This window comes from Channa argus, chromosome 15, assembly GCF_033026475.1.
Source record: "Channa argus isolate prfri chromosome 15, Channa argus male v1.0, whole genome shotgun sequence".
In the NCBI taxonomy this organism is placed as follows: Eukaryota; Metazoa; Chordata; class Actinopteri; order Anabantiformes; family Channidae; genus Channa; species Channa argus.
Genome location: NC_090211.1, coordinates 10958303 through 11015419, shown reverse-complemented (window position 1 = coordinate 11015419; position 57117 = coordinate 10958303). Strand labels below are relative to the sequence as shown.

General features: G+C 38.5%; 7 protein-coding genes across 22 annotated transcripts; all 7 read left to right on the top strand.

Moving 5' to 3' along the window:
• The first annotated feature begins 3924 nt into the window (after positions 1-3924).
• On the top strand, positions 3925-15724 carry LOC137099544 (hemicentin-1-like). 2 transcript variants are annotated; one of them, XM_067476525.1, is made up of 16 exons: positions 3928-4131; positions 5020-5295; positions 5379-5705; positions 5835-6056; positions 6198-6425; positions 6531-6794; positions 9026-9301; positions 9385-9711; positions 9841-10062; positions 10354-10581; positions 10687-10950; positions 12432-12695; positions 12789-12950; positions 13463-13672; positions 13914-14153; positions 14476-15724. In XM_067476525.1, the coding sequence occupies exons 1-16, from the start codon at positions 4074-4076 to the stop codon at positions 14676-14678; spliced, it is 3771 nt and encodes a 1256-aa protein (XP_067332626.1). In that variant the 5' UTR covers positions 3928-4073; the 3' UTR covers positions 14679-15724. The 2 variants fall into 2 exon arrangements, with proteins under 2 accessions (XP_067332627.1, XP_067332626.1); XM_067476526.1 differs by lacking the exon at positions 12432-12695 and having other exon boundaries at positions 3925-4131.
• Positions 15725-16654: 930 nt separating this feature from the next.
• On the top strand, positions 16655-20738 carry LOC137099546 (neural cell adhesion molecule L1-like protein). 3 transcript variants are annotated; one of them, XM_067476528.1, is made up of 6 exons: positions 16655-16907; positions 17602-17877; positions 17985-18041; positions 18258-18311; positions 18449-18712; positions 18912-20738. In XM_067476528.1, exons 1-6 carry the CDS (start codon positions 16865-16867, stop codon positions 19067-19069), a joined length of 852 nt encoding a protein of 283 aa, XP_067332629.1. In that variant the 5' UTR covers positions 16655-16864; the 3' UTR covers positions 19070-20738. The 3 variants fall into 3 exon arrangements, with proteins under 3 accessions (XP_067332629.1, XP_067332630.1, XP_067332628.1); XM_067476529.1 differs by lacking the exon at positions 17985-18041 and having other exon boundaries at positions 17602-17739; XM_067476527.1 differs by having other exon boundaries at positions 16658-16907; positions 17985-18311.
• Positions 20739-21544: 806 nt separating this feature from the next.
• On the top strand, positions 21545-23897 carry LOC137099547 (vascular cell adhesion protein 1-like). The gene is made up of 5 exons (XM_067476530.1): positions 21545-21721; positions 22291-22557; positions 22639-22971; positions 23071-23325; positions 23406-23897. Exons 1-5 carry the CDS (start codon positions 21670-21672, stop codon positions 23411-23413), a joined length of 915 nt encoding a protein of 304 aa, XP_067332631.1. The 5' UTR covers positions 21545-21669; the 3' UTR covers positions 23414-23897.
• Positions 23898-24067: 170 nt separating this feature from the next.
• Positions 24068-24993, top strand: cmc4 (C-x(9)-C motif containing 4 homolog (S. cerevisiae)). Its single transcript, XM_067476531.1, has 3 exons — positions 24068-24209; positions 24290-24349; positions 24444-24993. The coding sequence occupies exons 2-3, from the start codon at positions 24292-24294 to the stop codon at positions 24578-24580; spliced, it is 195 nt and encodes a 64-aa protein (XP_067332632.1). The 5' UTR covers positions 24068-24209; positions 24290-24291; the 3' UTR covers positions 24581-24993.
• Positions 24994-27302: 2309 nt separating this feature from the next.
• LOC137100219 (hsp90 co-chaperone Cdc37) lies at positions 27303-30888 on the top strand. 2 transcript variants are annotated; one of them, XM_067477886.1, is made up of 8 exons: positions 27305-27673; positions 27933-28214; positions 28534-28639; positions 28739-28854; positions 29384-29506; positions 29886-30068; positions 30162-30233; positions 30399-30888. In XM_067477886.1, the coding sequence occupies exons 1-8, from the start codon at positions 27566-27568 to the stop codon at positions 30537-30539; spliced, it is 1131 nt and encodes a 376-aa protein (XP_067333987.1). In that variant the 5' UTR covers positions 27305-27565; the 3' UTR covers positions 30540-30888. The 2 variants fall into 2 exon arrangements, with proteins under 2 accessions (XP_067333988.1, XP_067333987.1); XM_067477887.1 differs by lacking the exon at positions 29384-29506 and having other exon boundaries at positions 27303-27673.
• Positions 30889-33511: 2623 nt separating this feature from the next.
• tyk2 (tyrosine kinase 2) lies at positions 33512-45278 on the top strand. 5 transcript variants are annotated; one of them, XM_067477560.1, is made up of 24 exons: positions 33512-33671; positions 34214-34415; positions 34534-34657; positions 34749-34881; positions 35000-35163; positions 35429-35795; positions 35885-36061; positions 36378-36535; positions 36618-36735; positions 36845-37028; positions 37141-37259; positions 37363-37530; positions 39016-39103; positions 39359-39486; positions 39863-39998; positions 42314-42465; positions 42565-42709; positions 42794-42885; positions 42962-43151; positions 43495-43613; positions 44065-44237; positions 44322-44439; positions 44553-44663; positions 44756-45278. In XM_067477560.1, exons 2-24 carry the CDS (start codon positions 34232-34234, stop codon positions 44897-44899), a joined length of 3492 nt encoding a protein of 1163 aa, XP_067333661.1. In that variant the 5' UTR covers positions 33512-33671; positions 34214-34231; the 3' UTR covers positions 44900-45278. The 5 variants fall into 5 exon arrangements, with proteins under 5 accessions (XP_067333661.1, XP_067333660.1, XP_067333659.1 ...); XM_067477559.1 differs by having other exon boundaries at positions 37360-37530; XM_067477558.1 differs by having other exon boundaries at positions 37360-37551.
• Positions 45279-47881: 2603 nt separating this feature from the next.
• raver1 (ribonucleoprotein, PTB-binding 1) lies at positions 47882-56916 on the top strand. Of its 8 annotated transcripts, none has more exons than XM_067478098.1 (15): positions 47882-48239; positions 49193-49259; positions 50615-50955; positions 51855-52046; positions 52145-52265; positions 52380-52480; positions 52618-52689; positions 53041-53119; positions 53383-53585; positions 53711-53792; positions 53915-54060; positions 54240-54311; positions 54413-54547; positions 54723-54788; positions 54927-56916. In XM_067478098.1, the coding sequence occupies exons 1-15, from the start codon at positions 47922-47924 to the stop codon at positions 55074-55076; spliced, it is 2145 nt and encodes a 714-aa protein (XP_067334199.1). In that variant the 5' UTR covers positions 47882-47921; the 3' UTR covers positions 55077-56916. The 8 variants fall into 8 exon arrangements, with proteins under 8 accessions (XP_067334199.1, XP_067334195.1, XP_067334196.1 ...); XM_067478094.1 differs by having other exon boundaries at positions 50615-51084; XM_067478095.1 differs by having other exon boundaries at positions 50615-51084; positions 54875-56916.
• The last annotated feature ends 201 nt before the right edge of the window (positions 56917-57117 follow it).

The window sequence follows — 57117 nt, the reverse complement described above, 5'->3', positions numbered from 1 at the left end:
GTTCTCTTTTGAGCAATCAAGCCCTGGTGATCTAGAAGCACCCTTGCTGTTTAACTAGAACAATATCTAGATGTTATTACTCCCCAATTGCATGACATCATTTTGCTCAAGCTCTTGACTTGCACATGTCCCTCCTACACTCTGTTTTCCCAACCGATAAAACACAAATAAGCCTAAAGGGAGTATTAAAAATATATACTTTCCATTTGAACGTGATAAGAAATGCCACAAACAGAGCGAGCTGCTCTTGTGCAGCTCCTAAACATTTCCATATAACTATGATCTCAGGATGTTTGTCACAGGGCAGTTGCCTCATCCCACTCAGATGGGGTAGTGAGAGGTGACGCAGAACCTGATTTCCTTACAAAAGAATTGCAAGATAAGTTTTCTTTGCAATCTAATCGGCATTGTACACATCTAAATGTATCTTGTGTTATATTCTTGTACTGTTTCTACATTTGCAATCAGTAGGTTATTTGGCAGATCCTCTGACTCATCCTCCCCCACCAACTGGGAGTTTCTGGTTGCTTTTGTCAGCTGACAAAAGCTGAAGACTGGAAGGGGCAGATTGCTCTTGGAGAGGCCTTCATCTATGACTCAGCTGGAGAGGAGAGAGCCTGTCTTAATGAAACAATTTAACAAAAACAAAGTAATTACTGTCGAAGGAGGCTTTCAGGCTCTGCTGAGACTCCCAATACCCATCAGGACTAACACTCCTTGATCTCCAACTGAAGAGAGAGGTTGCCCATAAAATGACTTTGGAGAGCTGAGCTAAAGTAAAAGTGAAAACAAATTACTGTTCATTGCACTCAATATTTTGTTCATTGTACATCTCAGATTTTTTTTCTGCATTGATGTTAGTGTGGCTCTTTCGGGTTCCCTTTCTTTTTGAGCAAAGAAAAATTATCCCGCTTTGAACAATAGCATATAATATACACAAGAGCTGTGTTAGGCTATGAACTACAATCAGAAACTGCCAGACAGAGAAAGCAGAGATATTACTGAGGATGAGGATGTACTGTTATATTTACAGTAAGCAGAAAAGGGGGTCATCTGATAAGAAATAAGATCAGGGAAACCGCCTTCTGTCACTTTCATTGTTCTGACCTTCACATTTTGGATTTTGAAAAGCTCTCATTGTTTTGTAAATTTAGAGTTCTCTGCAGTTAATTAGATATTTCCTGTTTGTTATCTGGTTCCTGCACTCACCCTGCCAATACCAAATGTGTAATAACATTTAAATATGGTGTCATGCTCATGGCGTAATACATTTTGTTGGAAAATGTGTAAATGGTCAGCCTGTTATAGACCAGGAAGTGATGATAAAGACCCCGCAAAATAAATAAAAATGGTTTAGTTAAACTTAGGGGTATATGTGTTAAATGTTTATCAGATCAGGAGAAATAACGGATCAAGTAGGCTAGATATGTATCTGGAAAGCTTCCCCACACAAGGTGTGGCAACTCTTTAGCAATACATGTAGTATTGTGCCTAAAAGCAGACCCCAACTGTGGTCAGTTTACAAATTAAGGGAAGAATGCAGGTCTTGGCAGGGAAATTTATATTTCTCAATACTTTGGTATGCAGAGTGTCTCAATGGGGAGTTTGTGCAGTGTGAGGTCTGCATGCAAATCAAGAATTCAAATTTCAAAAGAGGTAGCATGGGATTTGGAATACAAGTTGGAGTACTGGCAAAGTTTGGAGATGAGGTAGATCCATCTGTGGAAACAAGAACCTGTGCTTTTTGACATATCTTTCCCTATTGATAAAATAAAGACTGTGTAGAATAGAGAGCAATTCCTGTCATTTCACATTTGTAAAAAAAAAACATTTTAGAAAACTATGTTCACATACTGTTTTCAGCCACCCTAACACTGGAATCGTTTCTCTTACACAGAAAGGGGGCTAAGTGCCAGCAGAGACACAAGCACTCCGTGGACACAAAGAGACCTCTGTTTGGCTCAAGCATTTTCTACGATCACATTACAGTAAGCTCTGCTTCAGTGAGTAAAGGCAATGTAACATGTTATTCACCCTTTTTTACTCACTGATTATTTACTTCCTGCTCGGCTTTTTGGTGCACAGACACAAAGAGGCAGCAGTTTATCAAAGATAATTTGATGGCTTTCACCTGAAAGTACAAGGCCACCTTATCAGTGCCCCAACAAGCCATGATCTATGGATAAGAGCTCTGCACTCATTCGTCTACATGTAGTTTGGTGTATCTTCTTTTACTTTCAGTTATGTTTTCACAGCAGCTTCCTCTTTGTGACAGGACAGGGGTTAAAGAAGCAGCAATTTTCTTAGCTCATTCCTTTCCCCTATTCTGTCTACAAAGGACAGGCAGATATCTAATGCTATTTTAGAAGAATGAGGCAATCTAAATTTAAAGGGCTTTGTAAGAATCATGTACCTTTACTCTATAACTTTCACTTTCTTCTTTTTAGCGGAATTGTCCAATCGTTGTGGATGCAGTCTGGACTACAGACTGCACAAACATCATAACCAGATGTGGGAAGAATAATGAGTCTTTATTCTGAAGGATGGAGAATTCTACACAAATTGTACATAATTTAACTAAAACTAGACTACTGAAAAACACTGTCACATCACTACATGTAACAAACTTATCATGATGAACATAACACACTAGATCTGCAATTTTTAACACCATTAATTATTCTGTGACTGACCATCTGAGCATAATTAATCCAAATGAACTATAGAAATGCATTGGACGTGCCTGTGAACATTTATTAAAGTGACTTTACATATGTCTTAGTCCAGTTTGCCAGCACTATGTTAGGGTTCTGCTGAATTTGTTGCTGAGAAACATTGGACTTTTTGTTAAGAGATTAAAGCTTAGTATTGGCACAAGAACAGAAACATCTCATTAAAATTTTAATATTCACCCTGTGTCAGATAAAACCTCCAGGAGTGAATGTGGACAATAGTGCATGTAAATGCTCGGTTTTAGTTTTGTGAATAGGGAGTCTTCAAGCAGCATGGCTGGAATCTCAATACTTGTTTTCTTAACTGAAGCCCCCTGTTTGTCTTCAGGGCCTCCCTTGTTGCATACCTTCTTCTAGCCTTTCCTCTTCTCCTATCTGATGGACTAACCTTTGACCATCACTGTATTAAAAACAACTTGCTCTGTACCAATGTTTTGTCTCAGCATTCTGACTTTCACTGTTTGAAGTACATATAAAACTCTGTTCTGGTTACTGGAGAAGTGGGTAAGTGAAAATTTATGCCCATTTCCTTAGAGCTCATATGTTGCTTAACCTGAAATCTGTAAAAACAAATAGAAAATTAGAGGATGTATCTGTCAGCTTTGTTACATGTTTCGAATTGTCTTTTTCCTGAAAACGAACCAGTGATTCATAACAACATGTTCTGAGGAAATGCATCAGCATTTGCATTTTGGCTCAAGTCCCATTAATGGATAATATGGTCACAATAGGTCTTGATAAAAACAAAGGAGGGATATATGAATAACAGTATGGGTGTGAATCTATGTAAGGGAGACCTTACGAAGTGTGGGTAAAATAAAAGCTGCCAGCATGCACACAAGTTGCTAATATCTATAGATAGATTTTAATTTGTTTCTCTGAAAAAAGGACTTTACACAAGTAATTGTAAACACAGCTGTGCATGTCTGCAGATGCAAATTCTTAGGTATTAAATTTTAGTTCACAAATATGGTCATTAAGCTATATTTTGAACTATACACTAATGATGTCATATTATTTTTTTGTATAATGACATGAATCTGTTTCAAAGCCTATCACAATATAGGCTGTGATATTGTCTGACTCATGAATAAATCCCACGCACAACCCACCATCCGTGGTGAAGAGAAAGTGTGTCTATGTGTGTGTATGTGTGGAGAAAGAGAGAGAGAGAGAGAGGGAGGGAGAGAGAGAGACACAGAACGAGAGAGAGCGTGTGTCACTAGATGTATCCCTCTCGCCCCTGCCCCTTCATTAATGTTACTACGCGACAACGCCGACACTCAAGACAAGCTCAACGGAGCTGGATTAAACCACAGAAGGGAAACTGTTTGATATCAAATGAGTAAAAGTACGTTATTTGTTCGTCTTTTCCTGGGGTTCATTCTCACTGTGACAGGTAAGCTGCCTGGATTCATTCTGTTGACCTAATTAAACTATGTTTTTTTAGGCTTTTTTGTTTGTTTGTTTGTTTGTTTGTTTTGGTTTTTTGTCTTAAAACGTTTTTCTGTGCAACATATATGTTAACGATTTTCTGGAGTCTTTTTCAGTATTTACAAATATAACATCGATGAAACAAATTATTCTTGACCTAAGATGCGTGGTATCAGTAAGATTAGGGAAAAAAAACTAGAGCGATGTAAAACAGTTTCATTCTATTGGTGCACAACTTAGTTTCCACCAGAAGGGAGCACTGGCTTTTAGAAGAAATAAATTCACGTCATCCTGCATCGAAAGGAAACTGGCCACATAAAAAGAGTTTTTTCATTTACACGACTTCTATGAAAAAACGTGTAAATAATGTTTTTTTTTCCTTAAATACTTTAGAAATACATAACGTAATCGCTTATCCAAATTTAATTGTGTTCTTATATGATTGTTTCTGTAACAGTGTAATCTGTATTGCTGTCCACGTTTCGAATTATCACTGTTGTCTTTTTAAGGAAAGATTGTATTGATTTCTTTCATTGCAAATCTCTCTGTTCATTTCATCAGACCAAAAAAAAAATCAAAAAAAAAAAATCACATTGCTGTTTGAGTGTACACTTTTTATTTACACTAATTATTCTTTGAAAGCAGTTACAAAACAGCTCAAAATGTACTGGCAAATATCTTGTATTGTGATATTTAAATTCCTATTTTGAATTATCATTGTGTTTAGCTTTTGTTTGTGTTTGTTAAGGAATTTGGTGTCAGTTGGAAAAAATGACAAACAGATATCTTGCTAGAGGGCAGACATTTCTTGTGACAACAATAAAAATATAACACATGTACCTGGATTATGCAGGTGTGCATACCTCCTGTCCCATTGAGATTACCCCCACCAGTGTTGTGGTGAGATATGGAGACCCAGTCTCCATCAACTGCAGCACCTCAGAGGTTCTGTTTGAAGGACTGGGCTGGGAAGCTACAGAATCAGGCACAGGTATTAGGAAGGTAAATCATCTGAGTTGGAACGTGGAGAGACTAACAGATTGGATGGTTTCTACTTCATGCTTTATCAACCCATTACTAGCTAGTAGGTTTGAACAGTGTCAAAGGAGCCCAAAGATTACACTTTACAGTAAGTATTGCTCATTTAGCACAGAACAAGCTGATATTCTTATTATTATGACTGTGTCTAAAAACTTCAATTTTTTTCTCCAGCGTTCCCTGAAGAGATTAATATCACGTCTACTAGTGAATCTGATGTTAAGATGAAAGAAAATGAAACATATAATTTCATATGTGATGTCCAACGTGTAGCACCTGTTCAGAACCTGACTGTGAATTGGTACAAAGGAGAAGAAAGGATCCATACGGACACTTTTAATAATACTAATAAGAAACCAGTGAACCCTTCACCGGTTCTCAGCTATACAACAACAAGAGCAGACAATGGAGTCACAATCAGATGTGAGGCACACATGGACCTTGGGCCAGAAGGGCCACAACTCCATGTATCTTCACAAGAATATCACATTACAGTTTACTGTAAGTATAATCATGTATTGGCTTTTTTATGCTATTTTTGAACGATTGACAGACAAAAACAACAGCTTTTTTATCTGTGAAATAAGTAAGCAAAATAGTAAAAATGGTTGCTATCTTGCTTCATTTTAGTCGGACCAGATGTACAATGTTCTTCCATTGAGTTACGGGAAAATGGAACTTTGAAGGATCAATGCTCTGTGGAGGGAAATCCTACCCCCTCTGTCACATGGCTGAAAGATGGTCAGCCCACAAACCTGAACGTCTCCTTGAGCAGAGAGAATGCAGGGATATACGAGATTAAAGCTGAGGGCTTTTCATCTGTCAATAAGAGAGTCCACGTTCATGTGTTATGTGAGTGTCACATTCATCCCTTATGACAATACTACTACAGTAATAACACCAAATTGCATCTTCATTGCAACTATGTCAAAGTTATCCTTAAGAAACACTTTCTACGTGATGTCATTCTCAACAAGGTGCTTTTGCTTTTAGATGGACCAGAGCTGAGATGTGAAAGCATTTACACTGTGCTGGAGTACGCTCCTCACAACATCACCTGTAGGGTTGAGGGCTATCCTAAACCTCAGACAACATGGTTCAGACTCAATGAAGTAGTTGAACTTCCACAGACCCTAACAAGAAGTGATGCAGGGCAGTATGTGATCAATGCTTCAAACAATCATTCAAGTGTCAACTTCACAGTGGAGATTATTGTCTCATGTATGCTATTTGAATGAAAATCCCAAAAACATAAATTTACCAAGAGTTACTCATAATATTGCACGTATGTAATTGCTATTCTCTGACTTAAGTTGTTGTCTGTAGACCCTCCATCACAGATAACTGAACTTGAAGACTCTGTAGTTATGGCTGGCTCTGACTTCGAGTTAAAATGCTCTACCACGGGCAACCCACAACCAAAATATACTTGGGATTATTACCGAACAACCAATGTAATGGAGAAATATGACAATGGAGTGTCCATTCTGGTCATCGGCAATGCTACTGCATACAACATGGGCTCCTACAGATGTTACGCCCAGAACGAAAGAGGAAATGTCTCCAAAACAGTCAGAGTCATTGTAAGAGGTAAGCACCGTTTGTAGCACATTAACACAATGAGCTGAATATTAATCCTGGGATTATATGTTTCCAGTTGAATTGACAGTTTGTAGTATTGTTTTTTGTTTATTTCCCCACTTTGGTCCTAACTGAATATCTCAGTGACTAATAAACAGATTGCTATGAAATCTTGATATAGATTCATATCAATTTAAATATTTGATTAATAAAGTAATGAATCCCACTGAGTTTTCATCTTTCACACCAAGTCAAAACTTTCACTTATGGATGGGAAAATCTGCACATTACTGTTTCCAAGAAAATGGGTTACAGAATTTGCTAAAATGTCTCAAAAACTATTAGATGAATTAGCATGAATACATTGATATTTTGGTGGTCTCCTAATTTTTTTATATCCGTAAAATATTTCAAATTTATCCAGGAATTGATGACAATGATCCTATCTCATCTGTACTTTGTTAAAAAATCTAAATCGTAGTGCTATTTCATTTAACAAGATCTTTTAGAGTTAAAAGATGCTCGAGGAATGGTGGAGAAGTGTACTGGTGCTGTGACAACTACAGAGGAACAAAGCTTATGAGCCACACAATGAAGTTGTAGGAAAGAGTAGTGGAAGCTAGTCTAAGGGCAGAGGTGAGCATTTGTGAGCAGCAATATGATTTCATGCCTAGAAAGAGTACAACAGATGCAATATTTGCTTTGATGATGCTGATGGAGAAAGACAGAGAAGGTCATAGAGAGTTGCTTTGTGTCTTCATAGATTTATAGAAAGCGTATGACAGGGTACCAAGAGAGGAGCTGTGGTATTGTATGAGGAAGTCTGGAGTGGCAGAGAAGTATGTTAGAGTGGTGTAGGACATGTATGAGAGCTGTAAGACCGTGGTGAGGTGTGCTGTAGGTGTGACAGAGGAGTTCAAGGTGGAGGTAGGTCTGCATCAAGGATCGGCTCTGAGCCCCTTCTTGTTTGCTCTGGTGATGGACGGGCTGACTGATGAAGTTAGACAGGAATCTCCATGGACTATAATGTTTGCAGATGACGTTGTGATTTGTTGCGAGAGCAAGGAGCAGGTAGAGGAAAATCTAGAGAGGTGGAGGTCTGCTCTGGAAAGCAGAGGAATGAAGGTTAGTCGGAATACATGTGTGTGAATGAGAGGGACCCAGGTGGAACGGTGAGGTTACAGGGAGCAGAGGTGAAGAAGGTGCAGGACTTTAAGTACTTAGGGCCAACGCTTCAGAGCAATGGAGAGTGTGGAATGGAGGTGAAGAGGTGAGTGCAAACAGCTTGGAAAGGGTGGAAAAAGTGTCAGGTGTGTTGTGTGATAAAAGAGTATCAGCGAGAATGAAAGGAAAGGTGTTTAAGATGGTGGTGAGACCAGAGATGCTGTTCAGCTTAGAGACAGTGGCACTGAAGAAGAGACAGGAGGCAGAGCTGGAGGTAGCAGAGCTTAAGATGTTGAGCTTCTCTTTGGGAGTGACAAGGATGGACAGGATCAGGAATGAGTACATCAGAGGGACAGCTCATGTTAGATGTTTTGGAGATAAAGTCAGAGAGGCCAGATCGAGGTGGTTTGGACATGTTCAGAGGAGAGACTGTGAATATATCAATAGAAGGATGCTGAGGTTGGAGCTGCCAGGCAGGAGGTCTAGAGGAAGACCAAAGAGGAGATTTATGAATGTAGTGAGAGAGAACATGACGTTAGTTGGTGTGAGAGAAGACGATGCAGAGGACAAGATTAGATGGAGGCACATGATTCGCTGTGGTGACCCCTGAAAGGGAACAGCTGAAAAGTGTAAATAATAGTTTTTTGTTTACATTTTTTGTAAATAGTTCCCAAATACTTTAGATATACAAAATGTAATTGCCTATTCAAGTCTCAATTTAATTGTGTTCTTATATGATTGTTTCTGTAACAGTGTAATCTGCATGGCTGCCCAAGTTTTGAATTGTTACTGTTGTCTTTTTAAGGAAAGATTGTATTGATTTCTTTCATTGCAAATCTCCAAGTTCATTTAATTTCATTGATTTTATCACATTGCTGTTTGAATGTACACTTTTTATATACACTAATTATTCTCTGAAAGCAGTAAAAAAAAGATTAAAATATACTGGCAAATATATTGTATTGTGATATTTAAATTCCTTATTTCCAATTATCATTGAAACAGATTTGTTTCTAGAGGGCAGACATTTCTTGTGACAACAATAGAAATATAACACATGTGTCTGGATTATGCAGGTGTGCACACCTCCTGTCCCATTGAGATTACCCCCACCAGTGTTGTGGTGAGATATGGAGACCCAGTCTCCATCAACTGCAGCACCTCAGAGGTTCTGTTTGAAGGACTGGGCTGGGAAGCTACTGAATCAGGCACAGGTATTAGGAAGGTAAATCATCTGAGTTGGAACGTGGAGAGACTAACAGATTGGATGGTTTCTACTTCATGCTTTATCAACCCATTACTAGCTAGTAGGTTTGAACAGTGTCAAAGGAGCCCAAAGATTACACTTTACAGTAAGTATTGCTCATTTAGCACAGAACAAGCTGATATTCTTATTATTATGACTGTGTCTAAAAACGTCACTTTTTTTCTCCAGCGTTCCCTGAAGAGATTAATATCACGTCTACCAGTGACTCTGATATTAAGATGAAAGAAAATGAAACATATAATTTCATATGTGATATCCAACGTGTAGCACCTGTTCAGAACCTGACTGTGAATTGGTACAAAGGAGAAGAAAGGATCCATACGGACACTTTTAATAATACTAATAAGAAACCAGTGAACCCTTCACCGGTTCTCAGCTATACAACAACCAGAGCAGACAATGGAGTCACAATCAGATGTGAGGCACACATGGACCTTGGGCCAGAAGGGCCACAACTCCATGTATCTTCACAAGAATATCACATTACAGTTTACTGTAAGTATAATCATGTATTGGCTTTTTTATGCTATTTTTGAACGATTGACAGACAAAAACAACAGCTTTTTTATCTGTGAAATAAGTAAGCAAAATAGTAAAAATGGTTGCTATCTTGCTTCATTTTAGTCGGACCAGATGTACAATGTTCTTCCATTGAGTTACGGGAAAATGGAACTTTGAAGGATCAATGCTCTGTGGAGGGAAATCCTACCCCCTCTGTCACATGGCTGAAAGATGGTCAGCCCACAAACCTGAACGTCTCCTTGAGCAGAGAGAATGCAGGGATATACGAGATTAAAGCTGAGGGCTTTTCATCTGTCAATAAGAGAGTCCACGTTCATGTGTTATGTGAGTGTCACATTCATCCCTTATGACAATACTATACTGCAGTAATAACACCAAAATTCAATTTTTGCATGGTGGAGTTTTCTCCTGACCAAACGTTGAGTTCCAAAAGGCATTTTATATGTCCTTAAAGTGTAACAATCCTTTTGAAATAATTTAAAAATAATACTTGCTAAAGCTTTTAAAATTCTGCATCATATACATCATGCAGTCTTCATTGCAACTATGTCAAAGTTATCCTTAAGAAACACTTTCTACGTGATGTCATTCTTAACAAGGTGCTTTTGCTTTTAGATGGACCAGAGCTGAGATGTGAAAGCATTTACACTGTGCTGGAGTACGCTCCTCACAACATCACCTGTAGGGTTGAGGGCTATCCTAAACCTCAGACAACATGGTTCAGACTCAGTGAAGTAGTTGAACTTCCACAGACCCTTACTAAAAGTGATGCAGGGCAGTATGTGATCAATGCTTCAACCAATCAGTCAAGTGTCAACTTCACAGTGGAGATTATTGTCTCATGTATGCTATTTGAATGAAAATCCCAAAAACGTAAATTTACCAAGAGTTACTCATAATATTGCACATATGTATTTGCTATTCTCTGACTTAAATTGTTGTCTGTAGACCCTCCATCACAGATAACTGAACTTGAAGACTCTGTAGTTATGGCTGGCTCTGACTTCAAGTTAAAATGCTCTACCACGGGCAACCCACAACCAAAATATACTTGGGATTATTACCGAACAACCAATGTAATGGAGAAATATGACAATGGAGTGTCCATTCTGGTCATCGGCAATGCTACTGCATACAACATGGGCTCCTACAGATGTTACGCCCAGAACGAAAGAGGAAATGTCTCCAAAACCGTCAGAGTCATTGTAAGAGGTAAGCACCGTTTGTAGCACATTAACACAATGAGCTGAATATTAATCCTGGGATTATATGTTTCCAGTTGAATTGACAGTTTGTAGTATTGTTTTTTGTTTATTTCCCCACTTTGGTCCTAACTGAATATCTCAGTGACTAATAAACAGATTGCTATGAAATCTTGATACAGATTCATATCAATTTAAATATTTGATTAATAAAGTAATGAATCCCACTGAGTTTTCATCTTTCACACCAAGTCAAAACTTTCACTTATGGATGGGAAAATGTGCTTATGTGTAGCTTATGTGTACTTTGTTAAAAAAATCTAAATCTAAATAGATCTAATTGCAAATCTTAGCACTCACACAAAACTACGTTTAACTTTGTACATACTATTATTCAAGCATGTTAGCATCATGTTAACATGCTAATGCGATTTTTAGTTGAAATCACTGCTGGTAGCATGGCTGTGTAGATACGTTTTTAAAGTCTTGTTTTGTAAAATTTGCAGTCCTTTACAATCCTAAAACCAAACTTTTCTTTTTCCTTTTCTGAATCTATTTACGGAGGGGACTATATTTATTTTAATGCCGCACTAATCCACCTTAAGTTTAACATGTAGCCAACTTGGAAAACTAGCTACATTTATAGACACCGTGTGCGTGTGTGTGTGTGTCCCTCAGTGTTTGGGGGAGGGCTTCTTCCCGGTTTCCTCTCCAGCGGCGCAGAGCTGGGGGCTGTGCATTGCAGCCATAGCTTAGCTTAGCTTTCTCTCCAAAAGTCTACAGGCTCATCCCGTACGCAGTTAATTATTCGTAGCCTGGAGAGAGAGAGAGAGAGAGATCGTAGACGCTCAGTTTAACAGGGGGAAAAAGTCAGCAGCTGCTAGAAGTCTGAAGACTCTGCTCCAATGAAGGATTTAAACTCTCTTTGTCTCCTTTCCCTGCTGTTGACTTTAAAGCTGTTGTCTCTGTCTAACGGGACTGTGTCAAGTAAGTTGAGTCAGTTGGAGGCAGGTTAAAGACCTCATGTTTCCATTATGTCTGTTGTATTTAAGGAAATAAACATCAGTGCAGTTTTATGTAGTAGAGTTTTTAGGAGTTAAGTTTCTGGAAAGAAAATCTGATTGTAAGTATAGTGTTAGTAGCATTTTTGCGGCCACTTCTAGGCAAAGTAAGTGTTGAGGTCTCTACTAAAATGTTAAAGTTTATGAATCAAACAGTATTTTCCCAAGATAGGCCTGTTGTGTGGTTTATTGTATAGAAATAGGGGAGTGTGTGGTGCAGTACACTGACATAAGGATATTCCAGTATATGCAGTAAGTCCAGCAGAATGAATGCTGGCAGAAACAGTGGAACCCTCCTAAGCGAGGCCTACATCCTTCCTGAGCCTTTCCTATGACCTACAACACTAATTGTCAGCTGCCCCGGATGTGGCAAATTTTGTTAATATAATGGGTGTGTTGTCGTTTCTGTACCTCACTCTACATTCCACAGGTGCTGAGAAAGAATGCCCTATCGAAATAACTCCAGACAGGATGCTGATACGATACAAAAACACAAGCCAGTCTGCAAAATGCAAAGTGACGTCCACTGATAGAAATGTCAAAGAATTATACTGGCAGGATACATCGGGCATCAAAATTTTTAACGAAAGTTGGCTTATTGATCCCCATAAAGACTGGGACCCGAGGCCTGTTTGTTTTGCAACATTTGTGGGAATAGGAAAATGCCATAAACATTTAAACATCACTCTTTACAGTATGTATTCACAAGTTTTTTCTACTTTAACCGTCATTAACTTTTTTGTAATTATTGTAATAGTTCTTCATTTCATTAATTCTATCACTATAGAAGCACCAGACAGTGTCTTCATCCGTCCTGTAGATTACCTGAGCTCAGTGGAGGAGAGCAAAGAGTTCAGGCTGCAGTGTGACATCATCAACATTGCTCCTGTACAAAACCTCACTGTGCAGTGGTATCAAGAGAATAACACCTTTGAACCTCCTGAAAAAGGTAGTGTTACCTACTTCATACATATTCTAGCTTCTTTTCTGGGATGCCAAGGAGATTTAGTTTTGGTAGTGAAACTTGTAGTTGAAAGCAAACATGCTGACACAAAGTGGTAGGTATTCCTTAAGAGAAAAATGAGAAAAAGTATTTTCATTAGTGCTGTTTATTGTGAAGGAGGGCTATTGAATTGTGAAGCTCTTTAACAATATAATGAAACCAACTAAAAAAAACATGGATTCTAAGCAGCAATGCTTCTGTGTCTGAACCCTTTAAAATGCTTTGTGTGGCTATTCCTTCTTTTTAGCATACGCATTAGGGACAAGATATGCATCTCATGAGTGCAGCAGTATGTAAATATCAAATCAAGACATCAATGTACTGCATGTTGACAGAGCAGGGAGTAAAATATAATTTGTTAAATGTCTTTATCGCAAAAAGTCATGCTTCGCTGTTATCGTGTCTGGCGAAACTAACACCCTTTTTGTTTCTCATCTAAATGTTCATTTCTCCATCAGCCCAAATGAAAGTGACTGGCTGTCTGCCCGAGAACAACACAAACTGTAACATCAGTGTGATCAGATCCCTGGTTAATGTGTCATCTATCATCAAGATCAGTCTAAACAAACAGCACAGGAACGTGCAGTTTAGATGTGAGGCTAAGTTGAACTTGGGACCTGATGGACCTCCACACTTAATGTCCAGTCCTCTCAACCTCACTGTCGGCTGTAAGATCCCATTTAGATTTTTTGCTCAGTAGTCACAATTAAGATAATACTGTAAAAATAAACTGATGATAGGCATTTTATCACATTATATTCTATAAAGTAGCAGTTATGTTATTATCTTTACACTAATAAAGGACAGTGTGGCCACAGCCAATTAACATATAACCTAAAGTGCAGTGTCATTAAAAGTGCTGTATTAATTTTGAATTATCTTTGACCTCATAATGCTCTGTCTCCATAGATAAACCCACCATTAATATCACAAAGCTTCCAAACAGAGTCCCAGTGTTCAGAGGTTATACTGAGGATCTTGTTTGTGAAGCTGATGGTAATCCGTCGCCCGAGATCCAGTGGATCTCCACACCAGAAACCTTTCAAATGTCTGGGAAAACTTTAACTATCCAGGGACCAGGCATCTACAACTGTACTGCCATCAATGAATATGGTTCAAGCTTTCATGTGGTGGAAGCGGTCTTAACAGGTAACGATTCGTGGTTCTCTATATTTTTTATTTTCAATGTATGAATATATAATACATTGTGATATAATTAAAATAGCTTTTGCTTTTACAAGAATAAAGCAATTTAAATGTCACTATGAGTGCGACTGAGCATGTTAAATTACATGTAAAAATTGTTCATTGTTAGCTGAGTTTTCACCATATTCAAATTGTGTAGTTTGTTTTTTGCTGCCTAAAAAAAAACAACATAAATATTCATAAATGAATAGTTGCATTTCAAAAATAGAGACAGTATTGTGGATTTTTCAACATTGTGTTGCCTATGTGATTGATTTCATTACAGAGGACTACCTGCCGCTCATAGCTGGATTTGTCGCTGTCACAGTAGTCGCCATCTCTGTCATCTTCCTCTTCATCTACTCAATCTACTACAAGAACACCAAAATGCGTCGCTACAGCCTTAAAAACCCGAAGCTCAGCACCCGAAATAGTAGTGTAGCTCACAACGGCTGGGATCTGCAGTTTCCTATGACCAAACTGTCTTAGCAGTACATCTGTGGAAATCGCCGAAGGGATACCTGTCCAATGTGAATGAGCTGCGTATCTCTGCCAAAACACACAATGTTTGAGAACTTGAATATTACTCAAACAGCAGGCTCACACTGGACTGTTTGGAAGGGTTTTTTTAATTCCACTACATTTCATCCATTTTCCCCACATATAATAATATTTAACCTTTTATGGAATAATCTAAATCATAAAAATGAGCAAGCTAAGCTTGAGATGCACAGTTCTATATTTACTACTGTATTTTACCCTTCACTGCGGAGCAATGACTCAAAACAACTTGCTCAGACTTGCCAGAGAAATGTTTTTGTCATTCTTGAGCACAAATGACTAATTGAATTGTGAATGTTTTGTTAGTGTTAGTTTCACTTATACTTATTTCCCATATCCTAGTAATCAATCAAACTCAGATCTTGTGCTTATTTTACAGTATTATTTTTAATATGCTGTTCAAGCAGTTTCACATAGCTAAAAATGGTTCTAAGGTCACATTTACAGGAAGTAAGCCTTTAGACTTGGTTTTCGTTGCTTTTTTTGTCTCTGAGGTTGTGCACTAAATGTGTGAAGACAAGGCCAGCTCCCCAAATGTGTGAACACTGTGTACATTGATCTATTGAGCCAACTGTCTCTGCACAGCTCTTCTTGTTCGTAGCATTCTCTCTGCCTGTCATTTTGTTGTGCCACACTGTGTCAGGCTCTGGCTTTATGGGACAGATCCTCTTGTTCCAAATTATACTTTCTATGAATGACTGGATTTATTGTAGTCTAATGCCTATCAGAACTATATTTTTTAAATTAAATGTAAACCCTTATTTATTCATGAGAAACAGCGGTGATGGAACACACTAGTATAGAAAATGGATTGCACACTCATATGTGCATTTTGCCAAATGACGGAAGAATTTGTGGAATTGAAATTCTACCTGCCTTATTAGGGACATGATATTGTAATGTATTTGTGAATACTTCTGTAAATATTTGTGTAAAACTATTTTTATTATTAAAAATGTAGCTTTCCAAACAAATTGCTTTGCTATTGACTAGGCTCAAAAAATGTGTCAAATAAATAACAAAAGCTCCATGATGCAGCCATGAGAGAAATGCGCAGTAACACAAGCTTAACGAGTTAAGACTTGTTTATAAACAGTAGTATTGGCATAAAACAGTTTATATAATTTTACCAGCTAAATCCACATGAAGCCAACGACCTTAACTAAAACTGAAACACAATTTAAAAAATGTTTATAAAATAAAGTTAATATTAAAACAGAATTCACGATGAAGAAGTAAAAAAAAAAAAAAACCTTGGAGGGACAAAAGGTCATTTGAAGAATGTGATGCAAAAAGTTTTCTCCTGACATGTCACAGATGTAAAAGTGAAACAAGTAAATAGTCACAGGTGGTGAATGAAATAAAAAGCAAAACTAACCAAAAGTAACACGGTTCTAATATCAAAGTAGCACTCTCAGTGCCGGGAACAGCAGACAAGAGGCCCCCAAATCCTTTTAGATGCCCTCGGGAAAATGCTGTAACTTGCCACCACTGCCTTTCCATAGCTTCTGTCAGAAACATTATAGTCTGTTCACATTCACAGAGTTTTCATACCAATCATAATACTGAGGTTGGTAAGGCAGCTGTCCATGGAACACAGTGCTTCAATCCCCAGTCCTGGCTGTCAAAGTGTCTCGGGGCAAGACACTGAACCAACAGCCCTTCCCCATTCCCAGCTGTGCAGTCCAGGTCCAAGCCCTGTAGAAAAGGACAAAAATAGATAACTAAATAAATACTACTACCTCTTTCTGAGAAGATTTCCTATAGGCTATAGTGAATAACTATGGAATTATATGAAAATGTGTAACATGCATCATCTTCGGGCAAGTTTAATTCCTAAAATGTAAAACTATTCCTTTAAGTCATCATCTAAAGCCCAGCCCCCGCTAAAGCCACTTCAGAGACAGAGGCTTAGCCGAAGTTTACGAGCAACACGTTAGTGCACCACTATACTTTCACTTTCGCCAATCAGCATACGTCAGGTGAAAGGTAAAGCAGGTTACGCAGCTACTGAAGGAGGAGCACGCATTTAGAAAAGAGAAAATATTTTACTGTTGGGCTATTGTAGCTATCATTGATTCTTAATAGAGTAAGGTGAAGCTTACTTTCGAGTCATGATGTCGTTTTTCCTATTGGGCGGCTTCATTGCGTGTGCAGGTAATTGCGTTTTCTGTCGCATTGTGTTTTATACAGGTACTTACAAGATCTAGGGTAACGCGCGGCGCCGAGTGTCGGCGGCCTACGCCCATATTCCAACGAGTAACCACAGCCCACTCTGCTTAAGCCTCACGATACTGTTTGGTTGCATGTTCATGTTCGGGTATCAAATTTTCACGTTAGAGCAACTTTTTGATTGTCCGATCTGCTTTTCTTTATGTGTTGTAATAAGTTGATAAGCTAAGCTAAATCCAGATGTGGCAGAGATCAGCCTGCCTCTTTACTCTTGAATATTATTTTTATCTGATTCTATATTTTACTGATTAAAACAAAAACTTTTCTTTCCAATTCTTCTGATATTGATGTTGTTAAAAACGTGAACGTTCAAGTTGAGTCCACCTTAGTTCAATATGTGCCTCATAGATTATGATTATGCAGAAATCTAAGATGTTCAAACCTTGTGAAGTGTAATTTGTGTACAGATTCATGGACAGAACAACTTAAAACAGCCTAACATAAAAAGTACCTCAAATTTGTACTTAATTACGTTGAGTAAATGTACTTAAATGTACTTATGTATTACTTCCTACCTATAAATCCCATTGTAGAAATGCAAGAAACACACAACATATTGGAACATCTTTGTAGATTTGTGCTTACATTGTGGTCACTAATTTGTGCTGTGTGGTTCTAGGAAAGCATGTTGGTGCCTCCTGTCCAGTTGTGATGAGCCCCCCTGCGGTTGTGGTGGCATTTGGCAACTCCTTTTCAGTCAATTGCACCTCATTATCCAATCAGATAGATGGAATGGGCTGGGAGTCTTCAGCTGGTGGTACAAAACTTACAACTAATGTCACTTCAGTTCCTTTAAATATAGCGTCTATCCAACAGTGGAGCCTTGAACCAACATGTTACATCAATTTCATTAGTGGTCGGCAGTGTTTAACAAACTTACCAGTCACTGTGTACAGTAAGTTACTCTCAATGTTAAGCAAAGTTGCCTAGCAGACCATTTGTAGTTTTAAATCATGTATTACCACTGATTTGAAATTTTCTTTTGGCCCTTTTGTTATACAGAAACGCCGGACATTGTGACTGTGTCTCAACTTAGTCCAACAGACCCCATGGTGGAGGGTAGGATGTATATATTGAAATGTAACGTTGCTAATGTTGCCCCAGCAAGAAGCCTCTCTGTGCAGTGGTACAAAGGAAATGAGATGTTTCATACGGAGACATTTACTGAGACCAGTTTAAGTCCATTAAATATGACATCTACCCTTAATCTGACTGCTCACAGAGATGATAATGGAACTCAAATCTGGTGTAAGGCAAATCTGAACTTTTTTCCAGCTGGACCAAATATCAGCTCAATGTCAACAAAAAGGGAAGAAATGACTGTACTGTGTGAGTTTTTAACATTCTCTCTCATGCAATCACCAGTTTAGTAAAATAAAACTGGCCACATTTTGAATGAATTTAAATATCTATTTTAATTCATATTTGTTTCTCCCTCTCTTGCTGTATTGCATGTACAACTTCAGACCCACCAACTTTCTTCAAGCCTGCAAATGAGACGGTGGAAATTAAAGCAAAAAGTAAACTACTTTTAAATTGCACTGCTACGGGAAACCCAGCACCAGTATACAGCTGGGACCACCCACGTCCATCAGAACAGACAAACGAGGATAAGAATGAGAATCCACCCATCTTTTCTCCATCATATCATCTTCCAGGGAACTATAGCTGCACGGTGTCCAACAGCCAGGGCACCAAGACCAAATATTTCAATGTCATCCAAGAACCAGGTAAGATATTGTCATAACGTTTTTCAGCTTATTTCACTCTGTTATTGTGTAATTTGCTAAGATTACAAGGGCTTTTCTCTGTGTTTTAATTTTCATTTTGGGATGTTTGGTTTATCACAAACTGAAAAATTTTCTGTTTAGAGAGTCCAAACAGATGAGCTGAGAGACAAAATGTAACAAAACCTCTTACCTCCCACAGGAAATCGAACAACCTTTGCTGCCATAGTCGCAGTATTTGTGTGCCTTGGGATCCTGCTCTTCATCGCTGGATTTTTTTTTGTGACACCAAATGGTTCATTTTCTCTCAACACAGGCAGCTATATGGGAGGACAACCTGTGCCATCAGGACCTGTATGAGGACTGACGTTTTTTGTAATAAATTATGCATGACTTTGCCATGACAATCATAATGTTTATTATGTTTGGTGCTAGGGATGTGGTTTGTTCTGCGTGCTCAGTTGGTGGACAGCTTGTGCTTAACTGCTGTGGATTGAAGAATTATCCTATTAACTGTCTTTAAAGCTTCTACTAATCATTATTGATGTAATAACAAGCAGTATATTTACACGTATTAATGAAACCTTGTTACTTATCAAAGCCTGTATTTAAATGCACTGTGGTAATCTGTGTGTGTGTGTGTAAAAATCTGGTTTACTATAACAGACACACCAAGACCAGCTTTCTCTGCATATTAACTTTACAGAATAACCATTACTAAATTCACTTATTTAGAACCCTGGAGGCTACTATGAATTACTTTCAGTTTTATTCTGATTACTGATCTAGTTGTGCTGTCACAGCTCTCCCCATCTTACGTTTCTCACGTGCATGTGTGAATATGTAAAGAAAAACAAAACCAAAGACCAACTTGTTTATTCATTTGCATGTAAACCTGTTAACTCAATCAAATAACTCAGCACCAGACATCTTTGATCTTTTTACAGCTCATGGTTTTGGGTTTATGGCCTGCACACATTTAACCTATAGTTTTGTCCTAGTAACCCTCAATTTTGCAGCCATCAGGATGCTTTTTCCAGAAAAACAAAACTAACAAAAAAACTTAATATCCACCAACTGTATGCTGTATTTTTAATAATAGGGAAGTCTTTTTCTAAGAATAATATGCAGATGATTGACTATGGGGTAGCGACAAAAACGGAGCTGCAGTAAGAACATTCATACACTGGAGACATATACTTGATACACTTGATGTACTTCACTGGTTCATTGTATGACCACAATAGTTCATCTTGTAGTACAGTTCTCCTGCCTCCAAGTGGTCAAAAAGTTAATAGTTTGCACACTATAACAGAAAATTTAAATTCTCTTCATTTTTAATCCACTCAGGTAAATTTCTTTAGTCTTTTTACTATATCCTTACCACATACTACAATACAGGTACAGTAATTACTTGAGAATGCTTTGAATATTCCAATGGGGGATTATGTTGCTAGTGAGTATTCATTATTATTTTATTCATTTTGATGTCGGTACTAAGCACAAGTTAGGTTCATTTTATGCTTTGTAAAACTGCTGAATTGTTTTTGCACTGGCACAACTCTGGCAAGTTTTGCACTGAAGAAAACTGACATGTGTTGATACTGATACATGCCAGTGATGTGCCTCTAATTCCATATATGACAAAAGACAGATTTATCAAAACAACTTGAATATGAGCAACTGAATCCTACGTTTTTTTTTTTTTTGCATGGACCAGTAAATCAGTTCCAAAATGCTAGAATGTTAATGCGAGATAATAAGAAGAAATCCTGGGCATTTACATTCACTGTATAAAATAAGCCAATGTCTGTGTCTTACACAGGCAGAATACTGATTAAGCAAAAGTCAAACCAGTGTCTTTCATTACTATGCTTTCCTGCCACTTGTTGTCAACAACTTGGACCTCTCTCTCTCTCTCATTCAGTCTTGCATACATTACACAGTGGTGAAACAACCATATACAAAATAACTGTATTTGACTTCCTGTCTATGTCTGCCAATATAAAGTGTTTTTTTTTTAAACTGGTTTCTTTATGTTCAGTCTCCTAATTCCCACTAAAGGGTTTTACCAGAACTGTTTGTGTATGCTCTGACTGTGTTGCTATAACAACCTGGCAGAGTGGACACTGCTTGGTTTGTCACAGAGCTTAAAAAAGTATTGTTATGGACATGCATGCCTAACATATTTTTCTTGAGAACTTAAAAAAGGAGCGGCAGATGCAAAGTAAAGCATATACTGTAGTCTGTACGTTAGGATTCCCAGCTGTGCTCTCCATAAATACACCAGAAAGCATCCAATTACTTGCTCACTTGCATTGCGGCTCTGGTGAGAGCTGATATGTCGTGCAGCATTCTGGTCACAGTGTGAGTCTTGCAAGCTACATGCAGCACAACACCAATACTCCTGCCTGCTGGGATTTCAAAAAGCATGGACTTCTGAAGCAATAGGAGACTAGGATTTGAGCAGCACTGAATACAGTCCTTTTCTTTCACAACGAATCATGATTTGGCACCAAAACGAGATAAAATCAATGGTTTGAAAGCATGCCATGGCAACATCTGAGGCTAAAATGCAGGGAGGATTAAAACTCAATACAATAAATTATTGTAGTTTTATCTCTACATTCAGTGAGATATGTCATAGATGAAATAAGGATTTAGATATAGTAGTAGTAATAGTGGTAATAAAATAATTTTTTTCATTTATTAAAATTGACTTGCTCCTAACCTCTAACTTCTTACTAATAAAAGATTACTGCAGCACAAAGGAATGGGCTGTGTTTTTAGAGCCACCTGTTAAATTTCCCTCTTTCCCTTTTACCCCCCACCCCCAAAGTCAGCTGGGATGAAGGGGGCCCTTTTGTTCAGACGTAGTTCCCTGCAGAGTTGCCAAGCTTGTTCTTGTTGGAAATTTCTTTCTCTGGCCCATCAATCGACGGCTCAGTGCAGAAAATACCATGGCCAACAACTTTCTGAGATGGACATTGATGTTTTGCATGTTTTATTGGGGTAAGATGTGGACAAGATGTGTTTTTTTTTTTACATGTTAACATTATAGGTTATGTTTATTGCAGGCTAATTTTCTTGTGAAAATATGGGTGTGATAAACAAAAACTTAGGCAGTTTAAGCTGGTGATAATATGTGATTAATATGAAACGATGCATATTAGATCATTCTAGTTATAATGGGTTAGCCTAAAATATGTCTATTTCTGTGTTGGTGACTACAATTTGGTCTGAAACGTAAAACAACTAAACTTTTTAAAAATGCATGTTTGCATGTTGGACTTGATGTGATCTGTTGTAGGTTTAATGAACTTTGATATTTTGCAAGTAGGTTTATAAAGTAGGCTACACATTTAATTGGTATAACATAAACAACAAAATAGCTGTAAAGCCATTGTTATACTACAGCTGGTCCTGACTTCTTGTAATTCCCCTTTGCAGAGTTACATAAGATGAACTTGCAGTCTACTTGTGTGTGGGCGTATAAATATATAAGTGCATTAGTTCAAGGAGGAGATGGTGATAGTACCACTGGCTGTAATGGTTATGATGACTGCTGCTGTATGTCTCAGTGTCAGGTGAAGGTTGCTCCCTAATCCTCAAACCCTCCAGGGTTGTAGTGGCCTTTGGGGAGCCGGTGTCAGTCAGCTGTGAGGCCACTCGCCATGTACGTGTCCTGGGATGGGAATCTGCTATTAGTGCTACACACACCCAACATGACCTGTCTGTCCAGTGGAAGGTAGACAGTCTCATTGACTGGATAGAAGAGCCCATCTGCTATGGGGTTTTTTTCACAGCACCCAGGCAGTGTGAAGAGAAACTCAACCTTGTCCTCTACAGTGAGTCAACTCCTGTTTCAATGATAGAAGTTGATGGTTTGTATATTTGACTGAGCTGAACCCCATGTATTTTTCATTTAGAAACCCCAGACAGCGTCTCTATTAGGCCTGTGAACCACACTGGCCCCATGATGGAAGGAAAGGAATACCAACTGCACTGTGAGGTTCAGAATATAGCTCCTGTTCAGTACCTCACTCTGAGGTGGTACAGAGGTCAGACTGAGGTTTATAACCACTCCTTCTCTGATCTAACGTCTTCCTCACCCGTCCAAGTGTCCTCTACTCTCATCATCACACCAACCAAATCTGAGAATGGAGCACAGTATAGGTGTGTAGCAGAGCTGGACCTCGGACCAGAGGGACCACAACCACCTCCTGCTGTGACCTCAGAGCCTCTTAATGCCTCTGTATACTGCAAGTCATGAAGCTTTTCCCTGTCATTAAATTTTCATACATTTACCATGCTGTAGTGTGACAAGCAGCCATGTCTAATCACTTTAATCTTCTCTCTAGTTCCACCGATGTTCCTGAGTCCTGAACCAGAAGTTTTGGACTTTATAGTAGGTGCTGAAATTGCTCTAAACTGTACTGCCACAGGAAACCCCACACCCGTGTACAGCTGGCTATCATCACATCCTGTGCAGGAAAAGATAGAGAATGAAGCAGTTCTTACCTCATCCACACTGCTACCAGGGACCTACACCTGTATCGCCTCAAATACACTGGAGAAGAAGAGCAAGCAGTTTATAGTTAAAGCAAAGACCAGAGGTAGGGCAGAACAGTGAAGAATACATGTGCAAGCCATTTTCAACACATACTTAACCTCGTCTTCTTATGCTTCTACTTAGATGTTTGAAACAAACAATCTTGAGATGGATTCACATGACTACAATGAACATGGAAGGAGAATTTGGCTAATTTTACAGTTGCTGCTTTGCAGACAGAAATGACAATGCATGAACAGATATTTATGGTGATCTTGCTATAATGGTAAAGAAAAAGACCTGGTAATATATTTTATTTGGTAACTGCCACTGAATTTGTCAGTATTGTAACATGAATGTATTCTGTGTGTATCATTGGTTTAGAATATAAATCACTGTCAATGTTTTCCATGTGATATCCTGTATCTAAATGATATTTTGTTAGGATAATTTTCCTATTAATGAAATCTTGAACGTTAATATAGCAAGGCCATTCTTTTACTCTATGTTAGAAATGTAATACTGAAACTCTAACACTGAATGTTAATGCTCAGCAGGCAAATATTGTAATTATGCAGTTTCTGAATTTTGCTTTTCTTAATGAAGAAATTCAAAAATAAAAAAGTTATAAACATGGTTGTGAAACAATGTTTACACTAATAGCAGACTCTCTCTCTGTTGGGCATGACTGTCCTTCCCCTATGTGATATTTTGGCTATAAACTTTCTTTTACTAAAATGTGTAGTTTAACATTTTATGGTATGACTTTATACCACATGGTGTCACTGTTGTTGGTGTTACAGAAAGTGTTTCATTGGCTATCAACGCATCACGTGATCAAAACATTGCCCCACTAAAAGAAACATAGCTAGCTGCTAATATTATCCTAACGACCCTTCATACAGGATTTATAACTATTTCAACTACATTGAACCTACAAAAATTACAGTAAGTCGTGGTACCTTGCAATGCAGTCCTTATTGTAGTAGTTAAGTATTTATTTCTCAAAATGATCTGTTCTCTTTCAGCCATGCCGCAGAAAGATCCGTGTCAAAAACAAGCCTGTGCAATTCAAAAGTGTTTACAAGGTAGAGAAAACCTAGAATTTAAAACAATAAGGGCATTTGTGTCTTTGAAGGAAACAGCACATTGTCCTCTAACCAACGCCATCACCTTCTGCAGCTAACAAATACGTGGAGAGCATGTGTGCGGATGTGATCAAGGAAATGCGGCGGTGCTGTGAGACGAATGCTGGTAACTCGATCTGCTGCTCGGGGTTCAAGGATTCAACACCCAAGGAGAATAAAAATAACGCATAGCTCGGTGCGGCGTGAAAATAATGTACTAATGAGTGTTAACGTTGTATCAGTGCTGTCTTGACTGTGTACTGTCATAAGTAGTATATTGCAGATTTGAAAACACTACTAGACTGACTTGTCTCTATATTTGAAATACTACGAATCCCAACCCCAACCCCTTATAGCAATAATTAATGCAGTTTGAGTTATTGTTTTACACATTTATTGAAAAGTGGAACTGTCATACTTGTGTGACTCACTCAACATTAAAGTTGAAAACTATAATATAAAGGAATAATTATTAGAGGCAGGATTGATTATTTTAGCTTTTTTTATTTAATTGTGTCCAGACCCTGTAAAGATATACATATTACAGATGTGATTGGTATTTGTATTTGTATAGCCTGCTAGAAAATTGACGTTATGGATACAATGGTATTGGTGGCCCCACATAATTAAGGTATCGATTTGAACTTTCCTAGTATAGCTCTGCACTTAACTGATGTTGAAATTGCTTCTTTTGGTTCTAGTTTGGGAAGTGCATGTTCATAAATGCCATAAATGTATGGCATTTATAAACACACTAAACTAAAACTATAGAAAGCAAGTTGAAAATTAGCGAAGTTGCCCATTTAAACTTGAGAGATATTTCAATAACGAGCTGAAATCACAAATAGGCATTTAATATTGAATTTAAATGCAAATGGTAATTTACACTATATGATCACCTCTTTTTAAATAAATGTGATATTTTCTAAAAAAACATTTTGATAATCCATTTATGTCTTCACTGTTTTAGTCACCTTTCTTGTTCAAGACGGCTTTTCAAATAATCCGGCATTATAGAGTGTCTCTAATATGGATTGCTTTTAGGACACCTTTGTTGAATTACAAAAGATGAAACCTATACCTATATTAGAAATGTATTTAGGAATGCACACTTTGCTGTGTCAGTATTTGTTAGCACAACTCCAACACACCATGTTGTATATATCTAAAACAGATTTTTAAATTGTTGGTACATGAAATTATGAAAATGCGGTAACCTAAAAAAAAACATCCACAGTAACCACAATGACATACTGATTGTTGTCATTGGATAAATGGATATATCAGTCTCTACTGTACATGTTATTTTCATAGTCATACAGGTCATGGATAACCCAAAGACTAATGAACTTGCTTGAAGTTCTTGAGGACATTGCAACTCTTAGCTAAAAGGCTTCAACTCACTTGGCTTAGAGTTACAGTCACCCTCTATGATTGTTGTAAGGCAGACCCTGGAAACTGATGAGTATTAGTCTGGAAAGAAACACACTTTTGCCAAACTAATGCATGATACATTCAGCCAATGTACTATATATTATATTGCAGGATAAAATTACAGCACAGCAGGTTTTACTGTTAACATTTGGACCTATTTCAGAGCACAATTGGTATAGATTAACCTAAATGAATCTGTATGGTTTAAAGTGCAATACATTCATTTAGATCTTGATCTGTGATATAGATATACATATTATACACTCACTGGCCACTTCATTAGGTCCACCTGTACAATCTAATGCAATCCAATATACAGCAGCTTAGCCAATTCTACTTTTACAATGTTATAATTTCTCAGTTTTTAACTTGAAACTATCAGAAAGGTGAAAATCCTACACCCTTTTTTAGATCTAGTCCATAGTGGGTAGTGGAGTCGTTTTGGAGTGCACTATAAGAAGAGGTTTCTTCTTAAGATTTCAAAAATAATTCATTTTAAATAGCGTGGCCAAAACTTTAGACAGAAACAGAAACAGAAAGGAACGAAAAACCCCTGCATGGCATGTACCACCGTCAGATAGAAGAAGAGGCCGATATTGAAAAATCCTATCATTGGCTGACAAAGCTGGACTAAAAGACAGCTCAGAGGCACTGAACCTAGCATCACAGAAGCAGGCTCTAAATACAAGATCAATAGAGGCCGGGGTCTACCATACCAGGCAGGACTCAAGGTGCAGGCTGTTCAAAGATGTCCCTGGGAAAATCCAGCACATAACAGCAGGGTGCAAGATGCTTTCAGGCAGGGCATACATGGAAAGCCATAACCAAGTGACTGGCATAGTGTACCGAAACATCTGTGCCAAGTACGGGCTAGAAGTCCCAAAGTCAAAATGGAACACACCTCCACAAGTGGTGGAGAATGAAAGAACTAAGATTCCGTGAAACTTCCAGATACAGGCTGACAAACTGGTAATGGCCAATCAACCCGACATAGTAGTTGTGGACAAATAGAAGAACAAGGCTGTGGTGGTAGATCAGGAAAAATGAACATGAGAAGCTCGAGAAATACCAAGGGCTGAAAGAGGAGTTAGAAAACATGTGGAAGGTAAAGGCACAAGTGGTGCCCATGGTAATAGGAACACTGGGATCTGTGACCCACAAACTGGGAGAGTGGCTCCAGCAGATTCCAGAAACAACATCTGAGATCTCTCACATCACAATGTGATTCATGGATCAAACACGTCGACCACTAAATGTTCCGGTTCAATGACAATATGTATTTAAACAATCCTATTTATTAATCTATTCACATTTTGTGTTGTTTTGCTTTTGTTTCAATAAATTGTTTTAAATACATTTCACTAGAAAGTCGAATATCCCTATCTTTATGTGAGTAGTGTATATACAGTACGCAGGAATGTGAAAAAGTTTTTTTCCGGCGGACGTCGTATATCCTTGTGACGCAAATGAACGTGCTGACGCCAGTCGGAAATGTGCGGCAGCTATTCTTTCTAGAATTTTGTAGCACTCTTTGGCTAGCCCACGCTAAGTAGGTATATCTGGGTTAGTCTTGATTCAGTACAACCTGTCGCTTGAATAAAGACAAACACACATTCCTACAAAGTGCACGGTTGTTGCGACGTACGCGTTTTTGCCTTAGAATTCGGGTTAGCTTCGTTTAGCCCACGAACTTAGTCGAGTCATAGTTCAAGCAAACGCTGTTTGTGTTAGATTTTTGTTAGCATGTCTAGGATAGACTACAGCGTGTGGGATCACATTGAGGTCTCAGACGATGAAGATGACACCCATCCAAACATCGACACACCCAGCCTCTTTAGATGGAGACACCAGGTAAAACTTCATTATACCTAGGTTATAAATATTTTTATTGTTGGACATATTGATGCACGGTTTAGAGAGTAAAGTATAGCAGGGTTAGCCGTTTTCTGTGCCCACTGTTGTTTTGTATAGCTCAGTATTACAGGTAAGAAGTTATACGTAATAACTTAATGTATAATAACATTGTTGAATTAGAAGTTTGAGGATTACTATTTGTTAGAAATCGAGTGGGCCATGAAACTATTCTTCTGATCTAATATTTGTTCTTAAGGCGCGTGTGGAGCGAATGGAAGATTTTCAGAGACAGGGTGAAGACCTCAACAAGGGACTCGCTGAAATCCGGCGTAAGCTGGCAGAAACACAAAAGAAAATACAGGAGTTGAAACTTTCAAAAGCAGATGATGCTAAAGCAGAGCTGATCAAGGTCCAGGCTGAGGAGAAAAAATTGAAAAAAGAAGACCGGGAATGGGCGAAGAAGGTAGAAGATCACAATCGTGAAGAGAAAAAGATGCCATGGAATGTTGACACGCTCAGCAAAGATGGTTTCAGCAAGGTAAACCCGATTTAAGTATCTGGCTCCATTCCCAGACTCAGTGGTTGGTTTTGTTTAGCTCAGGAGGCTATAAATTCTGCAGCAGATTCTTGGTACCCACTGGAGAAACACTGTACACGTTTACATTGTCCAGGTTGATATCATATCCAGTAGATTTAATGTACTATATTAGTGTATATGAAAGTAATTTAGAAGGGGAAGAGCCATGTTGATTTTACAAAAACATGACACAAAATTTGATTTAGAGTCTGTAGCTTCATATGGTTTTAGTCAGATTTTTTTTTTAATGTGTCATCCTTTTTGTCTCTCTCATCCATAGAGTATTGTTAATGTCAAACCTGAATCTATTGAAGAAACTGAAGAAGAGAAGGAAAAAAAGCATAAAACATTTGTTGAGAAGTATGAGAAGCAGATCAAACATTTTGGTAAGAATTATTGGCTTTCATTAGCTGTTGTTATTTACTCCATATTACAGTATTAACATCTAAAATACGGTATTGTCCTTCATTGCTGTTTTTATATAGGTATGTTGCGACGATGGGATGACAGCCAGAAGTACCTCTCTGACAACCCTCATTTAGTCTGTGAGGAGACTGCCAACTACCTGGTCATCATGTGCATTGACCTTGAAGTTGAGGAGGTAAACACTAGAAAGCGTAGTTCTTTACTTTCTGCTTCGGACTAATAATAGAAAAGTTGGGAGGCTGTGTGAAATGTAAATTTCGGAGTCTACATTTCAGTGAAATGTGGAATGATTTGCAAATCGTTTAAAACATATTTGTCACCGTAAAAAGTACAAAGACGACATATGAAATGTTAAGAAATTATAGTAAAAAAATTAAGAAATTATATTGTTTTTTGAAAAATACATAATTTACCCCAGTTTACAGCATTTTTGTTGTGAATGTTTTAAATGCATACCTTTTGGAACGAATAAGGTTATTTGGCAACAAGCCTTTACTGTAACCTTTCTCAAAATAAAACTGCAAAGAATTTTGGGAATTCTAAAATGATTTATAACATCATTGTATAGTCAGAGAATAATGAGATATTTATGTGTGCAAGGAAAAACGTTTTTTTTTAAACAAAGTGTAGATGCAGAGATTATTTACTATAGCTCAAGGATACTTGAGTAAACTATTATTTAAAAAACTACTTTTTTTTTGTAGAAACATGCATTGATGGAACAAGTGGCTCATCAGACCATTGTCATGCAGTTCATTCTGGAGTTGGCAAAAAGCCTCAAGGTGGACCCCCGTGGGTGCTTTCGTCAATTTTTTGCCAAGATTAAGGTGATGAACCGTAAAATGTAGACAGTTTAGTTCAGTTATAAATAAAAACAACAGTGTTTTGTGTTCATTTTCAAACACAAGGAAGTAACTACTTACTCTTCTTATTGTTTTTATTAATGTGTGACACTGGTAAACTTGTCAGATGCAAACAGAAGCCCTAGAGCACCTGTCTCCATGTTTTTCATAATTTCATGCAAAAATAATTTCTCTCATTCGCTCACTTTGCTCCCCAGCAAAGTGAGCAATTGTACATTTTAATTTTAAGAGCTAGTTTTAGTTCCTGAGTTCCCCAAAGGGTTCTTGGTCCCCTGATAATGTTATTGTGTAGGAGACAGCTTAATAAATGGAAATACTAATTGTTTCCCCTGCACCCCAATAGACAGCAGATCAGCAGTACCAGGATGCTTTCAACGATGAACTGGAGGCCTTCAAGGAGCGGGTTCGTGGGAGGGCGAAGATCCGCATAGAAAGGGCCATGAAAGAATATGAGGAAGAGGAACGACAAAAGCGCCTGGGACCTGGGGGGCTAGATCCTGTTGAAGTATATGAGTCCCTTCCAGTGGTAAGTTCTTTTGCTCTACAGAAGCATCAGTACTCTCCTTTTATCTTTGCCTGTTAATCTAAATTGCCTCACTAAGTTTACTACTGATTTCAGGAGATGCAGAAATGCTTTGATGAGAAGGACATCCAGATGTTACAGGAAGTTATTAGCAAAATGGATCCAACCGTAGGTGTTTTTTTTTTTTTGTTTGTTGGTTTTGTTTTGTTTTTGTTTTTTTCTTTGGTGTGGGGGTGTAATTCATGTTTTGGCTAAGACAGTGTGATGACCAAGTGCCGTGGCAACATTTCAGTTATGTAAATGTAAACTTGTATGTTGTTTCACATGATTTAGGAGGCTAAAGCTCACATGAAGAGGTGCATAGATTCTGGGCTTTGGGTTCCCAACTCCAAGACAGATGATGGGGATGAAAAAGAGGAAGACGGTACCTATGAGGAGGTGAAGCAGCAGCAGGAAGAAACTAAAAAGGAGTGATCAACATTGATTCTATGATTTGTTGCTTGTGCAAATGCACTTGCCCACTGTATTACAGCTCTACTATCTGTTTGACTAGTTTGTCATTCAAGGAACAAAAAAAAAAAAAAAAAAAAAGAAATATTTAAAATATTTAGCTGAGTTGTAGGGGAATAGCTAACCACACAGCCACATTGCATCAGTAACTACTGCTTGGAAAGGAAACTGCTGTGATGTTCTTCATTGTTTAAACTTCACTGAAGCTCTGTTTTTACACCTATTTGTATACACCTATTAATTTTTGTGGCCGGTTTAATGACCTGCCTGCTTCATTTATGTTGGTGCATAGTATTAAATGTTTGATATATTTTTCGGTTGTACAGATAATTGTGTCACTTCCAAATATCTATTTTTGTTGGGGGGGGAGGGTTGTTGCTTGTGCAACCAATATATGTGAATCATTATTTCCTCTACAAGGCATTTTCTACAAACTTGCTTATTTAAAAGATGCTTATGCAAAACCAAGATGTTATGTTAGGATGGGTGATCAACGGCATTTAGCTTGTACCTTCAGGTGTCACCACAGCGGAATGTGTTCCACACGTATATTTGGCATGTTTTTGTTTGTTTGTTTGTTTTCCCTTTTCTACACCGGATGCCCTTCCCATTTTTATCCAGGCTCGGGACTGGCACCAAGGTGGCCCTTGTTGCTGTGCAGGGCCACACTTGGTGGGGTGGAATTCGAACCTGTGGCCTTGTGCATCCCAACCCAGTGCTCTACCACTGATCCACTGCTCTTCAAATCTTAAATTTAAACATCAAAAATGTGAACTATATGAGAATCTTCTGCAACAACTGTAGTGTTGGTAATTCATGGATTCTGAATTTTAGATGGATAAAATGTAATATTGTACATGGCCTGATGATGATAGGTCACACTCGCTTCGCTCATACTGTAGCTTGATATGCACTAACTCTTGCCATAAAGCATTCATGCAATGTAAATCCTAAGGATGAGCCTTGTGTGACTTGGGGATGATTTTATTCTACCTTTGCTAAATTAAAATCCTGATAAAGTGAATAAAGGAAACTGCAGATAATAATAATATAACTTGAAAGTTTGTGAACAGGTGAGGCTCTTTAGCAGATGTGACACAGTTTCAGTAAGTATGATTGGATTATATACACTTTCATTGCTTTTATTTAAAAAGACTGCTATTTGGAGTTTTAGTAAAATCAAGTCAAATAGTTTATAAAAATTAAGGATGTGGTGGTTTTGGGAATTAAAAATAAACTGCTGATATGACAAAAGACTGGAAGCACCTGATTGTCATACCAGGGCTACCTTTGTTTTGCCCCCCAATAATTTACAAGAAGAAATGAAATGTGTGAAGAAATTTCATGTCACTGCAAAAAATGGCTGTATCTGGCAGTTACAAAAATGAATTTGTGGAGATATAAATCTGACTTTAGGTTTAATAAAAGTGTGAAGAATTTATTTAATGATAGGCTGTTTACCGAAAGTTGGTGGTGGGAAAATGTGTTATTTCCCAATTAAGCACAAATGATTGTTAGGTAGTTCTATAAATATCATTTGAGACCCTTGATCATAACATTTAGCAATCTGCTTTTATAAAAGTAATAAAACATTTAAAAAATGCCAAAGGATAAAGATGGCAGCATATAAAAAGTATGTATAGCATACGATATTCACAAGAACAGCTGTTTTTTTTCCGATAAACTTTTTAGTCAGATTTGACATAACGGAATTGAGTATTCCGTTGCTGTTGTGTTTAGTCAGTTCTGAAATTAGTGGTTTAATGCAGATGCTTTATGTGGAGAGCTGTTTAAATCGTTTGATCCAAATTAAATACAGGTGAACAAGTAAAGCTGTCATCTGTCACTAACACACAAATTTCTGAAATCCCTATACAATTTTTCTTCAGTTGATTTTACTTACAAACTTTCTGGTGGAACAAGCTTCTCCTACAAGAGCGTGACAATAGATACACCTGTGGTGATGGTGATGATCACAATATGTACTTACTCATCTTGAATTTTACATAAGAGAGAAAACCACAGAAAACCAACAACAGGAAGTATCCATCTATATTATCATGCAAAGAGCCCTTAAGGTAAGCTTTAAAAATACATTATATATTCTGTTGATGATAAATAGCAAAGGAAAAGACAAAAAACCTGAATGCAATCAAAATAATTTAAAAAAGTAATTTCTAAAATACTGTACATAATCTCTATCAAACCTTAATATAGCTTTAAAGAAAAGTAATGAAAAAAAATACCTGTTCAAGTTTCTAAAACATTTGCCCAGATTTCAGAGAATAAACTTAGTATCTGGGTTTTTGACTGATAGTCTGACAATAATTAATAAAGTCTGACATTTTTGTATTTTAAGACACGTTAACAAGCAGTGAGTTTTATCAACCAGACAAAAGAAGACCTTGCCCGCTTTCCCATTTTGTCCTTTTGGTATTCTAGGCTAAACGAAGATGACCAAAGGTCTAATATATATCCCTAATATATATCCCTAAATATATTTAGGGACTTACCGAAATTATAAGTACTGTATTTAAAAGTACAATTCTAAGGTACTTGTATTTTACTGGATTTGTTTTACTTTTCACTTCATATTACTTCTACGTTTAATTAACAGTTTGGGGGGTAATCTTGTACTTTGTAACTCCACCACATTTACTGACAGCTTTGGGTACTTACTTTTTGCAGCTGGAGAGTACTAACTAAATATAAAATCAACTAAGAAATGATGATGAGTGATTGTTTAGCCACCTGTCGAAGTGGTTAAAAGCAACACCCCTGTAGTAGCTGCTGTTTTCATTTCTTTGTTTTCTGAAAATAGGTATCTTATTTCGTTTTTCACCGTTTTACTTTCCGAGGTTTATTTTGAAAGGTCAGCCCGTGCGTACGTGCGTGTACGCGTTCTTGTCCCTTGGTGGAGGGCGTGGTCATGTTAATTTCAGGAACCAGCGGTCCATCCGTTGTTGCGCACAGTTCGTGAGAATCCGCGAGTGTGGGCGACCGGGGGAAATACGCTGACAAGAAAGCGAAGCCTGACCGTCAGTTCGTATCACCGGGAGAAGTTTCGATGTAACTCCTACACAAGATCGTTAAATGGTAAGATATTTATTTGTCATACGCGTTGATAAGTGTACATATATGACTATAATAATGCTTTTTAAGCAGCCTTTTTATTTCCTTGTCATGAAGTCGCGTTCACAGTAAAATATGTAAGGACTCGGTGACGCATGTTGTATATTGTGTATCTGTTATTAGTATAAGAAAATATAGACCTCTTAGGCTATAAGGCGATGAACGATAGCTATGTAGCGTCACAGTAAACAAGTTAGACAAGGTGTAACGCAAAGTAATCCCCGGAAGGCCTTTTGACTGTAGGTCCGATCACTTCACGTAATTGTTTTAAGTTGTCACACATTTTTCCCTATTTTTCGCCACCCGTCTATTATTATATTAAGTAATAATTTTTATGTTATGATATGTAATATGTTATTACTGAAACTCACAAGATGTCGCTTTAAACTTGCTCTTGTGTTTACGTAATGTATACTTGACGTGACGACAGTAGCTATTTAATCCTATAGACATATCCTATGATTTACATTGTTGTGTGTGTGTGTCTGTGTCTTTGCGTGTAACAGTGATTAGGAGTGCTCATCATGTCTAGAATTCCTTTGCTGAAGCGTTCAAAGCCAGGGGCATTTCCAGGTTTAAGCAACCCTCCACAGGGTCCAGGCATCCATGTCTACCTCTTCTGGACTAAGGAGGGGGAAAAATATTTGTCCCACACCAGTGGAGAAATCACAGCAGAGGAGCTGTGCATCTTAGCTGCAGAGGTTGTAGGTGAGATTGACCAAATGCACCCGCAAGGCTACAATTAAAGGGCTTGTTTCTTCTAGCCTCTTTTAGTTAATTTAGCCTGCTGGTGGCAAGTGTGTAAACCTCTTTGTTTATTCTACAGGGATAACTCCTCTGTGCCATGTGTTGTTTGCCTTGTGTGATCCAGTGTCGCGTTGTTGGTACAGTCCAAACCACATATTTAGTCCAGAAGAGAACTCAAACCTTGTACTTCATTATTGTATGAGGTTAGTAACTATTTGTTTAACACTGTATTAGCAGGGCAGATTGAGCACACTGAGAATGTCCACAAATGTTGTCTGGTGTCTTTGTGCTTAGGTTTTACTTCCACAATTGGCATGGACTAAATGAAAAGGAGCCAACTGTAACCCGTTATCCTGTTAAAGCGGGGACAGATCAGGGGGGTTTCCCTTTGCTTGATATCACATCCTTGGAGTATTTATTTTCTCAGGTCTGTATACAACATGATTCTTACAATTTATTGTCTGCTAATTCATTGTAATCATTGTCTCAGTGATTCTCAAAAACATTAATGCAGCTATCTTTTTTGCCTCCTGTGTTTCCAAAAGGCCAAGTATGAATTTGTAAATGAAGTGGTACCAATGGAAGAAGTTCAGTCAGACGAGGAACTAAATCGATTCAAAAATGAGAGCCTGGGAATGGCTGTACTTCATCTTTCATACCAGGCAATGCAGACAGGGTGTAGTTTACAGGATGTTGCAGAAAAAATCAGGTGATTAATTGTTTGGTACAGTTGTAAAATAGTACCAATAAGTAATTGTACTTACATTTGTAAATTTGTGAACAAAGATGTATTTTTTGTTTAGAATATGATCCAAAGCAAAACATGCATTTTTTCTCATTTGATGTGGGTGATTATTTACCTAATTTATTTCGGCTGTTTTCTATTGCTGAGACAGTCTTTAGGACTGCTAAAACATTTTCTGATCTAATTTAACAACTGGATCCAGGTTACATGAACATATCTCATTTTCCAGCTTTCAGCAGTGCATACCAAGGTCTTTCGCCAAACACATTTCCAGAAACAACTTCCTGACGAAAATCAGAATCCGTCGGGTGTTTGCGGAATTTGTACGGACTTTCCAACAACACACTGTTGGACGGCTGGGTGCCCAGGAGATCATGTACAAATACATATCTACTCTAGAAAACTTGGTACCACGTTTTGGTACTGAGACCTTCCCTGTATTCCATCTGAAAGAGGATATAGATGGAAGTACCCCTTACATGCCCACCACCCATGCAGAGGGTGTTTCAAAAGACAATTTCACAGCTCCTGCCTCACATGAAATAATGGTATCTGGCACAAAGGGAATTCATTGGAGGAAGGTGTCCAGTCAAAAGGTTTGTAAAAATATAGGTTAATGTATCGAATAGGCTAATTGTGTTATGTCTTTTCTGCTGGTATGGACTTTTTTATCATCTTTACTTAGGCACAGGCAAACACTTACTTCCGGAATGACTACATGAGGAAAACAAAACAACAGTCCAGCCAACAAATTGCAGACACTCCCAGTAAATGGACCTCCTTCTGTGATTTCCCTGAAATAACTCACATAGCCATCAATGGAGCTAATGTCTGCATTAGCACTCAGGACAATCGCTGCATGGTGAGTGTTTACCCTTTAATGTAAAAGCTGCACTATATTAATTTAAATGAGTAAATGCGGTTGTGATGCATTAGTGCAATTGATATACTGTATAGTATATTAGCCATTATACTGACAAATTGTTCAGGATTTGAAGTGTCTGAAAAATTGAACAGTGTATGCCTAGATTCTCATTTATTCTTTAATATTCTTTGTTTGATTGCAAGAGCTCTGAGTTTTGTTATGCTTTAAGAATTTTATTATGTTTTCAAGTTGTATGTGTCTTTAGGTGGGAGCTCTGATTGTAAGGTGGTGGTGTTTCTGTATGTGTATGTAGGAGGTCGAGATGATCTCTAGCCAGGAGGCCCGTTCCTTCATCTCCCTGCTAGATGGATACTACCGGCTGACTGCAGACGCCCACCACTATCTTTGTCATAAAGTGGCTCCCCCAAGGGTAGTGCTGAGTGTAGCAAATGGACTGCATGGGCCTATGCAGTGAGTTCTTCCCCTTCACATACACATGCAGGCACAAATAAATTATAGAGTGCATTATATCACAACTCTGGTGTGTTTCCAGTGATGACTTTGTGCTGCTGAAGCTGAAAAAGGAGGCAGCAGAGGAGGGAGCTTTCCTTGTACGTTGGAGTGCTCTTGACTATCACCGTATCATACTAGCTGTGCTAAACAAAAATGAGGTAAGTCAACACCCACACTCATCTCTGGGAATTATTGCAGTGCAATGATGGAGAAAAACATTCAGCTACTGCATATATACCTGTATTTATGTGTACTTGCGGCCCACAGAACGGTTCAGCACCAAGCCACAAGCAGTTTCGGATACTGCACAAGGGTCAGATGTTCAGTCTTGAGGGCTGGGACAGAGAATTCACTAGTGTCAAAGAGCTCACAGACAGTCTCAAGACCTTTGTACTCAAGTCTGGATCAGAGAGCTTTACAGTAAAAAAATGCTGTTTTCCAAGACAAGCAGGTGTGTATTTGATAGCAATATGTTTTGCAGCCAGCCAAATGTGGCCCAGTGTTTGACCCAGTGTAATGTATATGTTTTTAAATGAGTTTTGTTTTTTGTTGTTTTGGTGTAGAGCAATCCAACCTTCTGGTAATGAGGCAAGGTATCGATCACCGTGTTCACACTAAGTTCTGTCCCCAGAAAAAGGACAAAGTACACTTCTACTGGATTAAGGAAAATAGAATTACACAGGTAATGAGACCTATTTGCCATCTCCATATGACCATGTGTTACCTGACAATGTGCTATAGGTTCATAGCTTTGTGATTGATCCAGGTGTTGTGTTTATGAGCAGAATCAGCATTTGGGCCGCGGTACCAGAACTAACATCTATTTTGGACGTTTGCGGCTGGAGGGAGGAGGAGACAATGATGATGACAAATTCAACAACAACGCTGATGATCCAAATGAGATCCGAGTGGTTCTGAAGATTCTAGACAAAAGCCATGAAGACATTGCACTAGTAAGCCTTGTGGCCTTTGCGGTAATTGTAAAAACCTGCTCAAAAGAATAACTGATATTATTTAAAATACAAATAAATATTAACATGTTTGCTCTAGATCAGGTGTCACCAACATGTTGCCAGTGGGCACCAGGTCGCCTGCAAGGACCACATGAGTAGCCAACAGGCCTGTTCTACAAATAGATCACCATAGCGCCACTTACCAATAAGATGCATCCAATTTTTTGTTGCTATTCTTTTTTAAATCACATTTGATAGTTATTGTGAGAAGTCATTAACATGATCCGTGTCTTCACATAAATGAATATCATTAATTTAATGAATTATTAATAATAACATATAATTAAAGCTAAATTGATTAAATGTGATATTTCAAAAGTGTTTATCAAACTGGTAGCCCTTCACATTAATTGGTACTCAAGAAGTAGCTCTCAGTTTCAAAAAGGTTGGTGACCCCTGCTCTAGATCCTCACATACAGTCACTTGAAGGAGTATTAGACACTTTCAATTTTAGGGGGGGATATAGCAAATGTATGAAAATGCATAAACCTAAAATATGTCATTTAAAAAAGCATTGATATCCTTAATTCAGTACTTTGTAGAAGACAGTAACAGTTACATACAGTTACATAGCGAAGTCTTAAGCTTTTTAAAAGATTTTCACTACTGGATATGGGCGGTTTATCCCGTATTTACTAACAAATTCCCTTTCAATCCCTCAGATTGGATAAAAAGCATTTTTGAATTGCCAACTTTAGGTTTTTCTACAGATGTTTTATGGGGTTTAGGTCTTTGACTGTCCTAAGTAGTCAAACCAAAGCTGATTTCTGAAGCCAACCCAGACATAAAACTTCCCAGTAACTTTATTTTTGTTTCATAAGATAAGAGAATCTTCTTCCTAATGCTCCGAGTCCTTGGGGACAGCTGTGGCCAATTTTAAAGTGCTTTTTCCCAGTAAGATGCTATTTAGGTGCTCCATTTACAATTTTTACATAGGTTCGTTTAACGCCACACAGGCTGTGCCTGTTAAACATGAAGTCCTGGTGAGATGGTTGTCCTCCTGCCAGGTCCTGCTGTCTGTCCAAAAGACTTCTGAAACTCTGTAACATTAAACTCTAAACTCTTTGTTACCTCCCCTCCTTGTATAGTTACTTTGTGTGGACAGCCAAACCTGGAAAGAGTGCTGGAAGTTCCAAAGTTGTGCTGACTGTGATTCTAGGGACAATTATAGCTTTAAAAATGGTTCTATACCTTTGCCCTGATCTATTTCTCCCCAGAAAATAATGTAGGTCTATGAACAGTTTTGTTCTGACACGCAGTAAGACTTGTGGGGTATTACATACTGTACACAAGTGTGTTCTTCTTAAATATTCAGTCAGTTCAATTGACAATAGCTGACAATAAATAGCAGTTTTCAATGCAGTGTAGAAAAACAAAATGGTCTGACTGCTTTCCCAATACAGTGTTCCTTTTTCTTTTTTTTAGGCATTTTTTGAAACTGCAAGTTTCATGAGCAAGGTATCCCACAGGCACCTGGTGTTCATACATGGTGTATCTGTCAAAGGAACTGAAAGTAAGCACATGAACACTGTTCACCTTCACAAACTCACTACCCATAGTTCTTTGACTTCCTTCTTTGTTACTTCCAGAATACACATAAGATCAGTATCTGTAGTCAAATATGTGATTATAATGTCAAGTAAAGCATGAAGCAGATGCAAAACTACAGCCAGTCTCTGTTCTGTTTTGAAGAAGAGGCCCTTTGTTTACATTTTGTTCGCTGCTATACCAGAAACTTGGCCTGTCAAAGTTCTCTTATAATTTGCAGACATCATGGTAGAAGAATTTGTCGAGTTTGGACCCTTGGATGTTTTCCTTCGTAAAGAAAAGGCATCGGTGACCCCTCAGTGGAAATTTATTGTCGCAAAACAACTTGCCAGTGCACTCAGTTATCTTGTGAGTTCAAACACTCTTAAGTTTATTTGTCTGCCACAGAATATGTTTATATACAACTCATTCATTATGATATCGGTATTAATATAAAAGTGCTGTACAATTCATCACCAACCTTGTATTTGTTTAAGTTTCTGTAAGCTGCTGTGAGCAGGTAAAATATTTCAAACAACAAAATCCTGTACTGTAGCTTTACAAATGGACAAAATTTTGACTTTGTGGTGCTGAATGAAGAAAATAATAAGACCATACTGTAAGTTCAAGGTTATTTTGGCAATTAACTAATGACATTAATTGTTTGCAAAAACCTTTTGACAGGGCAATCTTTTAACAATACGCTGCCTGACAAATGGATAACACCACTATAATTTCATTGTAGGAGAACAAGCGCTTGGTTCATGGAAACGTCTGTGCAAAAAACACTCTGGTAGCAAGGCGAGGTCTCGAGCATGATACTGTTCCTTTTGTCAAGCTGAGTGACCCTGGAATCTCCCTGAGTGTCCTGTCACGGGAAGGTCAGTCCCTGAAACTCACTTTACACAAGCTCTTATTTAACTTTGTATATGAACTTCTGTTCCTTATTGGCCCAAATGTTAAAGTATGCTTGGTCAAGGTGCTGAACCCTCAGTTGCCTCAGTGGGTCAGGCCAGCAAGCTGCACGGCATCCGTCATGATCTTGTGTTTGTGAATGGGTGAATAAGAACCATTTTGAATAAAAGCGCTGTATACGCAGACAGTTTAAGATTTACTATACAAAAAGGTTTTCTGTATGAAGTATATTCTGCCTTAATTTAATCAGATTTAGGAAACAGGAAACTAACCAGACCATTTCCTGTGACTTATTTCTTGTTATCTTGCAGATTTACTTCTGAATATGTGATTAAAGTCTGTCTTACAAAATTCTCAAATAAACTCAGACCTGGTAAATAACCACCATTAGTGTTCTATATAGTGAATGAAGAAAAATGAACAAAAACGTTGCAGCTTAGTGACTGAATATACATTGAAAACCCTATTTTGTCAGATTTGTTGGTATTGTATTGAATTCAGGCCATTTTAATATAAATTACAGCATCATAAAGATTTTTCTACACCCTTTATAAACATTTTAACAAATTTTTTTTTTCAAATTGTGAACCATACTGAAAATTCTGGTGTCGTATTGAGTTGGTCAAAAAGATTACATACAATGCCTGGACTTAAAGGTCATCTTTACATTATTAGTGTGAGAGCTGTAACACAGTTGTAACACAGCTCTCACACTTATGAGATCCTTTTCTTTATTAATGTTATTATTTCGCCGTTTTTCGGTCACTATCTACTCCTAGACGGTTTGTCGTAGAATCTTCGTTCTACTTCCTAAATGTTGGTCTCTTTTAGGACATCAAGGCTGTTATTTTTCTTATTGATAACTTTTATACTTTTTATTATATTTCACTTTTTATCAATTTTTCTTCTCAAAGAAAATTAATGGAAGCCACTTAAAACTCTTCTTCAACTTGCCTCTTTTGATCTGCTTCTTGTATCGTCATACTTTGACGTAGAAACTTAATTTAAAGTTTAAACGGGTCTAGTCCCTTTCAACTTTTTCTGTGCTGATCAGCTTCTTTGTATCTTTTATACTTTTTGAATAATCAAAGTTTTAGTTGTAGTTTTTCAACTTTTTCATTAGTGTATATTGCGGAATACTTCATTAGAGTGTATTGCAGAATATTGGAGCAGCTAGAGTGGGTGACATCACAGGCACTCTAACTTTTCAGCTTCCACTTTTAGCAACTTTTTTCCTTCTTTTCCTTCTTACCTTCAGTCAACTTTAATCTTACATAAACAAACTATACATCAGAATGTAGGTATTTTTGTCTTCTTTCAGTAAATGTAACTCTCATAGTGACAGGACTGACAGTTATTTCTCTAAGTGTCCAGAAGCAGAGAGAGTGTCTTCTGAAACTCCCATTGGAGCTTCGTTGAAGCCTTTTGCCACTCACAGTTTTAGAATTGTTTCAATAGGACTAATACTTTTTCATATTTTGAACATTTTGCGAGGCATAGTCTCAGCACGTTCACAGCCTCTGTGTGCATTTGGATCATGACTCAGCAGGCAGGCAGCTGTCATTGTCATGGTAACAGCCCCAGCTGCATGAGATCATGTGATCATGTGATCTGAGCCTCAGAGCTGTGTCCACACACTTTACCTGAGTTTTTCTTTCAGCATACACAGTGGAGACACACACACACACACACACACACACACACACACACACACACACACACACACTCTCCTTCACATACAGGAAACACCCTTTCAAAATAAAAGCATTTAATCATACTTTATCCGCTTACAAACGACATAAAACACACTTTCAAATTAAAAGCTTTTTCCAACTTTTTTCAGTTTTTCAGTATTAAAATGATCCCTTCATTTCTAAATAGTTACTTCTTCCTTTTTTTTACACTATTAATAGCAAGTTTTTACTTTGCTTTTTTCATTGTTTAGTTTAACTTTGAATATTTACCTTTTCCTTTGTTTCCTTTGATCTTTCAACTTGTTACTGATTTACTTCCTTCATTCTTACTTTCTACTTCTATCTTCGTTTATGAATTCAACTTTTCCTGGACTTTTTCCTAGTTTTTTCCTTTTACTGTCATCTTCTTTCTTTCTCCTTTTGTTCGAATTTCTCTCTCTTCCCCGTTTGCTGCTTTGAACGTGCGAACGCCTTTGCTCTCTGCAGCTTCTCAGCGGTCGGCCTCTACCGGGCGACTTAACAGCTTTCCCACGTAATTTCCTCGGAAATTGCCTTTTCTAGTTTAACTTTGCTTTCCTTCACTGCAGAGCGTCTTGAGCGTATCCCGTGGATTGCTCCTGAGTGTATTGAAAATGGTGCATCCATTGGCAATGCTGCTGACCAATGGAGCTTTGGTGCCACGCTGCTTGAGATCTGCAACAATGGTGAACTTCCCATGAGTGGCAGCACATTGTCTGAGGTACCACTACTTTTTGGTTAACCCTCCATGAAAGCTTTACCTGCCCATTTATCTTTTTGATTAGTAATTGTAACACCACAACCTTTTCCCCCGTAACAGAAAGAGCGCTTTTATCAACAAAAGGGCCGCCTAGCTGAACCGTCCTCCCAGGAACTAGCCAGCTTCATCAGTATGTGTTTGACCTACGAGCCTACGGAAAGGCCTTCGTTCCGCACTGTGCTCAGAGACCTCACAGAAATCAAAGGTGTGTCTTTCTTGCATTACTTTTTGTTTTTCTTCCAGCCTACCTCAGTTAATTCATTAAACACATATATTTCTCTGCATACAGATCTTGATATATCTCCCAGTGAATCTCTACCTAACACAGACCCTAGTGTGTTCCATAAACGCTACCTGAAAAAATTGCGGGATTTAGGAGAGGTGAGTTCTAGTACCAAATCATTAGTAGTTTTTGTTTTATTAGCGACTATTCCAAATCAAATTCCTTTGTCTTCAGGGTCACTTTGGAAAGGTGACGCTCTACCAGTACGACCCAGCCAACGATGGGACGGGAGAGCGGGTTGCTGTGAAGGCTTTGAAACAAGAAAATGGAAGTGTGCCTGATGGCTGGATGAAGGAAATTGGGATCCTAAAGTCACTTTATCACAGCAACATTGTCAAGTACAAAGGCTGTTGCACTGAAATGGGTGAGTCCTCAGCTGTATCATGTCTGCATCAGATGTTTTTCTCACATGTTCTTCAACATACAGTGTCTGCATGTTGAAACAAGTATTTGCTCAATTTTTCCAACTGGCTTCCTCAGCGGATTGTAGGAATGAATTTTTGGTCGCTTCTGTTCCTCTGTAAATATTGAAAATCTATTCAAGGTGCAACACAGCTTCTACTTTATGTCCACATTTCGAGCTTTCATCATGGGGAATGCTGAGTATCAGTGCCTCTTCCGCATCAGGATACAAAGCAGGTCCTTCTTACCTTTGAAATGTAATCGATATAGGAGGATAGAAACCTTTTTGCATTGTCTTTTGACAGGAGGGCAAGTGGTGCAATTGATAATGGAATACCTGCCTCTGGGGAGTCTGCGAGAGTACCTTCCTAAACGTAAATTGGGTGTGCCGCAGTGCCTTATGTTTGCTCAACAAATATGTCAGGTGGGTTTGTGGTTTTAGTGGTTTTTGCTAATAATCTGTATCGTCTGCCTTTGCTTTTGATCTTAAATGATTGATGGCCCTGTGTCAGATGCCAGGTTTTGCTCTTCTTTCTATAAAGATAGTTTTATTATTTGTTTTTGTACAGCGTGAAGACTTTTCTCTGGGTTTCTCTCTACGATTGTTTATTTATTTAGTTTAAGTTCAATTCCTCAATTATACTAGCATTACTGTATGTTACTCTTATACTGTTTTCTCTTAACAACCATAAGAATATCCAACAAAAAGTAATAACTTAAGTTATTTGTTAAACCAATGAATTTTGTAACTTTGTGACATGTAGTGAAAAAGTTGAGAATTAAAATTTTCTAAAGGAATTTTGTCTTTAACTTTTTTGATTTTCTGAAAATTCCCCCCTTGCTAATTTTTGTTGTTTCTTCTTTCTGTTATAAAGGGTATGGAGTACTTGCACTCAAAGCGATACATCCATCGAGACCTAGCTGCCCGTAATGTTTTGGTGGAAAATGACAGTTTGGTAAAGATTGGAGACTTTGGGCTGACGAAATACATCCCTGAAGGTGAGATCTACTATCGTGTCCGTGAAGATGGGGACAGTCCAGTGTTCTGGTGAGTTTAGACACATTAATCGTTTTTATCTGTGTTTTTGATTCATGGCTTTGGTCAATAAACTGTATTTTTTGCAATGTGTAGGTATGCCATTGAGTGCTTGAAAGAGAGTAAATTTTCCTTTGCGTCTGACATTTGGTCCTTCGGAGTAACTTTGTACGAGATCCTGACCCGCTGTGACCATCGCCAAAGTCCTCCAACTGTAAATCACCACTGGCCACCTACAACAGTCTTAATCCTGCATATATTTTATATTATTAAGTTTATTCACAATATGTGTTTTAAATGCACAATGTACGCTTGTGTTTTTTATAGAAGTTCTTTGAAATGATGGAAGGAGCCCAAGGACAGATGACTGTGATGGTGCTCATAAAACTGTTGGAGAAACAGCTGCGATTGCCTTGTCCCAAAGAATGCCCACACGAGGTAATATTAGGAACACATATAAAAAATGTACTTCTTGTTGACATTATGAGCAGCCTGATAGTACCTTTTGTATTTTTTATTTTTACCAACAGGTAAAGATGTTAATGGATCAATGTTGGGCTGCAGATCCTGCCCAGCGACCATTGTTCATATCCCTCATTGAAAAGTTGGAGGCTATTCGCCGAACATACGACTGGCAGTCAAATATAAACTTTTCTTTGGCTCAGATTTGCTAAGCAGGATTCAGCAAAGATCTATATGCCCACCTGTCATCATTTTGTCACATATATTACATAGTAGACAACAATGTGTGTTCTGCTCTGCAATGCCTGCTGCCTTCATTTACATAGAGGCTTCATTTTGATAAAGACACACACTCCTATCCTGTCATATCAGATATTAACAGAATAATAAACTTGGACTGTGTATTTTTTTCTGACTAATCAGTTTTCATATATATTACAGCATTAAGTGTTAAGAATTTCTATAAGGTCGAGAAGTTACTGTTTTTCGTGATGTTGAATTTTGTATATGTCAGTGTAAATGCTAATTTTGCATTCCATTTTGTATAAATCAAAAGAACAGATTCAAAATGTAATAAAACTGTTTCACATGCTCTTGCCTTAAACACTGAAAAAAACATGCACGTCTCTTAAATTTTAAAGGTGAATTATAGTATATGACATTTATACCTGTATGTTTCCAGGTGTCATTCATATTTCTTCAAAAAGAACTCATCTGTTACTAGTCTTCAAATGTACTTTAAAGGAAGCAACTTCTGCACTAAATGTTCTCTCGAACATTCCGCTGACTCAGGGTATGATCCTTGCATCATGCCTCTAGGCAGGAAAACAAGTTTCTGCCCTGTGAAAATTTAAACATCCTATGTCATTAACTGTTACCATTTTAGTTGCTGCCAGTATGTACCTAGAGTTTTTGCTGCAAAATTACATATCATTAACATCAGTTCTCTGACATTGGAGTAGCTTATCTTCATATCTTCAAGTGTTATATTTAAGTGCCTACTGTAGTTGTGGATTAGATCAACATTCAGGAGGATTTGTGGACCATTCCATTTAGAACTGCTTCAGCTCAGCCATATTCTTATGATGTTGGTGTAAAGGGTTCTCTAGAGGTTCTTCTCACTATTAAGTTGAGGTCTAGACTCAACTTAATACTGGGCCACTCAGTAGGTTAACTTCGATGTTTAGGGTCTTCATCACCCGGCTTCTGAGCTTCAGCTTGCAGACAGCAACTTGGACATTGTCCCGTGGGATACCTTGATAAACGTAAGAATTCATTTTCCACTCCACAATGGCCTTTCTTTCATCTGTTCACAAGACATTTTCCCAGTATTGCTTAGGTCTGTCAAGGTGATTTTGGCAGAGCAATGGCTTCTCCCATGGTGTTCTGCCATGGATACTATGCCTGTTCAATGTTTTGCATATGGTTAATCCTTCATAATCTTTAGCTGTTACTCTAGGGTTCTTTTTATACCTCACTAGTCACTCTGTGATGTGCCTTTTAAGCGATGGGTGGCCACTTTCATGGAGAGTAGCCACAGTACCAAATCGTCTCTTATTATAGACAATGTGTCTAACTGTGAACATAAATATCTAAAGTTGAGATTATTCTGTAACACTTGTAGATTGTAGATCTTCTAAAATTAAATTTTTGCATGGTTTCAACATCAGCTGATGCTCCTTGTGAAACGCTGTTTGAGGGTTTTTATAAATCAAGGTAATTTTAACACACCACACCTCCATTTTTGTTTTATTGACTGGACTCCAGGTTTGCTAACAGCTGACTACAGTTGACGTTTAGTGACATCGGAACCCTAGTGTTGCTATTTCTTTTTCCACAATTACTTTTACTATGTTTAATTATTGTGTTTTATTAGCTTAGAAATCTGTTTGTTAATGCTTGTGACTTTGGTCAGAAATATGCAGATCGAATTAAATGTCATGTCCAATTTATACAGAAAACATGGAAATTGCAAACAGTGCAATTACTTTTTCTTGTGACGGTATGTGTCAATCAGTAGGTAGAAAGCAGCCAAGCTTCATCATTAAGTGCTTTGAGTGATTATTTTTTACCCAAAGTGAATTACAATTGAATACCAGACACTGGGGAAGCTTTAAGGGTCAGTGTCTTGCCAAGGGACACATTGATATGTAGCCAGGAGAAAACTGGAAGTCAAACCACTGACCCGGTGGTTTGTTGATCACTGCTCTACCAACAGAGCTACAGCTACAACCTCTCAATTTGCCTTCTCATCTGGGCAATACAATATGGCTTCAGAACTTGTTAACAAAAAGGCCCCAGAAGGTTACTTCCTTCACCGTGACCCTCAGCACTACAGTCCCACAGGTTTGTGTGCTAAGTCCAGTTCTGTATTATTTCTTCACTTCTAACTCTATATCAACACACAGCTCTAACATTGGGTTAGAGACAATTGATTGGCCCGATTCTTGGAGAGTCAACTCACAGGGAGGAGGTAAAAACCCCTATACATGCAGAAGAGCACAAGGAGAGCTAGAAAAATTACCATGGAGCCCAGCCACACACTTTGCTACACACATGAATACACATCGCCTACACTCTCATCACTGGAAAATTGGTTTATACAGTATATTCTGATCTTATATATGCACCAATTTACATTAAAGGAATCAAGGAATCACACTTGCACACAAATGTGCATTAACTGCAAATGTACACTATGTATATTTTACATTTTATTTTAGGTTTGATTTTCAGCATTTAATTAGTAATGTACATAACTAGATAATTATGTGGGCTTTAAAAAAACGAAATCAATGTAAGAATATTCACAAAAAATATCAAAACATGTGCCTGCCATACGTTTTCTAAACCATCTATGTAGTCTTACTATTAATGCTACAAGGCTTAAAGAATTTCGGATATACTTTTATAATCTAAATTTCAGTACTGGTAGAGTTAAAATTGTGTTAAAAACATGTGGTTTCTGTTTGTGTTTTGCTGTGTGTAAGTCTTGGGAATCACTAAAATTAATGTTCTTGCCCTGGTTGTGTCTCAGTGAGAGATCTGCAAGTTTAAGCAGTGCACAGGGGACCAACCCGTGGCCCCGCCCCCACCCTTCATTACGTCGTAGTCATGGGGAATGCGTCCTCCTTTCGTCCAATGAGAAGCGTCGCTGGGGCCATGTGTGTATTGTTTAAACTGCTCAAATCAGACAGAGATTTCAGACCGACACAACTTCCACCAAACTGAGTGATGGCGGCCGTCGTGTCTGTTTGTGGGGCTACCAAAGATGAAAGCACAGACACAGGGCTCAGTTTCACTTCTCATCCGCTTCATGAAAATTACGATCTCGCAGCCGAAAATTGGATGGCCGGAGACCGAAGGAATCCCGAGTTCCAAGCTGGAGAGGACGACTCAGCACTGGGACGCGAGTTTCAGCGGAGGGTCGACGAGGACTTGACATCACTGAGCTCTGAAGAGATCGAGAACCGCTTGGAGAGAACTCGTCGGGAGTTTTATAACCGCAGGAAAATTATCATAAAAAATCTACCCTCCGACGTTAGTAATCAGGTATGATTTTCAATTCTTAGACGTCTGTAGGTATTGTTCAAGGATTGATTGATTGATTGCGCCAAGCTTATTGGAGCCTGGCTAGTGTTAGCCTAGCTCCACTACGCCTGCCATGCTACCAGTGTTAGCCTGCTAGCTGTTTAAATCAGTAGTTGCAATTTAGTTTGGTTAAACAGTGTTTTCTTTTAATTTACAACAGTTTAAAAATCAACTACACCGTAAGTTAATAGCCATCAAAGACCATTAAGACAGAGCTGTACTGAAGTAGTTATATTGGATCAGTGACTTACTCAGCTGACTGAGCTATGTCCGATAGTTAACTGTCAATAGTGGCCATCTGTGGCCTCTACGACCTGACAGTCTCACCTCGTTGGGAGCAGTTTAGTAACTTTAATATTCTTGGTGTACTTTAACAAGTAAAGCTAACAACCCAAACTCTTCCTCTTTGCGAGTTTTTTCCATGAACATTGCTACTTTTTTATCAGCTCATCTGTTGTCAAAGCTGGCCTTTTTGGTTTCTATCAACCATCCTGTGATTTAGTCATGACGCCACAAATTTTTTTTTTTTTTGGAACGTGCCTGACTCGTGGGGAGCGGTGGCCCTGCGGGCGCTACCATTGTTCACAGGGGGGGGAATAGTGGGAGTTCGAGATGCGAGTTGCCCCATAACAAAAGGGATAAGGCGTGGAGACAAAAACGTTTCAGAAAATGCTAGATGGCATCACCATTCGTGTGTGGATGAGCGAAGCAGCCCAGAACATTTTCTCCTCAAACAATGGATCAGTTGTCAACTCCCTCACTCCACACAGGTGTACTTGTTACTAGTTTCCCAGTGGACATGAATGAGTTAATTATGTGACTACATATTGAACATTGTACAATTACCAAAATCTACAGCTTGGAAATATGTCTAATTGTCTAATTTATTTTTATTCATTTATTTTTTTTAATAGGAGGTCCATGAGCTGCTGGGCAACTATGACTTGAAGTACTGCTTTGTTGACAAATACAAGGGCACAGGTTGGTCTGCTTGTCTATCACGTAGCGTGGAGTGTCTACAATGGCAAAAGGATTATCATAGTAAACACAATCGGCTACAAATCACCTGTTGGTTGAGTCAACGTGGGGAAAAATAAAATGTTGGTCATGATCAACAGCTGTCATACATACAGTTGCAGCTTGCTGCCTTCCCCTTTAAGGCTTGCTGCGTAGCTGCTGCCCAGTCGGAGGGCCTCTGCTGACCTCAGTCCACCACAGCATTAGAACCACCTGGTGGCTTTAATGTTGTGGCCGATTGATTTATATCTCAACAATAAGGCCATGGTCTTCTTTTAAAGGATATTATTGCTTCTCAGTGTGCATGTTTGTATTTAATGTATTTATCAATGTGGTAAATCTGGCAGAGATGGCAAGCAGGTATATTTTGTTGGCAAGAATTTGAAAATTGAACAGAATTATGTAATAAAATTGGAAGTGGAAGGAACAAAATGTATACTAAAATATACAGTTCTTCAGAAATGCCAAGCAAAACTTTATTCTCACTTATTTTTGGTCAGTAAACAGTTGCTGCTCTGTTCTGGTGTGAAATGGTACAACTCACTTGTGACGCACTTGCAACACACGATCATCAATGTGTATGCATCAAAAATACCAAAAAAAGAGCAAACAAGTCATAATCAGGGTTTCATTCTCCTAAGGAGGTGACTCAACATTTTGAGAGCTGAAATGTGAGGTTTTTCTTTTTCTAAATTTTGGGGCTTTGTGGTCTATGAGAGAACCGCTTGCCATTAGAAATCTCAAAGCTCTTTGTCTCTAATAACTGCAAAATCTCTACCTAGGCTACGAACTAAAATGATTTTGCATATGCATAGTATACCGCCAGAAAGTGGCTAATAACTAACAGCCAAAAAAGAGCTTGAGCTACAGGTTAACTTAAGGCTTCCATTTTATCTACAAAGCATTTGTGGTGGTAAACATGGCTTTAAAGCCAGTTCTCCCTTATGCATTTCCCTCAGAACATGGGTAACAGGATATTTCCTTCGCATGTCACGCCACATTATTGTGCTTTGTATTTAAGTGTGTGACCCTCTGCTAGACAGTGGCTGTAACATTCATACTCAAAGCTTTAGATGTGATAAATGTTTCAATTGGGAAAAAATGCTTATGCTTCTTTTCATCTTGCACCTATGACTGCAAGTGTAGTTCAAACATCGTGCCACCAGCATTGTCGGTGACCAGAACTTTTTAAGGACCTCCTTGAAATTTGTGGTCTATAAAGTTATTTTTTGTTGTTGTTTTGTTTGTTCTGTTTGAACCCTGACTAACCAAATGTCGATCTTGAGTTTGTTGTGCTTGTCTCTTCCCATGACCCTCAGCATTTGTGACACTGCTCAATGGAGAACAGGCCCAGTGTGCCATCAAAGAGTTTCACCTGCATGTGCTACGAGACCGGGAGATCTCTGTGCAGCTGCAGCCAACAGACGCTCTGCTGTGCATTGCCAACTTGCCCCGTACTTTCACCCAGCAGCAGTTTGAAGATTTGGTTCGCCCCTTTGGTAATCTCGAGCGGTGCTTTCTGGTGTACAGCGCTTCCACTGGACATTCAAAAGGCTATGGCTTTGTGGAGTACATGAAGAAAGACTCGGCGGCCAGGGCCAAGTCAGAACTCTTAGGAAAGCAGCTGGGCTCCCGCATGCTCTATGTCCACTGGACTGAGGTGGGCTCCCTCACATACCCGCTGCTCCACTCCAAATGTCTGTGTGTGGATTGCCTTCCCCCAAGCCTGCTGACAGCCCAAGATCTCCGCAATGCTCTGGCTGACACACATATGCCAGTTTTCTGCCAGGTTAAATTTACCACACACAAACACCCTGCTGCTATCTATGAAATGAATACCTAATCAGAATGCTATAATAAACATTTAGACCAAGATAATTTATTTACTCCCACTTTTTGTTCGTTGATTTATAAGCAGCATACAGCCTTGCACAGTGTTTGTATTTTTTGTTTTTGGTATTTAGTCAAATATTGCTGTACAAGGCTGCATTAAATGTTTAGAGCTCTTTCTGATTGAAGGTTATGCACTGCCACATGTTCTAGAAATTGATTTTTAAGGATGTGTCATAGACAGCAGGATTAATTTTGCAAAACTGTATTTTATATTTGTTTCTTTTCTTGTGCATGAATACCTTTCACCTTTAACCCAGTTTTAGTGTGGCCACACAAAGTCTCTATAGCAATGAGCATTGCTGGTTTCTATAGTGATGACTTCCTGACTCCCCCAGGTGGTGTCATTCAGCAGGCTTTTCTAGAACAAGAGAGGGTTTTTCTTTTAGCATGACACACAGAAGCATTTTTCTACTTATTTGTTTTCACTTTTTTTTTTCTTCTGAAAGACTTTTACACTTGCTACTTCATTATTAAAGGGAACAGTTTAATTTTCCCAGCAATATTGACAATTTGAAAGCTATGTACTTAACAGCATAGTTCTCTATGTAATATTAATGAAGATTAAAGAAGATGGCAGGATTTCTGGTCAGTTCATATCTTAGTGTGCACTGTACCTACTGGGCTAATGGTGTGACATTACAATGAGATGTTATTCTCTCTATACAGCTGGCTCAGGGACAAGATGGGAGTTTCCGGAGGTTTGCTGTGTTAGAGTTTGCCACTGCAGAGATGGCTGAGGAAGCACAGCGATTCACTGATGGCAGGCTGGTGGGTGGGACACACATCAGGGTGTCCTTCTGTGCTCCTGGCCCTCCTGGAAGAAGCATGCTGGCTGCTCTGATTGCTGCCCAAACTATGGTATGTAAATCAAATTGATATTGTATTAACAATCACAAAATTATTGAGCTTTCTATGACTCTTGTGCTTATTGCCTGTTTTGTCATCCTCCCTTCAAGGCTGTGAATAGGGGTAAAGGTCTTCTCCCTGATCCCACAGCCATGCAGATACTCACAGGCCTCAGTAACCCTGCCACCCTCAAGATGCTGCTCAACCCACCTTCACAGGGACACAAACAAGGTAAGGAGTTCTCAAAAGACATTTGATTTAAAATTTTTATTTTTTTTTTTTTTTTGATGTTTTGCCCTGCTGCAGTGAGTCCTAATTTATTTTGATATTTTTCCCTGGTTGCAGGCCTCCTTGGGGCAGCCCCTATATTGCCACTGCTTGCCAACCCTGCTCTCTCTGCTGCCCTGCTCCAAGTGCTCCTTCAGAACCAAGCCAAGGCCCAACAGGTTCTTCTGCATTTATGACTTTTCTGTGACATGTCTTTTAGCCACGCAACTTTTTTTGATTAATCTTAATCTACTCATAAACTTTATTTATTTTATTTTTTTGCCCCACTCTCTGCTCTTTCCTCCTTCACCATTAGCAAGCCTTTTTGGGGAATCATCTTCTTTGGGCTCAGGTGTTGCACAATAAAGAAAACCCTCTAGTGCCTTGTGTGAGTGATAATGGTGTTTGTGTCTGGCTAGTGGTGTGCTACAGCTTAATGGATCCTGGTTTCTATTTTTATGTGATCTGTGATAGAAAACAAAATGCCTGAGTGGGTAAGCTCTCGCTACGAAAGTGTGAGGTTTGTTTGTGTGCGTTGTGGCTACTTTTTAGTGGTGCTAAATGATGTGGTAATTATTTATTCTGTGAGATCTGTATCTTTCTGTAAGATTATACATTTTGAGTAAGCCTCTGTGCTGAACAAGTCTGCTCGTGCAGTTCAATAGCAATGTAGCTTGAGAGCTATAGGGTTGTGTAACCCTCTTGTGACACTGACCTCTGCTCTCTCCTTGGCCAGCAGGCAGGACTCATTGGGGAGAATCCTCTGGCTGCTCTGCCTGTCCAGCAGGGAGTCCATCTGCTTGGAGACCTGGCCCAAGGTTTGGCAGCCACTGACTCCAGCCGTAGCGCCTCGAGTCACAAAACAGTTTTTGCTCTGCTTATGATAAACTTTCTGTTTAGCTCTTACCTGTTATTCATGCCTCTTGCTCTTTACATTAGTGATGATAATTTGGTCACATCCATCGTAAAAACATTAATCTTGGGCATTTTTAATTGTAACTTTTTATTTGAATTGTATTTAACTGCCAGAGTTAAATACACCAAAACTAAAAGATTGAATGCTTTAATTGTATTTCTTTAGGCGGTGTAGTCTCAGGTCTTGGACTTCAGGCAGATCCACTAGCTCCCCTAAAGCCAATACCACTTGGCAGAACCCTCACAAGGGAGCAGGACTCTCCCACAGCAGCATGCACCTTCCCCCAGACTTCCTCTCCCACTATGCAGGGCCTCTCTATGCCCCTGATGGGTGGCATGATAGGTGCAGATGGCCTCACAGCACAAGGGGTGAGGTTGCAAGTAATTTCTATAGTAGGCTTTCTGCCTACTGTGTTCTAGTCCAGGTTATTTTTTTATTTTTTTGTGGAAATGGGAAAATAAAAAAAAATAATAATTCTCTCCCCTCCTGTCAGGTATCCTTACTAGGAGATCCTCCAAAAGATGTTAATCTCCCTCTGAGTGCCTTCCTTAGTGCAAACAGTGTTTTCCCCTCAGGTGAGGTGCTTGTTTGCACTGCATAGGTTTGATTTTCCTACTTAGCAGTAAGTTCCTCTTTGCCAGGACCAGGTTAATATTGTATTTCCAGCATATTGTCTGTCTGCCCTCTCTCACTTCAGGAGGAAGTAGCTGCAGACCTCACCCCTACAGGAAGAGGCCAACACTAAGTAATGTGTCCAATCAGCATATACAGCAGACCATACACCAAAATTACAGCCTGCGCTACCAGGATTCCTACCGCCCTGAATATCCTCCCCTACAACAGGTTTGCATTTACTCGTCGATGGTAAACATTTGTTATGTGTTATTGTACATGTGTTACTTGTACATGCTGTTTTGCTAGACCTGTGACCTGTTGCATTTTAAATGTAGTGCTCTTTACGTTGCCCATTTGTGTCTGTTGAGTAAGCTATATAAATCTGCCATTCTGGTGTTTCTCCCCAGGAGCCCCTGGGCTACTTGTATGAACAGCAGGAGAACCTTGAAGCTGGTGCCTCAGCAGGGTTTGGACAGCAGGTTGTTTTAGTCAACTAATTCAAAATGGCACGGGTATTTTTTTTAAGTCATCATTTTAATCCTTAATAGGTTGACAAAAAAACTGATGTTTGTCTGTACAGCTTTCGTGTCCACCTGATTACAGTGAGCGGTTTCCCCACTACAATTACCCACCAAGCCCTCCCCTGTCCTCATTCTTCAGCTCAGGGTCTGAGGCTTCCAGTAATGGGGCCCTACCTACCACCCAGCTCAACAGGGTATGCCCAAAACTTTAGACTTTGATAGCTGAAATATTAATTTAAAACTGTTGGTTAGTTGTTAGTCACTGAGTGTAAATTTGAAAATTATAGCCCATATTCAATAATGTTGTGCTGTGAGTGCATGAGGCTCAGTTGACGTTTAGGTCACCAAAAGTTGTTTGTTTTTCTTTAGGCAGTGGGAATGCCTCCTGTCAGCCACACTACTAACTATCCCCCAGGCTTGGGAAATGCTGTGAAGGTAATTTAGACACTTTGTCTTTGACTTTTAATAATGAACACATTTGGTTGTAAACCAAGCAACTGCTTTATTGTATTTTTTTATAGACTCCCATTGGTAGCCACAAACGTGTTTTCTCCCGGCTGATTCCTTCTCCAGAGCCAAGCCCTGAAGGCGGGTACGTGGGCCAGCACTCCCAAGGCCTCGGTGGCCATTATGCAGACTCCTACCTTAAGCGAAAACGTATATTCTAAATGCATTGGGATATCTTTTTGCTCTGAGTACCCATTCCACTGTGTTAGGACATAATGGCATCTGCTCCAGTTAACAATACAGCTTGGTTACTGGATTTGTCTCCTGTGTGCTCCTGTGAGTGACCCCTGGAGGGCACTGGTGAGTGCAGCCTGTAGCTATCTGAAAATTCGTCACTCCATGTAAATATTTGGTGGTTGTTGTGCTTGTGTGTGTGTGTGTTGTCTTTTTTTTTTTTTCTCCCTCCCTGATGTATGTACATATGATTTTAGTTTGTTAAATTAAGTTTTTACTTTTTTTTTTTTTTTTTTTTTAAAGGCTTTTAATTTTGTTTTGAAAAACTTGTTTCATGAGGAGGAAAAATATTAATTGGCAAATTAAGTATTTTCTCAAGCATTTGTTTTTCCTCTGAGTATGTATCGGTGGAGCTAGAGATAATTTGGCCAGTTTTCAGTGGCAGCTATAGGCTGCTTTTTATGTTTGACATCTCACTATAGTGAGAATACTGTCCACAACTTCAAGCAAAGGGACTTAATTATTTAAAAACAAGCTTTACTTAAGAGGCTTTACTTTTTAAATGGTCTTCCTAATTCATGTAAAAAGTTCAGTAGTTTGTTTAAGGAGATGGTGTTTTATATTATTTTTTATTTTTTTTGTTTTTCCTTCCAATGAGTTGTATATTTTGCTGTATGTCTCTAGGCATTTCCTCAAGAGTTAACGTTCAGCTTTCCATCCACTAATGACAGTTGTGTATACCTACCTTTGTCTTATGATGAAGCTTTTTACTATGCCGGCATATTTTTATTTTTTATTTTTTTCAAGCCTCAACTTTTCCACGTTTTTTCTTTTGATCCACACCCTCCAGCTTGTTTACGGAGTAGTTATCTACACTGGTTGTTGAGTGATTGCACTTGGAGGGCACAGGTCACAGTCTTTAGTCTGTTTTCACCTTTTTTAATAAGCTGCCGTTTCAAGTCTCCTCTCACTCATATGTCCAGGAGTTAAATATTTTCTGTGAGTTCTGTTTTGATAAGTTACATTTTGAATGTCCAAACACCACGCCTGGATGGGTGGGTGGGTGAGGCAGCAGAGATGCACTGTATGCCATTTCTCAAGCTGCCATCAGCTAGTGAATACACAAACCTTTTACATTACTCCTCAGTGAGAACCTTTACTCTAAGTTGAATGAGGTTCTCTTGATGAGTAGATGGCAGCTGGAATTATGGTCACAGCCTATTTTTCATTAATGGTTGGATTTAAGTCTGCCTGGGGAGATGCTAATGGAAGGTACTGGTATGTGATTGGTCACTGACAATGTGCTTTTTATTTTTCATTTTCTTAATTTTTTTTTTTCCCCTACGTTTTGATCATTATGTGGTTGACAGTTTGATTGTGAAAACCCATTACCTCTGATTTCTGCTAGAAAATGCAGCTACACTTGAGCCTTAACAGTGTTTCCGTGATCTCATCCTGCCCTGTGTTGGCTTCTATCTACAACTACCATTTTCTGTCTTTTTTTTTTTTTTTTTTTTTTTTTTTTTTTTTTTTTTTTTTTTTTTGCTGCTGTGTAAATAGTTGAAGTGTGATCATTTTCCTTATTCCTAAAGTTTTTGTTTTTCTTTAGTCATACCTGCCTCTGGTCTGGTGCTTTTCAATGAATTTGCTGCGCCTTGTGTTTTTTTTTTTTTGTTTGACAGTATGTTTGAAAACTGATGTGACCAAGAGTGCTGCCACAGCAGACTGCTCATGTTGTGTATGGACCAAGAGTTGCAGCTGTACTGTATGATTCATTTCAGCTGATTTGACTCTTAACTGACTTAACTGCAACCCTCTTTTCTGTACCGCCATGGTTGTCTCTGTACGTGTGATGTGAAAAAGTAAATGTTGTTTAAATCCATCTTGTGATGTCATTTTAAAACTGGCTTACCTGAAAACGTTTTTTGTATTTGCGTGTGGTTGTGGCATACAACAATTGTCTCCTCAGCACAACTCTGTTATAAAACAGCAAATGGGCATATGTGGTTGATAGTAAGCTGATAAGGTGCCTTTTTTATTTATCATTTTAACCTCCCAATTTGAAAATCCAATGTGCTTTTAA

What these genes read in the sequence shown, in the direction of transcription:
- LOC137099546 (XM_067476527.1), top strand. Translation starts at nt 16,865, where the DNA reads ATGATGTCGTTTTTCCTATTGGGCGGCTTCATTGCGTGTGCAG. An exon ending in CGGCTTCATTGCGTGTGCAG is followed by an intron (nt 16,908 to 17,601) that starts GTAATTGCGTTT and finishes GTGTGGTTCTAG; the next exon opens with GAAAGCATGTTGGTGCCTCC. An exon ending in CAATGTCATCCAAGAACCAG is followed by an intron (nt 18,713 to 18,911) that starts GTAAGATATTGT and finishes TACCTCCCACAG; the next exon opens with GAAATCGAACAACCTTTGCT.
- cmc4 (XM_067476531.1), top strand. Translation starts at nt 24,292, where the DNA reads ATGCCGCAGAAAGATCCGTGTCAAAAACAAGCCTGTGCAATTCAAAAG. An exon ending in AATTCAAAAGTGTTTACAAG is followed by an intron (nt 24,350 to 24,443) that starts GTAGAGAAAACC and finishes CACCTTCTGCAG; the next exon opens with CTAACAAATACGTGGAGAGC.
- LOC137099547 (XM_067476530.1), top strand. Translation starts at nt 21,670, where the DNA reads ATGGCCAACAACTTTCTGAGATGGACATTGATGTTTTGCATGTTTTAT. An exon ending in GTTTTGCATGTTTTATTGGG is followed by an intron (nt 21,722 to 22,290) that starts GTAAGATGTGGA and finishes TGTATGTCTCAG; the next exon opens with TGTCAGGTGAAGGTTGCTCC. An exon ending in ACTCAACCTTGTCCTCTACA is followed by an intron (nt 22,558 to 22,638) that starts GTGAGTCAACTC and finishes TTTTTCATTTAG; the next exon opens with AAACCCCAGACAGCGTCTCT.
- raver1 (XM_067478094.1), top strand. Translation starts at nt 47,922, where the DNA reads ATGGCGGCCGTCGTGTCTGTTTGTGGGGCTACCAAAGATGAAAGCACA. An exon ending in AATATCCTCCCCTACAACAG is followed by an intron (nt 54,061 to 54,239) that starts GTTTGCATTTAC and finishes GTTTCTCCCCAG; the next exon opens with GAGCCCCTGGGCTACTTGTA. An exon ending in GCTTGGGAAATGCTGTGAAG is followed by an intron (nt 54,789 to 54,926) that starts GTAATTTAGACA and finishes TTCCTTCTCCAG; the next exon opens with AGCCAAGCCCTGAAGGCGGG.
- tyk2 (XM_067477555.1), top strand. Translation starts at nt 34,232, where the DNA reads ATGTCTAGAATTCCTTTGCTGAAGCGTTCAAAGCCAGGGGCATTTCCA. An exon ending in CTGTGCTAAACAAAAATGAG is followed by an intron (nt 36,736 to 36,844) that starts GTAAGTCAACAC and finishes TGCGGCCCACAG; the next exon opens with AACGGTTCAGCACCAAGCCA. An exon ending in GAGTGTCCTGTCACGGGAAG is followed by an intron (nt 39,999 to 42,313) that starts GTCAGTCCCTGA and finishes CCTTCACTGCAG; the next exon opens with AGCGTCTTGAGCGTATCCCG.
- LOC137099544 (XM_067476525.1), top strand. Translation starts at nt 4,074, where the DNA reads ATGAGTAAAAGTACGTTATTTGTTCGTCTTTTCCTGGGGTTCATTCTC. An exon ending in CCCAAAGATTACACTTTACA is followed by an intron (nt 5,296 to 5,378) that starts GTAAGTATTGCT and finishes TTTTTTCTCCAG; the next exon opens with CGTTCCCTGAAGAGATTAAT. An exon ending in CGTCAGAGTCATTGTAAGAG is followed by an intron (nt 10,951 to 12,431) that starts GTAAGCACCGTT and finishes TACATTCCACAG; the next exon opens with GTGCTGAGAAAGAATGCCCT.
- LOC137100219 (XM_067477886.1), top strand. Translation starts at nt 27,566, where the DNA reads ATGTCTAGGATAGACTACAGCGTGTGGGATCACATTGAGGTCTCAGAC. An exon ending in TTGACCTTGAAGTTGAGGAG is followed by an intron (nt 28,855 to 29,383) that starts GTAAACACTAGA and finishes TTTTTTTTGTAG; the next exon opens with AAACATGCATTGATGGAACA. An exon ending in AATTTTTTGCCAAGATTAAG is followed by an intron (nt 29,507 to 29,885) that starts GTGATGAACCGT and finishes GCACCCCAATAG; the next exon opens with ACAGCAGATCAGCAGTACCA.